General features: G+C 49.6%; 3 protein-coding genes across 3 annotated transcripts in view; 1 reads left to right on the forward strand and 2 right to left on the reverse strand.

Moving 5' to 3' along the window:
• Positions 1–3220: 3220 nt before the first annotated feature.
• Positions 3221–20773, forward strand: Robo3 (roundabout guidance receptor 3). Its single transcript, XM_075966346.1, is given in 29 exon segments — positions 3221–3235; positions 3237–3381; positions 6655–6981; positions 7271–7428; positions 7953–8073; positions 8171–8309; positions 8556–8683; positions 8871–8995; positions 11108–11279; positions 11561–11766; positions 11990–12071; positions 12338–12503; positions 13033–13199; positions 13884–14005; positions 14169–14394; positions 14603–14724; positions 14969–15140; positions 15495–15680; positions 16373–16396; positions 16476–16518; positions 16874–17013; positions 17364–17558; positions 17709–17847; positions 18006–18218; positions 18821–18972; positions 19110–19220; positions 19409–19564; positions 20004–20215; positions 20485–20773. Coding segments are annotated over 29 exon segments (4176 nt in total). The 3' UTR covers positions 20497–20773.
• A 1687-nt stretch (positions 20774–22460) lies between these two features.
• Robo4 (roundabout guidance receptor 4) lies at positions 22461–35410 on the reverse strand. The gene is made up of 18 exons (XM_075966347.1): positions 35251–35410; positions 34601–34933; positions 34166–34323; positions 33864–33984; positions 33160–33287; positions 32839–33067; positions 32492–32604; positions 31600–31768; positions 31271–31456; positions 31108–31150; positions 29208–29344; positions 28850–29113; positions 26716–26823; positions 26053–26212; positions 25681–25917; positions 25205–25563; positions 23940–24146; positions 22461–23821 (listed from the first exon to the last, which is right to left on the reverse strand). Exons 1-18 carry the CDS (start codon positions 35318–35320, stop codon positions 23811–23813), a joined length of 3033 nt encoding a protein of 1010 aa, XP_075822462.1. The 5' UTR covers positions 35321–35410; the 3' UTR covers positions 22461–23810.
• A 10911-nt stretch (positions 35411–46321) lies between these two features.
• Positions 46322–53525, reverse strand: part of Hepacam (hepatic and glial cell adhesion molecule) — a 20189-nt gene continuing 12985 nt past the window's right edge. The window contains exons 2-7 of the mRNA XM_075966349.1: positions 52038–52379; positions 51129–51410; positions 50529–50628; positions 49467–49540; positions 49228–49298; positions 46322–48663 (exon numbers count right to left, since the gene is read on the reverse strand). Of these exons, the coding sequence (XP_075822464.1) occupies positions 48361–48663; positions 49228–49298; positions 49467–49540; positions 50529–50628; positions 51129–51410; positions 52038–52379 (1172 nt within the window). The 3' untranslated portion in view covers positions 46322–48360. The remainder of the gene's footprint in view (positions 48664–49227; positions 49299–49466; positions 49541–50528; positions 50629–51128; positions 51411–52037; positions 52380–53525) is intronic.

Consider the following 53525-nt stretch of genomic DNA (forward strand, 5'->3'; position numbering starts at 1 on the left):
CCACCCTCCTTGCTGCTTGTCACTTGCCCTCTTCTCTGCCAGTTTCCCTTCACAGCTCCTTTCCCCCTTAAGCTTTCTAAAGTTCAATTCTGCCTGCTGCTGCCGCCAAAAGAAGTTCTTGAGGTAACACAAAGGAGAGGCCCTCGGCAGGATGTGGGATGTGCCTGCAGTCCCAGCACTGGGGAAGAGAGGTTGGAGTTCAAGGTCACCCGTGCTTATGATGCAGGTCCAGAAAACAAAAAACAAAAGAGAAAGGGTTTGCTTGAAATTCAGCTCTGGCTTTTCCTTCAGACCAAGGTGGAAGCTTATGAAGCAAAGGCACAAGCGGGCCCTCCAAGGATAGTGCTTTTGGTGCTAGCAGGACACCTTTGGTTAGGAAATGGAGGTAGGAATATTGCTGCCTACTTCAGCTAAGCAAGAGACAAAAGCTGGGGTTGTGATCATTTTGGTTGCCTGCTGCTGCAAGGAGGCAAACAGAAGTCACACCCTTTGCACAGCTGCCTCTGGGAGCAGCCCACAGAGCAGCTGGAGGCGAAGGAAACGCGAAGGGTTGGTTTTCTGGCTGCCCTGTCTGTAATCAGTGTCGAGTGAGGGAGAATGGAGGAGGTTTGCAGAATTGATGGACACTTGGCCTCCATTGGGCCATCTCTTCTGGCTCAGGGTTCCATCTCTGCCAGGAGGGAATCTCCGGGGACCCTGGTGGATGGCGAAGTAAAGGAAGCAGATGGAAGAAACTTGCGATATAGATGGAGTAACTTAGTCTTCTGCCTATCTTCCTTGAGTCCTCTAACCCTCTTTTGTCTTTAGATCTAGGCTGGCTTCCTGAGAAGTAATAATATTCTAGAGATTCCAACAAGTATGGAGAAGGTAGGCGTGGACAAAGACAAGCAAGAAAACAGAGAAGTTTTTAGAAGTTAGTTTAAAAAAAACGGGGGGGGGGGGAGGGGAGAGAGAGAGAGAGAGAGAGAGAGAGAGAGAGAGAGAGAGAGAGAGAGAGAGAGAGAGAGAGAGAGATTCACACAAGATGGACCAGAGATAGGGGCCAAATGTCCTAAAAAGATGAGACGATGGCTTTCCTCCGTTTGTTCAGCCTCCAGACCCAGATGACAGGGATTAGGGAGCAGCGGTGCCCACGGGCTGCGCTGCCGCCTCCGCTTAGGGAACCCAGAGCAAATACACCCTGATCCTCACATAAAGGACCAATTAACTGTGCGGTCTCCGGAAACAAATCCGCTAACAGGGTGACAAGCCCCTAGACGCCGCTGGGAGGTGTGTTTGCCCAGAGGCCGGCCAGGAGCAAATCAGGGGATTAGGATGGGACAGAATCTGCATGGTGAAGGGTTTTGAAGCCTTCCCAGTTCCAAAGCAAGGTCATGTGCTGCGAAGTTAAATTTCTGTCCTGCTTAGTCTTCTGGTGTGATGGAACCTTAGTGACCCGCCAGCAGGAGGCCAAGTCAAAGGTCCCTAGGATCCAGAACCTGAGGATCAGACCAGATTAAGAAGACTGATTCATCCTTAACCAAGAGGGAACGGGTCTAGAATGGCAATGTCTTGTAATTGGCAAATATAGGACTCCAGCACACTTCCCGTGCACCCCTTATCTCTCCTGCGGAATGCCTAGCTCTTTCGTACGCCAACCTACCCCAACCTCGAGATCTGCACAGATTTATCTTTGGTAGATGCGCCAGAGACCCAGTTCAGCACCCCCAGATGACACACTGACAAATCAGCACCCAGGACTCGGGGCGCCATCGACCCCCACTACTTAATTTGTTCATCTGGGCAGAGATGAGGACTCAGAGGCGCTCACACGCCAGAGTCTGGGCTCCATTGGGGGTAGAGGGGACTGTAGGAGTCTTGGGACAAACTTGCCAGTGGAACTACGCTTCTCTGCTCTTTGGCCTGCTTCCGGTTTGAAATCGGCCACAGCTTCACCTTTGACCCTGGGACCTTTGAGTAGCCCACACTCCTCTGCTCTCTCGCGCGCTGCAGGAGCCCCCAATGTTGTCACACAACTTGAGAGCAATCCAAAACTCATCGCAGAACCGTACCCCAAGATGGAAAACCTAGGATTTCTTTCTCCACAGCCAACATTATTTCCAGTTTAGGCAAAGTGTGGGCACGAACGGTCGAGAGCAAGGATGGTTGGCTGGGACATCTCCAAGGTTCAAAGAACCCTAGAAAAGACAGAACCAGAGCTTTGAATTTTTTGTTGCCCCCCCCCCGCGCGCCACCCACCAAGAGGATGACCAGTTGTTGTCTGGTCCCAGCAATTCCGATCTATTTTACATCCACCCTGTTTATTACACTTTGCTTCTTTTGCCCTTGAATTCTTGGTTCCACCTTTGGTCTCTTCAAATTTTTAAAACAACTTCCTAAAACATGTAAGAACAGAGCGATGCACCATGCTAGTAAGTGCGAGCTGTCTGGTTTTCGGAGTCTCCCCCGATTTTACAGAGTTCTGAGCACCCCGCAGGAATTCTTGACTGGGGCGTCCAAGTCTAGTCGAGTTACGGTATTCCCTGGGCACCTGGCAGCAAACCAGAGAATTAGGGGGAAGGGCGCCGCGCGCCGAGGCCAGAGGTGGTCCAGCGGTGGAATTCTCTTCCTCCCACTCCCAAGTATCCCAGCGTCCTGCGCTCACGTCAGGCCCCGGGGTTTGTAGGGGACTGGAAGCTGGGACGGAGAACTCAACAGCGTCTGCTCTTCCAATGCCTCAGTGTCTCTGACATCTAAGAAAGGAGACAATTCCTGTTATAAATTTAGAGGGAAGACCAGAGTCTGACAGAGCCTCAGTCCTCGTCTTAGGTACTTGAAGAAGGAAAAGTCTCCCGCCAGATTCAGAGCAACATTTGATGCAAGGGGAGTGGGGCGGGGACTCCAGCTCGCGCGCTGCCCTGCTAGTGGCCATTCCGGTGGAAGTGGGGGTGTAGAGGGAGGCGGATTAAGCCCTTAATTACGGCGTGATCCGAGTGGCACCTGCTTTCCGCCCGCCCAGCTCCCAGGGGACTCGGACACTGGGGGGTGGAGAGAAGAACCAGCGAAGAAGGACAGCGCGCGCGGAGGCACGGCCGGTACCCAGGCACGCTTGCAGGACAGCGGCACCGTGGCTGCCACAGCGCGCAGAGGCTGTGGAGGGGCTTACGGCTCCCGGCCCGTGGGTCCCAGACCCAGGGGCTGGGCTCCGAGCCCCCCGCTGGGGACCCACGCGGGCCGCGTCATGCTGCGCTACCTGCTTAAAAACACTTCTGCAGATGAACTTGTTCGCCGACTCGCTGGCGTCAGACATCTCCAACTCCAGCGAGCTGCTCTTCGGCTTCAACTCCTCGCTGGCAGCGCTCAACCCTAGCCTGCTGCCGCCTGGAGAGCCCTCTCTCAATGGTGAGACTGCCCGGTGGGGACCTGGGATTTGGGGATTGGGGAGAGAGGGCTGCGTAGAGGGGAAGACTGAAGCGTTCCTTCCCTTAAGTCCAGGACCCCGGGGGCACCTATCAGGGTCTCCTGGGAAGTGTCCCGAAGGTGCATCTGAGTGGGGGTATCTGCCTGTGGTGGAGGGCTTTCCGCCCATCTCTCCTACCCACCACACCCACCCCAGGTGAGAGAACCGCGGTTGGTGATGGGCAAATTCCAAACTAAGAAATAAGGCAGAAACAGGGACACAGTCGCTAGTGGGTCAGAGCTGAACCGGCCACTAGACGATCCACCCAAGTAGCAGATGTCACTTCAAGGACCTGAAGTTTTCAAAAAAACTCACCCAGGGTGAGAAAGCTCTAATTTTGTAGGTTTTTGCTGCCGAGAGGACGGAGTATGCGATCTTTTCAAGGAAACTTAGAGCTAAGTTTGCATCCCCTATGAGACTCACAGCTGACCCATCCTGGCAGAGCGGCGGCGAGGTCGTTACTGCTAATTACGGTGATTAATAAATAACTTGAGACAGAGCTTCCTCCCTGAGCGCCGCAGGCAGCCAGGATATAGGCCTGATTGCGCCCCCTGCTGGCCACACCAGGAACTCTCCCTCTGGGAAGCCTCTGCCAAAGTTAAGGAGTCCAGTCTCTCTCTCTCTCTCTCTCTCTCTCTCTCTCTCTCTCTCTCTCTCTCTCTCTCTCTCTCTCTCTCTCTCTCTCTCTCTCTCTCTCTCTCTCTCTCTCTCTCTCTCTCTCTCTCTCTCTCCCTCTCTCTCTCCCTCTCTCTCTCCCTCTTTCTCCCTCCCCCCCACCGTACTCAGGTGCGGGGGAGGAGCCCCAGAGTCCTATTTGCATGGTCATTAGCTATTCATTACGCGACTGTCGAGGCATCTCTGGAGACCAGGAATGACAAGGAAGAAATTCCAGAGAAAGGGAGTCCGCAGCTGCGTCTGCAGGAATTAGGGGAGCAGGATGGACCAGAAGGGTGTGGTATGTAGGGAAGGAATTTGAAGAGGGTAGGGATTAGGCTGGGATTCCCCAGTCTCGTCACCTTTGAGTCCCAAGCAGTCATGCAGAGTTATTTTTACTGCCGTCCCAGAGTCAAGTTCCACTCAGAGCTCTGCATCAGCATCTCACTCAAGCTTGAAAAGCCAGTGAGAAATGCAGGTAAGATGTTGTTGATAGCCACTAGAAAAACACAGTCATGGAGAGTGAAGAATATCTCGGTGATCACAAAAGCAAACTTTTGGCAGCAGCGGACCTACACGTACATGAGAGATGTGTGAAGCTGGGGCGAGGCGGGGTAAATGCTACAGCCTAGGGTCGCATTCAGGTAGAGACTGTAGGAGCCATTTTAAAGTGATAGGGAGGAGCTGGTATTCAAAAATGGTAATCTGGTCATACTTATTGATGTACAGTAAACGTATCATACTTACTGGTGTGCTTTGCATCCTTCGTGGGTTTCAGACTCCCACATTACAGGTAAAGAGGTGAAATTCGTCAGGCGGTGGTGGTGCACGCCTTTAATCTCAGCACTCGGGAAACAGAGGCAGGTGGATCTCTGTAAGTCTGAGGCCAGCCTGGTTTACAGAGAAAATTCCAGGATTAGCTTCATAGCTACTGAGAAACCCTGTCTCGAAAAACCATTTTAAAAAAAGAAAGGAAGGAAGGAGGAAAGAGAAAGAGAGAGAGAGAGAGAAGAGAAGAGAAGAGAAGAGAAGAGAAGAGAAGAGAAGAGAAGAAAGAAGTGAAATTCAGAGATGCTTAGGTGTTTTTATTTTTTGAGCCCCTGACTAGCCATGTAACCTAGTCAGCCTCTGAACTCCTGATCCAAATGCCTCCACACCCCAAGCACGGGACACCACTGGGCGGAAGTTAAGTAATTTGTCCAAATTTTTACCTCTGAAAGCGTCAGAATCTGAGATTTCAGCTCACAGGATTGCAAAGTCAAAACCTGGGCTCTAGACCAAATGGAGTGTTTCCAAATCAGGACTGGGATGGGACGGAGAAGAGAGACGCGTGAGCAGCAGAGATTCCGTCTGGAAGGCAGAGGACTGAGAATATTATTCTCTTCCATATGTAGGAGAGAAACTGATTTTACCCCAAGCAGTCAAATCAGCTCTATTGGTACAGAGCCTGCAACCGCCATGGCCCAGCTTGCTCTACGCCAGAACTCTTAAAAGGAAGGGCAGGAAACGAAAGCTAATCCCCCACTGGGCTAGGAACCAAGAGGTCCCTAAGGATCCTGGAACAGGGTAGGCGGGGTGGGGGCGCGAGAGAGGCGCAGAACAGACGCGCCCAGCAGTCTTTGGTTATTTAAGGACAGCAGTTTGTGCAAGACTGCAGCGCCCCCTACTGGCAGAACCGGGTTAAAAATCATTTCCAAAAGTCGGACTGAGAGTTTAGTGAGGATGGGGACACAAATGGGGGCATGGGAGTGGGGACATTGGGGTGGAGATGACACCTAGATTCTAAACTGAGGTAGAAGATGAACTAGGTTAGGAACGGAGGTCTGTCGGTCAAGAGGGAGGCAGGAATAGTATGGACAGATAAACTGATCCAAGAGAGCGAGGAGGGACGGGCATTTCTTTCCTGTTTTTTAAACTGTGCCTTTCAGGAAAAGCCGCCCCACTCGTATTTTCACTTCCACCACGTTAAATTTCTGCGACGTCACAGTATCCCCGTAAATAAAAACGAGATGATTTAGGGCCTCATGGCATTCAAATTAAGAACCCTTTGTAGTCTTACCTCCAGCCCTTAATAAACCTTTCCTTGGATGAAGGAGCCAGGACAATCCGCCTTATCCATTTCACCTATGGGGCCGGGGATCGCCTGGAGGTTAAAGCAGTGTCTGCTATGGTACAACGTGCTCGCTGAACGGGGCTTACATGTGAATCATAAATGTGAATGAAAACCAAACTGCACAGGCTCCTCACCAAGCCATGGCTCGGTCATCCCACTTAGACTTGTCAGGAAAGGAGGCCCGCTTCTAAAGGAGACCCAGAAAGCCTTGCTGTTCCTGTTTAGATCTGCCTATCTGAGGGCATTTCAGTCCCAGGCTAAGACTCAGGGACGCGGGATGTGAGGTGGCGAGGGGGGAGGGGGGCAGGGAAGCAGATGCGGATGGCACTCTAGCAGAGGAGCGTGGGAGATGAGCGAGCCAGAGGGTTCTATTACCCTCCAGAGCCCCTGTCTTCCCCCCCCCCCCCCAGTTGCCTTACCTGGGCACTTGAGCCACCTCCTTCTCCAGGGTCAAGAGTTGGGCCGGAGGATGCCATGCCACGCATCGTGGAGCAGCCGCCAGATCTGCTGGTTTCCAGGGGCGAGCCGGCCACGCTGCCCTGTCGCGCTGAAGGCCGGCCTCGACCCAACATCGAGTGGTACAAGAACGGGGCGCGCGTGGCCACGGCCCGGGAGGATCCTCGCGCTCACCGCCTGCTGTTGCCCAGCGGCGCCCTCTTCTTTCCCCGCATCGTGCACGGGCGCCGCTCTCGGCCTGACGAGGGTGTCTACACCTGTGTGGCTCGCAACTACCTGGGAGCAGCCGCTAGCAGAAATGCCTCGTTGGAAGTAGCTGGTGAGAGAGTCCGGTCAGCTAATGCTTCTAGAGTCTGGGGCAAGTCGGAAGGCCTACAAAGAGTCGGCCTCGAGGGTTCTTCAGCCCACTCAACATCTTCTAAAAACAGAGACCTTTGGATTCTAAGGCCAAACTCTGACAATGGAGGAGGAAGTGGGATTGACTTGGCATTTCAGAACTCCCAAGTCGACTGTGTCCCATTCTGCTCCGAGACAGTCCTTCCTGTTACATCACACCACCCTGTTTATTCTTCTGACCTTTCTCTGTATGGCTCCTTCTCTTTCTGCAGTCCTCCGTGATGATTTCCGGCAATCGCCTGGGAACGTGGTGGTGGCAGTGGGGGAGCCCGCAGTAATGGAATGTGTGCCCCCTAAGGGCCACCCAGAGCCTTTGGTGACTTGGAAGAAGGGCAATGCGAAACTTAAGGAAGAGGAAGGAAGGATCACGGTAAGTGTGTGTGTGTGTGTGTGTGTGTGTGTGTGTGTGTGTGTGTGTACACATGCCTATGCATGAGTCTGGGACATGTCTTAAAGGAGGAAGTCTTGAGTTTAAGGGTCTTGAGGCCTGGGAAGAATGTCTTGGTATTGTCCAATGGAAGACAGGGTGGAACTAAGGTAAGAAAAGTGGAGAGAACTAGACAAGGTAGCACAGGCCTCTAATCCCAGCTCTGGGGAGGCAGAGGCAGGCAGACCTCTGAGTTCGAGACCAGTTTGTCTGTGGAGGGAGTTCCAAGACAGCCAGGACTACACAGAGAAAACCTGTCTCAACCCTCCCCCACCGCACTAAAACAAGAGGAGAGAGAAGGCCACAAGGCCCCAGAGAATCCATATCTGACACATGAGTTAGCCTCATTAGTTTTCTTCAGTGGCTTATTATGGGAATCAAATAAATCATATACACACATGTAGACACACACACACACACACATTTTCATGGCTGTAAAGGACCGACGCTACCCTTGTATTCTCCAGATACGTGGAGGCAAGCTGATGATGTCACACACGTTCAAGAGTGATGCTGGGATGTACATGTGTGTGGCCTCCAACATGGCTGGAGAGCGAGAAAGTGGGGCAGCTGAACTTGTGGTACTGGGTAGGCACTGGGCACTTCAGACGTAGGGGGAGTGGGGAGCCCAGGAAACAAGTAGCTGTGCAGAACCCCTGACAGTTCAATGGCTCCCACTCTGTAGAGCGCCCCTCATTTTTGCGTAAACCAGTAAACCAGGTCGTCCTGGTCGATGCCCCCGTGAATTTCCTGTGTGAGGTGCAGGGAGATCCCCAGCCCAGCCTCCGCTGGCGCAAGGATGATGGTGAACTGCCCACTGGCAGGTGAGAAGCCCCTTCCTTATGACAGCGGGGGGACCCAAGGAGCCCCAGATCCTACCTGGCCCTGGCACAGAGAAACATATTTCCCAGAGCTAGTGGTCCCTGCCCGAACTTATTCCACATAGTGGGTATTATCTTGTGTACCCCTTGAGTCCTGTCTTGCCTTCCTTGACCCCGGTGTTTGTCCTGAGGGAGAGAGAAGGGATTTGTAGCTGTGGCCAACCCGGCTTGGGGTGGGGAGTGGAACAGGTATGAGATCCGGAGTGACCACAGCCTTTGGATTGGCCGAGTGAGTGCCGAAGACGAGGGGACTTACACCTGTGTGGCAGAGAACAGCGTGGGCCGCGTGGAGGCATCTGGCTCTCTCAGTGTTCACGGTGAGGGGTCCTCCTGGGACAGCTTGCAGGGGCAATATGGGGGGTGTTGGGGGAGAATGGAGAAAAAGGGCAGGAGAATCATTTGAGACTTCTGGAGGGAGGGAGACGATGAACGCCTGCTCTACCAAGCCAGTTTTGGACTTGGTACCACTGAGTCCCTGCTCCTTTTTCTTTCTCTCCTTCCCAGTCCCACCCCAGTTTGTGATTCAGCCCCAGGACCAGATAGTAGGCCCTGGAGAAAATGTGTCTTTCCGATGTGAGACCAAAGGAAACCCCCCACCTGCCATTTTCTGGCAGAAGGAAGGGAGCCAAGTAGGTAACCCTCTCCAAAGTTCTAACCAATTTTTTTTTTTCTCTCTCTCTGGATCTTTTTATCCCTTGACTTTCTGTAAACTCCTAAGCTTCCCCTTTCAGAAGAAACTCTTGCAGGTTAGTTGGAGGAGGAGATAAAACGATGGAGATAAAAAGGCCCAGAGCGTTTGGACTCTTGGGAAGTCCAATGACAACACGATATGTCAGAGGATGCAGAGCTGTCCTGAGTGGCAATTTCTGAGCGAATCTTTATGTGCTGATCAATGCTGTCTTGAGTGGAAAAATCCAGCCAGGTTTCCCCTCCCCCAGACCCTCTGGGCCTTGGCTTTTGGACATGAAAACTGCTCTGGAAACCAAGTATTGAAGGAATTAAAGCTGTTTAGAGTAGATTAAGTGCTCTGTCTATTGCTCTACTTGTAGCTCCTTCCAGCAGGGGGAGCTCACAGCCATCTCCTGTCTACCTAGTGAACAAATCCAGATCACACTACCGAAGTTACAGCCTAAGTGATTTTCTCTAAGGGAAGAGATGATATGACACAGGGTCCAAATAGTGAAACTGATTATCCCCACACTAAAGGAAAGCGACAGAATTTTTGTTCCAAATCAATGGCCACCGCTTTTCAACATCTCCAGTTCTTGTGAGGGCTGCATTTTAATTAGGTCCTCATGGGGATGAGAACGGTGGTGGTAGGAGGAGGGAGTGGGAGTGTTAATTGGGTTCACGGGCCGCGCAAAGATGGGGAACAGACCACCAAAGTCTCATAAACCAGGAGCAACTTTATTCCAGGAAAAAGAAAAAAAAATCTTCATGGGCACAAAAAGCTTATCAGCTAGCTTGAGACTACAGCCAGAAATTGGACTTCTGTAGCTGTGGCAATGGGCTGTTTCCGAACTCCCCTTTTTATAGTAAGAAGCAAGCATTAGGCATGAACTAAAGAATTTTTATAATCTCAAGACAAAACTCAGATATGAATTGCTTTTTTTTTTTTTTTTACCACTTTCCTTAACAGGGTTTTTCAGTTAAACTAGTGTTTGTATTTAGCCCATTGTTTCTCCCTGGCACTTTCTGAGGGTGTTTATCAAAGCTCTACACTCGCTTGATACTGCCAGTTGCTGGCTGTGAGTGGCTAGGGTGGGAGGGTATCTAAAAGCTGACTCTGGGTTTGCAGAGAGACTCTCAGTTTGCAGAGGGCTGATTCAGCCTTGCAGACAGAGCTATGGGTTGTTAACAGTTAATCCTTAAGCTGCCGAGAAAGCTGCTGACAGTCTGCTCTCATTCTCCTAGGCTTACAACTTTATATTTCTTTATTTCTACACTCTTATTTCTGGAACCTACATTTCTATATTCTTATTCTTGGACTCTTCAGGAGGAGGTTAGTCAGAGCCTCTGCCTAGTCTGTTTGTCCTTTCCATGTGTCCATCTAAACGTAAAGCCGGAAAATATTTAACATTTATCACAGTGTTTTATAAAACTCGCATATGATTCCTTCATTTTAGCCACTAAGTTTGAACCCTAAGCTTTGAGAGTCACATTTGGAGAAACTGGGTCCCATAAAGACATAAGGACCAGAAGTTTTATTTTAGTTGTTGTTGATTAGTTGGTTTATTTTTTAAATTTTATTTTTCAAGATGTATTTTATGTAGATTGGTGTTTTGCCTGCATGTATGTCTGTGTGAGGGTACCGTGTTCCCTATGTAACATATCCCCTAGAACTAGAGTTACAGACAGTTGTGAGCTACCATGCAGGTGCTGAAAACTGAATCCCGGTCCTCTAGAAGAGCAGCCAGTGTTCTTACCCTCTGAGTCATCTCGCCAGCCCCCAAGTGGTTTGTTTTCAGAGTTAAGGCTGGTCTCTAACTTGTGATTCTCCTGCCTTATCTCAGGGCTTAGTTCCTTAGAGTTTCTTAACCAATAAGTCACAGAGCTGGGACATGGACCCCAAGATCTTCTAATAAATGTCCATCATTCTTGTGAGTTGGCCTAACCAGATTGGCCAGGGTCAGGCCAATGGCGAGAGGCAGAGTGCACACTAAAACCTTAGGGCTTTTCTCAGCAGAAGCAGGGCTCTCCCAGCAGCCCTTTCCTTATTTTACTTCCTTGCTCTGTCCCAGGTTCTGCTTTTCCCTAGCCAATCACTGCAGCCCATGGGACGCCTCTCAGTCTCTCCAAGAGGCCAGCTCAACATCACTGAAGTACAGATGGGGGATGCTGGCTACTATGTGTGCCAGGCTGTCAGTGTGGCTGGGAGCATCCTGGCCAAGGCCATGTTAGAGATAAGAGGAGGTATGTATCCATGGAGAAAGGGATGGACCGACGCTCTGTAAAGACATTGTTTAAAGAGATCTGTTTCTCTTGGATGATGATCAATGTGTCTAAAAGGAAACTGACATGTTCCTGAGGGATGTCCTTGATGTTTGGAGACTAGCAGCGGAAGGGTCCTAGCAGAGACTAGAAATGATTACTAAAGTCCTCTTGGGTAACAAGGAGGGAAGGATGAGATGATGAAACAGATAAGGCAGAAAGACAAAGGGCTGGTTTCATGACCCAAGTTCTTCCTCTCTCAGCTTCCATGGATGGGCTGCCTCCCATCATCCTCCAGGGGCCAGCCAACCTGACGCTGGTACTTGGCTCTTCTGTGTGGCTGCCATGCAGAGTGACCGGAAACCCTCAGCCCAGTGTCCAATGGAAGAAAGATGAGAGGTGGCTGCAGAGGGAAGACTCCCAGTTCAACTTAATGGACAACGGCACTCTATACATCGCCAGTGTCCAGGTGAGTGTCACCCCTAGGGCCCTCGTAACCAAGAACAGCTATCTGGTCCACATTCCAACTCTACTAAGTACCGACTAGGCACCTAATCCATTTCTACCTCTCTGCTCTCTCAGACTTCCTAAAGTATCCAGAATCTCCCTCTTCCTTCTGTAACCTGCCTCTCCATCCCTTCATCTTACCTTGTTCCACTCCCAGTGGGCCAGCACTCTACCTTCTCCTACAGGAGATGGACATGGGTTTCTACAGCTGCGTGGCCAAGAGTTCCATAGGGGAGGCCACATGGAATAGCTGGCTTAGGAAGCGAGGTAAGTTCATCCATCAGTCTCCAGACTTGCCCGCAGCTTTCTCCAAATTTGCTTAAAAAAAAATAGTCAATGTCTCCCAAGCCAATATCTTCCAAATGTCATAACCACGTTGGTGAGGACGAGGATGGACGGATGTGAGTCTGGGTCAATACACTATGATAGCTCATAACCATTACCACCATCAGAGCGCCACAGCTTCTCTAGGAAGGAGGCAGGTTACACTCCCTTCCCCCCTCTGTCTAGCTAATGATAATTTATCACTACAGAAGATTGGGGAGCATCACCACGTCCTACAACAGAACCCAGTAACCCTCCAGGGCCTCCCTCTCAGCCAGTAGTCACAGAGGTAACCAAAAACAGCATCACTTTGACCTGGAAGCCCAATCCACAGTCTGGGGCCGCAGCTACCTCTTATGTGATAGAGGCCTTCAGGTATGAAGACAATTTCATGTGTCTGTGTATGTATGTTTGCAAGTGTACATGCACATACGTGCACATAGAGGTTACAGCATAGTGTCAAGTGACCTCCCCCAAAGTCTGTGCGACAAAGTCCTTCTCTGATCTTGGGGACCACTACTTGCTTAGACAGGTTGATCAGTCGTCTCTGGAGATCTGCCTATCTCTGTCCTCCTCCCCCAACAAATGCTAACATTACAGTTGCATGCTATCACACCTGGATATTAGGTGCATGCATGGGATCCAAACTCAGGTCCTCATGCTTACTCTGTGGGCACTTTACCAACTGAGCCTTCTCTTCAGGCCCATGGAGACAATTTTGAATGCAAATCTCAAGACTTAAAAAGAGGGGATCCTATGTCCTTAGGGTCTTTGTTATCTCTGGAGCATGATTCTCTAGTTCCCTCTCCCAAGGTAGTGGGGTTCCATGGAGAATGAGTGAGATCAAGTGGACAAGTTGGGGGTTCCTGGCTTAGACAGTGCTGTCATTTCATTCCTGCTGTAGCCAAGCAGCTGGCAACACATGGCGGACAGTGGCAGATGGGGTGCAGCTGGAAACACATACTGTCAGTGGTCTGCAACCCAACACTATCTACCTGTTCCTGGTGCGAGCTGTGGGAGCCTGGGGCCTCAGTGAACCCAGCCCTGTCTCTGAGCCTGTCCAAACCCAGGGTAAGGGCAAAGGCCTTATGGGTGTGGGCATGACATGAGTAACATCAAAGAGTACTCCCCCCGCCCCCAGCCAAACCACAGAATGGTGGCCTTTCACAGGATTCCCTTTTGTATACCAGGTCTATACTGATGGCCCAGACTACAACAGGAAGTCATGTTGCTCTATCATAGAGGGCCCAAGAAAGACAAGAGGGAAAGATGAAGGAGTGTGCTAGTCATTCATCTCAGTAGCTCTCTCACCGTTGAGCCTCTTAGCCATATGTGGCACTAAAGATTGTTAAGACTAAAAAGGACTTGGGAGAATCAGGTGCATATTAGAGACAGGGAGTTGAGCTGGGGGTGGTGGCACATGCACGCTTTTCATTCCAGCACTTGGGAGGCAGAGGCAGGTGGATCTCTATGAATTCAAGGCCAGCCTGGTCTACAGAGTGAGTCCCAGGACATCTAGGACTATTCGACAGAGAAACCCTGGCTCAAAAAATAAGAAAGAAAGAAAGCTGAGAACAGAATGCACAGAAAAGGCCATTCCCATTACAGATTCTCTGTAAGATTCCCGTGACCTCGCTGTGCTATGCTGCATTGAAATGAAGGATACAATCTGTGAGCCAGGCAGAGATAGACTGTAAACACAGCCATAGTACTTGGGTCTGGTGTCCCCTGCTGACTGGGCTCTTTGGTCAGCAGACAGCCGTCTATCTAGGCCAGTGGAGGACCCATGGAGAGGCCAGCGAGGACTAGCTGAAGTGACCGTGCGAATGCAGGAGCCCATTGTCCTTGGGCCAGGAACGCTGCAGGTGTCCTGGACTGTGCGTATGGCGTAGCCATATGGTTAAAGACGGGGAGTTTGATGGGGGACATGAGGGCATCTGAGAAGGGGTGAGGGAGTGCAGGAGCTTAGTGGTTGGGGAAGGCAGGAGTAGAGTAGGGCCTTCCCTGACCCTGGGACACACTTCATCCTGTCTCCTATAGGTGGATGGCCCAGTTCAGCTGGTGCAAGGTTTCCGTGTGTCTTGGAGAATTGCAGGCCTTGACCAGGGAAGCTGGACAGTGCTGGACCTACAGACCCCACACAAGCAAAGCACGGTGCTAAGAGGACTCCCCCCAGGGATGCAGATCCAGATCAAAGTCCAAGTTCGAGGCCAGGAGGGGCTGGGGGCTGAAAGCCCTGTCGTGACCAGCAGCATTCCTGAGGAGGGTAAGGAAGGCTTCAGAGTGATGAATAGAAGGATGTATATAATGATGTGGAGAAGAGGGGGAGGGGGGAAAGACTCGAACATCAGGTATCTGGGTGGGAAGGGAGGGTGCCTCTCTGTTCCCTCATGGAAGAGCAGGGAGAGTGAAGCTGGTGCAGCTTGCAATGATTGTCTGTGTCCTTCTTCTTACCATGCTCCACCCTGGGCTAGCCCCCAGTGGCCCCCCTCGGGGAGTGGCTGTGGCCTTGGGGGGTAATGGCAACAGCAGTATCACTGTATCCTGGGAGCCTCCACTTCCCTCCCAGCAAAACGGGGTCATCATTGAATACCAGGTACAAGGTTTGACTGGAGATTGAGTGAGAGGGACGGGAACTGAGGATGTGGGTGCAGGATGTGAGACTTGGGGCCTAAAATTATGATGGAGGGAGCCTAGGGCTGACTTTGGGTTTGGGAAAAAGGAAAAGGGTTCCCAGCATTGTCTCCAGCCAGGGCTGAGTTTCCTCTAACTGGAACCTCAAGTTTCTCCATGGAACTTAAATCCAACTCCTGATAACACTCATATCTGGGTCTCCCTAGATCTGGTGCCTGGGTAACGAAAGTCGCTTCCACCTCAATCGATCTGCAGCAGGCTGGGCACGCTCTATGATGTTCCAGGGACTGCTACCGGGACTGCTCTATCGAACCCTGGTGGCAGCAGCTACCAGCGCTGGCGTGGGTGTGGCCAGTGCCCCAGTGCTGGTGCAGCTGCGTGAGTCCTGTTGTGGGCACGGGAGAGCAGGGGTAGAGAACTTGCGGAGTGGGGTGGGGGTGGGGCTAGAGTGGCAGAGCGTTCCTTTAAATTCAACAGTCGAAAGGCAGAGACAGGTGGATCTCTGTGAATTCGAGGCCAGCCTGGTCTTCATAGCGAGCTCCAGGCCAGTCAAGGATACATAGTGAGATCCTGTATCCAAACAAATAAGTAAAATTAAACAATAAAAAAATTAAAAGTGATAAAAATAATTTGGGGGGGGGAATACTGGGGTAGATGGGCTTACAGGTCCGGAATGACGCCTTCCCCTCTGGGTTTCGGGCTCGTCTCCTTTCATCTTTCTGACCCCCACAGCATCTCCTCCGGAAGCAGAACCCGGCCCCGAGATCAGCGAGGGGTTGGCAGAACGGCTGGCTAGGGTGCTGCGGGAGCCCGCCTTCCTGGCTGGCAGCAGCGCGGCCTGTGGGGCGCTGCTGCTCGGGTTCTGCACGGCCCTCTACCGGCGCCAGAAGCAACGCAAAGAGCTCAGTCACTACACCGGTGAGAGCCACGCCTCCGGGCACCCCGAGCCTGAGTGGGAGGGGACTCGCGGGAGGGCGGGGCCTCAAGAGGAGGGGCCACAGGGAAGCACAACGCCCTGGGGTAGGGGGCGCAAAAAGGAGCGGAGAGCAGGTTTGAAAGGGAGGGGCCAGAGGGGAAAGGACTCCAGTTTGTTAGATTTAACACTGGGGCGCAGGCTTTGCTGCTCAACATCAGTAAACGAGAAAGTTTGAGTCGGAGGTGGGCGGGGCCTGATCAGAGACCCCTTAATGGCTAGACTGGCCAGCTCCAAGATCTACTCCTTAATAAAAGCAATCTCTGGAGAGATGACAACTATCTCCAAGGTCAGAGATTTTCAGTTTTGGCTACATATAGGAATCACTTGTGAAAACTTTAGGGAAAACATGTGAGCATGAAGTCGGATGTGGCACCCGGGAAGCGGGATTGGCAGAGGCAGGAGGATCAGGAGTTCAAGTAGTGTTCCAGGACAGTCTGGGCTACATAAGATCTGTCTCAAAAGGAAATAGAGAGAGATAACTGAGTTCCATTCCAAGAAAATAGTATTAAATTGCTTCAATGTGCGACATGAATAGATTTGGGACCAGGACCAAGGAGAGGACAAACATCTGGGGCTCCTAACCACTCACCTTATTTCCTTCTTTTTTTTTTTCCTGCGGGTTCCTTTTCGGAAGCCTCCTTTGCCTACACGCCTGCAGGTAAGCAGTTCTACTCTCTAGGGTTCGGAACCCCAGTACCAGCTTTTCTCTTACCAGTTTCCCCCTTCATCTTCCCCAGTGTCCTTTCCACACTCAGAGGGTCTTTCTGGAGCCAGTTCCAGGTAATTCTTGTGACCCTTTTTTTTTTTTGGTTTTTTCGAGACAGGGTTTTTCTGTGGTTTTGGAGCCTGTCCTGGACCTAGCTCTTCTAGACCAGGCTGGTCTCGAACTCACAGAGATCCGCCTGCCTCTGCCTCCCGAGTGCTGGGATTAAAGGCGTGTGCCACCACCGCCTGGCTCTTGTGACCCTTCTAATGATAACTGTTTCTCCAGAGAGAGTGCCCCTTCCACTCCAGGCCTCTCCTAGTTCCTATCCCCAACCATCATTTCTGTCCCGTGACTCTTGAGCCTGTCACCTTCTTCCCTCTGCTGGTCTCTTTTGGCTCCCCATTCCCAATATTCACCTGCTCCCCTCAGGCCTCCCATGGGCCTTGGCCCTGCTGCCTACCCATGGCTGGCAGACTCCTGGCCCCATCCATCGCGAAGCCCCTCAACTCAGGAACCCCGGGGAGGCTGCTGCCCCAGCAATCCTGACCCAGATGATAGATACTACAATGGTGAGAAGCTCTAATCCCTTAAGGGCACACTTACCCCATCCCCCCCCAAGACCCAGCCCTCCCCCACTTCTTGCTCTGTCAGCCTCCTAGGGCAAACTGTAGGGATCTGAGGAACCCTGGTCTTCCTGAGGTTGTTTAGTCCTTGGAGGACTGGGGAATGGATCTTGGGCCCACAGGACACAGAGTCATAGAATAGCTATCGAACGTTCATCTTTGCCTTGATTGGACGTGTCAGATTTGGGTTGGGGGAAGGAAGCTGATCCCATGGAATCTCCTGCCTTCCATTATCCTTTGTCCCTACGTTTGTGTGTCTGCTTCCTTCCCTGGGCCTTCCTCTTTCTTCTCCTCAGAAGCAGGAATATCACTATATTTGGCTCAGACCGCCCGGGGTGCCAGTGCCCCTGGCGAGGGTCCTGTCTACAGCACCATTGACCCTGTAGGGGAAGAGCTACAGACCTTCCATGGAGGGTTCCCTCAACATTCTTCTGGGGACCCAAGCACCTGGAGCCAGTATGCTCCTCCCGAGTGGAGCGAGGGGGACAGTGGTATGACCTCAATTCTCAACCTCCCCATTTTAGTCCTCTCCACAATATCCTCCATCCTGTGGCATCTGACCTGTCCCTTCCTCTGACATATTGCCTCATCTCTGGCTCTTTCCTGCATGCTCCTGGTGTGCCCTTATCTCCTCTCCTCAGGAGCCAGGGGAGGCAAGGTGAAGCTTCCGGGCAAACCTGTACAGATGCCCTCTTTGAGCTGGCCAGAAGCCTTGCCACCACCTCCCCCTTCCTGTGAACTTAGCTGTCCAGATGGCCCTGAGGAGGAGCTGAAGGGCAGGTAATGATACTGCCAACAGCAGATGTCCCTCGCCTGTAGCTAAGCCCAACCTGGAACGTCCTAGAGCAGGCAGTGGGCAAAGATACTGGGGGTCGGCCAGGGAGGGGGAGTGTGAAGCTACTCAGCCCTTCCCTTTCCATCTGTCTTTTCTACCCCAGTTCAGATCCGGAAGAGTGGTGCCCACCAGTGCCTGAGAAAAACCACCTGATTGAGTCCAACTCCGGTGGCGCATGCCTGGTGGCGCCATCCCAAGGGGAAACTCCCTCCCCTACCTCTTCTTATGGGCAGCAGTCCACAGCCACTCTTACCCCTTCACCTCCTGATCCTCCCCAGCCCCCTACTGATATTCCCCATCTCCACCAGATGCCCAGGTAAGCGGTGTAGAATTCCCTGTATATTATAGATCCCCCCCCCTCTCTCTCTCTCTATATATATATATATTCATATTCAGTGGATGGATGAGAGGGTGGGTGAGTGGGTGGCTAGATGAAGAGGGTACAGAGGCCTCATAGCTGTGTTCAAGTGAGAGCCTGATGTGTTTTTTTGGTTTTTTTTTTTTTCGAGACAGGGTTTCTCTGTGGTTTTGGAGCCTGTCCTGGAACTAGCTCTTGTAGACCAGGCTGGCCTCAAACTCACAGAGATCCGCCTGCCTCTGCCTCCCAAGTGCTGGGATTAAAGGCGTGTGCCACCACCGCCCGGCTTGAGAGCCTGATGTGGAGAGAAAGGCAAAGTCTGACAGAACTCTCCCTCATCTTTCAGGCTGTCTCTCCTGGGAGTGGGTCTGCAAACATCCAAGGCATTGCATGCACATATGGATGTCCTTAGGGCTTCCCTAGTATGGGGCCTTGTGGCGGACAGGTCACGCCTTGACTACTATTGCGTATCAGGCTGAGCACACAGCGCAGTGCCTGGCACGCAGCAAGCCCTGGGGTTTTATGGGGTGAACAAATGCTGAGACCTTATGTTGTTGCAGGAGGGCGCCCCCTGGGCCGAGTTCTCCTCTCAGTGTATCGCAGCCCACTCTGAGTAGCCTCGAAGGGAGGCCTGCTGGCCTGGCTGCTGGCCCCACAGTCTCCTATCACCTCAGCTGCAGCCCTGTGCCTACTCCACCCAGCAGTGCCCCAGGTGAGTCTGTTGACACTCAGTTTGCTCCCAGATCACTGTGCCCCCTCCACACACCAAAGCTTGTTTTCCCTTTCCCTGCAACCCCCTTTCTCAATGTCTTCCCATGCTGGCTCCTCTTTTGTCTCCTAACATGACAGGGAGAACCCGCCAGGTGACTGGAGAGATGACACCCCCACTCCATGGACACCGTGCCCGAATCCGGAAGAAAGCCAAGGCTCTTCCTTACAGAAGGGAGCACAGTCCTGGGGGTGAGGGAGCCCTGGATGTGGGAGATGGTGACAGCCAGTAGAAGGAATGGGCAGGAAAGCAGAAGGAGTGGAGTAGGTGGCACCAGACCTTGGGTCGTTTACTTGTCTCCCAGTGTCGGGGATGGGGTAGGAGGTGTGCCGGTGTTAGTAGAAGCGGGAGATTCTGCTGAAAACAGGTTTCTCCCCAGACTTGCCCCCACCACCCTTGCCACCACCAGAGGAAGAAACCAGCTGGCCCTTGGGGCCGAGAGCAGCAGGCAGCACGTCTTCCCTAGAGCGAGAGCGCAGCCACAAGAGGAGAGTGGTACAGGCTGTGCCTTACCACGTCGGGCCCCACCCAGATGGTAAGGCAAGCGCGGGGGGGGGGGGGGGGGAGGCAGTGGGAGGACTGGAAGCTCACACAGTCCCGAGGGTCCCCAGCTCACCCGCTACCTTCAGCTGGGTTAATGCAGCTGGTCAACATTGACATTGGCTCTTGTATCTCACATGCTCTAAGCAAAGTCCTCAGAGTCCCCAAGAGACTCTCTCCAGGACTGAAACCAAGGATGAGGAAAGAGTGGGGTCTGGGTGGTATCCCCACTTCCCTAAGTTCTCCGTGCTCTAGTTCCTCACATGTTTCCGAACCCCCTGTCATGTCAAGGTCATGTGTTAGGTTCTGCTTCTCCTTAGCTCTTGACCTGTCAGAGCCTAGCGCCTGCCCCTCAGTCATTACCCAGAGTTGGGAGAATGCACAGGGTGGCCGGTGGACAGAAGTTGACAGTCTGCTTCCCTCCACGGGCCCAGCTGCACTTCTGGGTTGTACCGCAGAAGAGACCTGGCTCCCATACGGCAGACCGAGCTTCCTGAACCATGGCCAGGGTACCAGCACCTGTTCTACTGCTGGCAGTAATTCTTCCAGGGGTTCCAACAGCTCTCGAGGGTCTCGGGGCTCTCGGGGCCCTGGACGCAGCCGGAGCCGGAGCCAGAGCCAGAGGCCAGGACAGAAACGTCGAGAGGTGGGAACCAGGGATCCTAAAGAAACCGGAGTAGAGGGCTGGGAGAATAGGCCAAAGGGAAACAGGCAAGTGGTGAAGGACTTGCCGAGGAGATGGAAGAGAGAGGGCCCAGAGGCGGTTGTAAGAGAGGGATCCCTGAGAAGAAATGGGTAAGGGCAGAATGACGCGCAAGAGTGAAGCCTGGATATGCCATAGAAGTGGATTAGTGGAAAGACTGATCCCTTCTTACGTGTGGCCTGCCACAAAATAGCACTGCTCCCCCTCCATAGGAACCAAGATGACCCTTCATGAAGCATGAACTTATTGAAAGTTCCACAGGGAGAGGTGAGCACACCTTCCCTGGTCAACAGACGTGAGCCAAGAGGAGCAAGGATGGGGCTGGCTGCCTTTCCTCCCAGCAATGATGCTTGAGACTCACTGGAGCCCACTGTCCTCAACAGCTTTAGTTGTCTCGGGAGCCGGAGAATTAGCTCCTTCCTTTCCATCTTTTTTCTGACTGAGATATGTTTGCATAAAACCAAAAAAAAAAAAAGAAAAAAGGTGTCTAATCTGAGCCCTGAGCCCTGGGCCCTCCTTGTCTGTTTTGTCAGTATTGTGAGCAGAGCGGGCTGGGAGGTCTGTAGATCAAATCACAGTGGTTGCTTCTGCATCCTCTTGAGCTTCTGTCAAAATCACAAGATGAGGAGAGATGATAAATGACACCAGCCCTGCCTGCTTCCCAGAGGAACCAAAGCCACCATCCACCAGTGTGTTAGCCCACCATTCACTGACATACAAACAGCTTAAGGGAGGAGAAGTTTCTCTGGGCTCAGCTTTTTAGGGCTGAGCCCCTGGTTGGCTGAATTTTGGTTTCGTGGCTGTGGTAAGGCAGAGCATCATGGTGAAGCCGAGCTGCTCACCTCCTGACAACCAGGAAGCAGAAAGAAGCACACAAGAAGCAGTCAAGACATGTCTTTTTCAAAGACATGATCACGGTGACTTCCTCCAGTCATACCATACCTCTTAGCTGCCCCCAGATTAGTGGTCCTCAACCTGCCTAACGCTGCAACCCTTTAATGCAGTTCCTTATGTTGTGGTGACCCCCAACCATAAAATTATTTTCATTGCTTTTTCTTAACTGTAATTTTGCTACTGTTATTAATCATAATGTAAATCTCTGATATGCAGGATGATCTAGAGTTGTTTGACCCCTCCCCCAAAGAGATCTCAGCCCACAGGTTGAGAACCCCTGCCATAGAAGTCAGTGCCTTTGCGATCGAGTCGTCTCTCAGTAGTGACACCAGCTAAGGTACAGTCCTTCACAATATAGGTCTATTGGAGGGACAGTTTTTCTAAACCACAATACCCTGTTACAACTATAGGAATATTCAAATAACCAACACTTAGATCATTGTCACACCTTCAGAGAACTAGGCAAAGTTCTTCGGTGCCCTCCTCCAGGGCCTGTCTGCTCTTCTATAAGAGAACACTTGCCTCACAATAAATACAAGTTTTTGGTTTTTTGTTTTGTTCCAAAGAGAGCCAGTTGGTTGTATTTGCCTGTAATCCCTTACTGGAGAGGCAAAAGCAGGAAGATTAGGAGTTCAAGGCTAGTCTCAGCTATATAGCAAGTCTGAGGTCAGCCTGGACTGCATGAAACCTTGTCTCCAACAACAACAACAACAAAAATGGGAGTGTATGAGTGAAATCCCAGTCAGAAAGAAAGGCGCTTTCTGCGTGGCCCCAGGCTCCTTCACAGAACCTGCAAACGGTACCTCTTGATGACACCGGATCTAGAGTTTGTCTGTCATAGACTTATGCCGCAGCCACCATCACTCTCGCCCCACAGCTCACCCATGTGCTGGCTGCTTGAAGTCTTCCTTGCTTCCTGCTTGCTTCATCCTTAGTTCTCTAAATAGCTTGGACCACCAGGGTCACGACCTGGCCCTCCTCTTTTACCTAAACGTTTGTGTGGGCAAATCCCATTTTCCTGTCAGTTTGGCAAACATTGTTGGGGGGAGTTTCAAGAGGAATTTTCAAAATCTAAAACAGCAAAAATCAGACTTATATCGGGAATACTCGTTGCTCTTTCAGGACCGTGCAATCCAGTCAGGATGGTTCACCGAGCACAGCTCACTCACAGCATGGCTCAGAAATCAGTCTCCCTGGTCACGCCTGTGAGCATAGCTCAGAAATCGGTCTCCCTGGTCACGCCTGTGAGCATAGCTCAGAAATCAGTCTCCCTGGTCACACCTGTGAGCATAGCTCAGAAATCAGTCTCCCTGGTCACACCTGTGAGCATAGCTCAGAAATCGGTCTCCCTGGTCACATTCACTTGACTTCCTGAGTGGTCTCCGGAAAGAGGTGCTGGGGTTAGGGAACTAGCAACACTGAGCCTGCTACTGAGTCACACACCCTTCACACACACTAGCGGTATATTCTCTGGCCATGATGGTGCTCTACAGCACAGGCCTAACTCCTGAGTTCTCTCCATGACTTTTCCCACCGTGTGTGTGTGTGTGTGTGTGTGTGTGTGTGAGAGAGAGAGAGAGAGAGAGACAGACAGACAGACAGACAGACAGACAGACACATGCGGGTAGCCTGCCCTCTAGTGGCTTTCAATGATTCGTTGTTTTGTCTAAACAGCCAAGCATCCCAGGTGATTATACCTTTTGTGGAATTCAGCTGTTTGACTGTTTTTAAGATGCCATCTGGAACCGGACTTTAGGGAGCAGGACTGGACTGCGGGAAACAGGAGTTGGCTCCCCAAGACACACAGACCCTTAGACACCCCCATTCTTCTCAACTGCATTCTGCCTAACTTGCTGGATATACCTCATTTCCCTTCAATTGAAGATCAGAAACGAGGACATTCCCTGAGTGACAATGAATACTTGATTCTCTCTGTAGTCAGGTAACTCTTACATCTCTGCAGGTACCCTTCCCAAAACAGAACCCAAGGAGTGAGATCATAGAACTCAAGTCTATAGTTTTATAGAATCAAGTTTCTGAAGCTCACAGTGACAATGGCATGAGGTTAGTGCTTTGGTTCCAAGTTCTCCTGATTCTTTTCCTTCAGTCTGCTCCACCAATGCAACTTTGAAGTGTTGGCTGCGATACTAGATAGGGCCCACTGTGTCCATGACCTTCCTCCTTTACCTTCTTTGCCTGGTGTGGCTGGGAAAAGGACCAAGTTGGCCTCTAAGTGCGTAGTCCAGGTATAGATGAGAAGGCTCCTTAGTGTTCTCCACCATAGCCCTCTCCAACAGCATTTCTGTCCTTCATGAAGACACTGGTGGCTTCTCTTCTCCCTATGATCCACATGGACGGGAGATCAAGAGTCAGGCTCACTTAGGGCAAATGCCCTGGTTGTGAGGAGAGAATCTGATGTCATGATGATGTTGTCTTGTTCTCAGTGGGAATCCAAGTTTCCCAAGATCGTAGTTTGTTTTGATTTCTTTTTGTTTTAACAATCCCAGTGACAGAACTCTCCAGAAGCCCAGTGGTAATGAACCTCTACTACAGAGAAGCATAGGTCAAGACCTACACCCGTGGGAAGGCCTGGGGACAGACAGGGGAATGGTCTGGATGTTCTTCTGGCTATCTCAGGAACAATTCAGGAGGAATCTGGAAGTTGAAGGAGAATAGAATTAGTCCTAGATCCTAGGCTCCCTTTTGACTCTTCTGCAGAGTTTCTCAACCAGGGTCACATGTCAGCCAGCCAGCCAGCCAGCCAGATGCTTACCACCAGTCTTGGGTACAGCACCACTGAGCTGACTTCGCTGGGAAGGGACCCTAAAGTCAGGAGGCCAGGGAGGCAGCCCCCTCCCCAGCCTCTGGGTGTGGCTGATCTCAGCATCCTCCAGCCAGTCTGGCCTCCACTCCCACAGAGGCAGAGAGAAACTTCGGGTCAGGCAGAGGTCATCCCGAGGGGAGGGCGGTGAGGAAACATCTGATAAGGGAGGAAGATGGTCAGCAGAAGGTTCCACCTTTGGCTCCTAAGGACCCCATTTACAGCAGAAAGCTTAGGACTGGTTTAGGGTACACCTAAGCCACTCCTCCTAAATGTAACCTGGCCTTTCAGTCCATCCGCCCCAGCAGCTGCAGCCCCCGGGCCTGACACAGGTGTTTCTTTACAGAGCAGCTTGACATATTTCCTTCCAGACCATTTCTGGACACTTCCTTTACTAGTCTTGGGTGGCCTCTTCCCTGTGTGATGGCCACTTCTGACCTGGATAATTTTTGCCCTGTCATTTCCTGTGAGCCTCGTTGTTTTTCTTGAGGCCAAAAGGTGGAGTAAGGGTAAGATAGGCATGCAGGATCTCGTGTGTGTGTGTGTGTGTGTGTGTGTGTGTGTGTGTGTGTGTGTGTGTGTGTGAAATCACCTCCTGCTGACATGGAGAGAGACTGGGGAATAGAATGGCCCTGGAGGTGGAGGGGTTGGGCCACCCTGCTGAATTTGACCATTTGTTCTTGATCTGTGGGGTATCTTGAGCAAGTTTAAATATCTGTCTGACCTAATGTTTCCTGGTTTGGAAGAGAAAGGTAGACAATATTTCTCCTGGAGTTCTTACTAATGCACAGGAAGCATTTTCTCCAGTACCTAGGAATATCAATCATTCAGGAAAAACTACCTTTCCTCCTTTTTGAGATAAAATCTTAACTATGTAGCTCAGACTGGCATGGAATTCATAATTTTTCTGTGTCATCTTCCCAAATGCTGAGATTTCAGGCATATGCTACCCACATCAGTAACACTGATAGGTTTTTTGATACAGGATTTCTCTGTGTATCTTTGGAGCCTGTCCTGGCACTCACTCTGTAGTCCAGACTGGCCTCAAACTCACAGAGATCTGCCTGGCTCTGCCCCACAAGGTTGGAACTAGTGCCACCACTGCCTGACAATACGAACTGTTCAAGTGACTGTGAGGGCAATGAAGGACAGGAAGCCTTGACTTAGAGAGAAAGGGAGCTATGTCCACTCTAAAGGAGGCAGGTGGCCCCACATACCAGTGAAGACACAGTCAGCTTCCCTGGGCTCCAGACCAAAACCAAAGCTATCCACAGCCACTGCCAGGGCACGGGCAAAGTGAGCGTCTGCAAGGAAGGAGCCATCAGAAGAGCTGACCAAGCTGGCCCTGGCGCTGGGAGCATTGTCCTCAGAAGCTGAGCCCCAACCATTGGCCAGGGAGCCCTCGCTGGGGGTAGGGGTGGGGCAGGGCCGAGGTGGGCACAGTAAGTTCCCAACCTCAGACCCCACCCCCACACCAGCTCTGCCCATGTCTGCCAGTCCTGAGGATGTTGGGATACTGATATAGCCATAGGTTGTTGGGGGCGAAGGAGCTCTTGGCATAGGAGATACACTGTTCCTAAAAGGCAGAAGTGGAGACAGCACACTGGTTAAGGCACAGCAGCAGGGACAGGGCAGCTGAGGCAGGTTTGTGTGCTCCCCAAACGCTTAGTTTCCATTCACCCGGGATCCTCACCTGGGTGTCTCTTCCCCGTCACTGAGCTCCAGGCACAGGGCCACCTCCTCGGGGGTGAGTACACTGTCCTGATCCTCCTCCAAGGATGACAGTGAGGAGCTGGACAGGTTGCTAGAAGCTGGGCTGGGACAAGAGAGAAAAGAGACCTGGGGGCTGGCAGGCCTGGAAGAGTTAAGGATGGAGAGAGGGGCTGCTGGCCGTGGATCAGAGGAGGGAGCTTGGGGCTTCTCCACACACCTGGTTAAGGGACGAGAGAGATTGGCAGATTAGCTAGTGTCATCGTTTTGTCATTCTTCCGATCCACATCTCTTCCCAGGCACACACCCCACACCCTCAACATCCCAACTCTATTTCCTGACCCATGCCTCTTACTGGGTCTGTGGATCGGGACTGGGGGTTCCACAAGGAGAAAGGGGTGTCGGAGGGAGTGGACGAGTTGCTAGCTCATTCGAGTTGCGTTGAAGTTGTGGTCCTGGGGCACGCCAGGCTACCACAGTTCGGGGGACGGCTTCTGGGGAACAAGACTTTGGGCCTGAGAACAAAAGAATCTCTAAAATCTCATGAAGTCCAGATGCCAACCTGCTCAGAGCTGGATTACTGCCCAAACCACTTAGTTACACACCAGCATATACACACACACACATACCACACTTACACACACCACACACATACCACACATATACACACCACATACACCACATGTACACACACTATACATACACTACACACCCACACCACACCCACCACACACCACACATGTGCACACACACATCACACATGCACACTACACACACTCACACACACGCCACAGAAGAACCCAAAGGAACTGGACTGGTGGGCCTGAAAACCTGCCTCACCCCTCACACAAATGTGCTGCCCAGCCCACTTAGCTACACACATACACATATGCACGCACACAGCACACATGCATACCGCACACACACACACACGCCACAGCAGAACCCAAAGGGGCTGGACTGGTGGGCCTGAAAATCTGCCTTAACCCTCACTTCTCCCTTAGGGATCCCCACTCACCTGGGCTCTGCGAAAGGTTCTTGGAGACTTTGCTTCCCAACTCCCAGGCCCAGATTTCCATGGGGTGGCCACCCCGGAGCAGTGGGGAGCTGTTGGCTTGGTGCAGTTCTACAAGGGAAAGATGGCTGTTATGGACAGTGAGAGTGGGCTTTTCAGACCCCAATCTCAGGCCCTGTCTGTAGCCCGAGTATTCATCCAGTCCTTGGGACCTTAAATCTTCGACCTAAAAGAGAGAGAAAACTGCTTCTCTCTGCCCCCATCTTTCTCCAGCCTACTAAGCTAGAAAGAGCTCTGAGTGTTTAGCTGTGTGACCTCAGTGAAATGCATCAAGCTTTCTGAATGTCAAGTTCATTTGTAAGCAACCACTTCGAAGGATGGTGTTGAGGATTCAATAACAACAGACTGTAAAGCTCCTGGCTCCAGAAAGATGCTTTCAAAACCAGCTCTCTTTTCTTGGACTGTGTGCATTCCAGTTTTCCTGATCTCTGTTCCCTCACACTGCTCCTCAATTTCTGCCCCATGAACACAAATACCCCTCTTCTTAGAGAGAATCTTTTGACAGTTTTCACTTCTCACATTGCCTTGTCCTGAGATACTTGACTGTTTCTTGACTGGGGAGATGGGGAGATGGGAACAAGGTGAGACAGAGCCAAGTGAAAACCTCATCCTCAGACTAGGAAGCCCCTTGGCAGAACTGGATGCGTCCCATGAAATGGCCGTAAAAATGAGGGTATAGCTCAAAGTAGAGCACATGCTTAGCATGTATGAAGCCCTGGGTTCAAACTTTACCATCAAAGAGGAAAAGGAAGGAAGGAGGGAGGAAGGGAGGAGAGAAATAAGTGGCTGTAGAAAATAGTCCATCTTTTTCTAGAACTGTTAACGTTCCAAGAGAGAGTACACATTTCGCTGAAACCCTTGTGGCTCTCTGTGCAAGAATTTTTGTTTGTTTGTTTGCTTGGTTTTGAGGATTAAATCCAGGACCCAATGCATGCCAACTGACGGCTTCACTGCTGAGTTTATGACCCCATCTCTTTCTAGTTAGCATTTCATTACCACTCAAGATTGATACTGCAATAGCCCCGAGCAAAATGGGAAAGAGGGGCAGCTTATTAATATTTACAGCCACAGAAAAGGGCCCGTATTAATTACTCTTAATCCACCTGTGTCTTTTTTACTGAAGTTGGGTTTGTTCTGCTTGAAAACAACATCTGCCAAGTCTCTCCGAGCAGTTCAGAAAGTCCGTACGACGGCAGGCAGAGTGCTGTGCCATGTCTCCAAAGCAGGGACCTTCCTAAGTGATTCCCAGGGAAGTCGGTAGCCTTGAGAGACAGATCCCCCCGGCTTCAAAGTTGAGCTCTACAGCTTATTTTGTAATTTTGGACAAGTTACCCAATATTCTGTCAATCTTTTCCTCTGTGTAAATTTAGAGAAGCCACGTCCACCTCGGGGAGCAAACATGACAACAAATAAGAAAAGCAGCTAGCCACTGGTCGTTGTTTGAGAAGTGGAGATTGTCATTGTCCCCTTCTGGGACGTCAATACAGGCAGCTGGGAGTAATGAGTTAAATCCATTCCAAAAGTATTATAGGTATCTCTTCTTATTACAGTGGACTGGGCCCAGCGTCCCTCGAAGGATGTTTTCATCCTTGGACGGTCTGCGAGTCCAGAATCTGTGCATACACACACTGCCCTCTAAGAAGATAAATGAGAGTCAGGGCCCAAGCAGATAGTGTATAACGTGTGGGGTACACGTTCTGGAAAACCTGAGGCTCTTCCCAGCTCTGGTGACCTTAGGCCAGGCTCCAGTTTGTTGGTCAGCACGATGGAGTTCGTAAAAAAGAAACCTGCGTGCCTAATGTGTCTTGTATCCTCCACACCTGGCATGCAATGGCGCTTGTTAAATGTTCTCTAAGTCAACTTGACTGCAGAGCCAAGGCCCACTGCTCTAGAGAAACCCCGTGGTGAGGGTACACCCAGCTGAGTGCTCCGTGGGTGGAGTTAGAGGTTTGCGTCCACTGGGAGATAATGGAAGATTGGGGATGGTGCTCAGCCCTCACCCAGCTTAAGGTCAGCGGACCTCTCCTTAATCCCACCCCCATCTGTCCCAGAACATGGCTTTTCTCACCACTCTTACCTTGCTTCTTTTTGGCTTTCCAAACCTCTGCAGGGGCCAGAGACATGCGCGGGGAATAGAGTCCCCTGCGGCTGCAGAGACTATCTGAGCTGGCCCAAGGGCTGGAGTTTCCGGCCAACTTGGATGGAAGGCGCCTAGCAGCTGGTGTCTGGGGGCTTGGCCGCACTGGAGGACTGGAGGGTTGCTCTGCGATGAGGGAGCCGTAAAAAGTGCTGGTGTCGGGAAGCAGGGGCACACCAGGGCTCCGGGGGTCCCAGGAGATCACTGCCATAAAGGACACAAAAGGAGTTATGGTGAGGACATTGCACTCTGTCCTCCCTCTCCATCCCCGAGGTCCCTTTTCAGGAGGTATAGTCACAGGAGCGCCTGCCGTCCAGTGGGTCCCGAGGGTCCACTCCCAGCCGACTGCTGAGGCTGCTGCTGCTGCTGAGGTCTCGGGAGCCAGAGGTGGAACGCCAGGTGTCTGCCAGCCACGGGGAGTCACTGTGGTCCATCCTGGGGTAGTGGTAGCGGTGGCAGGGGCAAGGCAGAGAAGAATAGGAATCAAATTAGTTAAGACTTCCACTTTGAGGACAGCAGTCGGGGAAGAAATGAGTGTTTGGTCCTCTGATCTGGTGCCCCTCATCTTTCTATCTGAGTTGTCCAGAGCTGGGGAGGGGGGATCTTAGGAGAGAGACCGGTTATGGATACAGAGATGAAAAAGAACAAAATAGAGCCAGGCAAACATGGACTGGAAATCCCTGCCTGCCATAGTTTAGCTGTACAACCCAAAGGAATAAATCTAATAGTCTCTCTGAGCCACGCTGTTTCCTCAACTGTTAAGTAGCAACAAAGAGAGCCCACATATAAGACTGGTGCTGTGAGCTGAGCCAAGGAAATTCTAAGTCCCTCTGCTGGCAGAATAGAAGTTTGCTGTGGTGATTCTTGGTTTCCAGAAACCTGAATAATCCTTCAAGAGCAGCGACTTTGATAAAACGACTTTTCTGCCTAGAGCCTTCAGTCACTCCCTCTTTACCAAGATAGAGTTCAGACGCCTGCCTCGGTATCTCCTATGCCACGGTGGCTTTCCAACCTTGTCCTCTGTTCTGATTCCATATATCCCAGTCAGAACCACAGTTTATGTTTCCCTGGGAATAGAGCAACTGATTCCTCCCACTCCACACTCTTCTCCATAGGGTGTGTGTAGGCTCCTCTTTCTTTGGATTCTCTAGCCCCCTCCCTGTGTCTGGGTCATACAATACATCCAACTCCAGGTCATTCTCCTGCCTGTCTCTGCCTGTCTGCCAGTTTCTAGTGGGTGGAGACTATTCTAAAGGAATGGATGAACTGATCTGAATAGAAATTGTTCTTGAGAACAAAGGAAGCTGTCCCGGGAAGCAGAGCTGACAAAGTTCAGGAGGCAGGAGATAACTGGAAGAGAGAAGAAGTCAGAGAAAGGAAAAACTCAAGCCATGATGCCAGGCAGCTTGGAACCTTGTTGAAAGGAACCTGCCAGGCCGGGGGGGGGGGGAGGGTGGGGATGGGGGATGTATCCAGTACACAGTAGGTACTCAATAAATGCTTCTTAAATAATTCAGACCCAAAGCACAAAGACTAATGAAGTTGACAAGGAGAAGAAACGTTTTCTACTGTGAAACGCAGTCAATGTTGTGGGGGGGAGAGGGGGGCTGTAGGGAGAATGGCTTTTTGTTTTATTAGGATCTTGTCTCATGAGTACAGACTAGCTCTGGTAATCAAGCAGTTGGAGCCGAGGTACCTATTGTTTGGCCCTGGTTTGGAACAATGAGTAAGGATCTATGACCTAGGTGCTGATCGCCCCCTGCTGGAAGTGTACAGCTTGTGCAAGACAAGTGGATGTCTCAAGAGACAGACAATATACAGAATGCAAAAACCCTGTCAGGTAGACACTGGGAACACAAGGGAATCAAGGCACTAGAGCTGGCCATCTCCTGCCAGTTACTAGTCACTTAACAGCAGGAGTAGCGAGAGTAGGCGACAAGAACAACAGCTTGGTGGCCAGGAGGTCAACTGTGAAGCCTTTGGCAAAAACATTTAGGTTTTATGATTCAGGTTGCTTGGTTGCCAAGGAGCTACAGTGAAAGAGAGTCATTGTCACACAGAGTCCAGGAGGGCTTCAGGTACGAGGATCCTAAGCTGCCTGGTAGGAGGGTAGACTGAAACGCCATCCAGTTCTCTGCTGAGACTCCACTCACCCTGACCTCTCTGCCCTTCCTCGGGACTCCTTCGTGGCCTCTCACCTGTGTTTTAAAATGGCATCCTCACTGGTGTATCTGTACAGACCTGGAAAAAAATGGGAGGGACAGATAAAGGAAGATCCCAGAGTCTTTCTAGAGATCGAAGCCCCTGTGCTATTCTGTCTGGACCCAGCGAGATCTATACACACGGGTTCTCCCCTCTCACCTGGGCCCAGGTGCAGCCGAGCTTTGCGGCGTCTGTAGATACACACAGCAAGGCCTAATAGCAGCAGCCAGAGCAGGACAGCACCACTGGCAATGACTTCTGGTCTTCTCAAGATGGCTCTCAGCTGATCCAGGGTCCAGACAGCATGTTTACTGGGGTCTCGAGCTGACTGCTCCATGGCCTGCTCTGTATGGGAAGTGGAGCTCAGAGAGAGGGCCAGTGGGGCAATGGGGGACCCAGAGACAAGAGAGAGGAGCTGGAGGTGTAACAGGAACAGAGACAGGAGGATGACATGGGGGCTGAAGATATGGATAAGACCTTTCTCTCACCTAAAAAGAGGCAGACAGGGTTACTGGGCTCTCCGGCCCCGGCACCAGTGATTGCAGCCACTTGTACACAGTAGGAGCCTGGCACTCGTGTGGAGATCTCCAGCTGGGTCTGTTCACCCATGACAGTCCAGTTGGTAGCGGGCAGTGAGGTATTGCCCAGGTTCCACACCTGGGGCACAAACGAAGGTGAGCCACTGGCCCTAGGACCATCCCAGCAGCAAGCCCTTCATCTGCAGATGGCCGTGCGGCCCTCCTAAGCCTGACACTTCCTGGGGGCTGACCAACAAAACAACACCACAGTCCCTATGCCTCCTCCTCTACCAAGTGAGAGACTTCTTTCTAGACGACAGAATGGCAAAGATAATCTGCCAAAATGTACCCAAGACCAGTGGTTCATGGTGCTTTCGAGTGACCTCGAGGCTTGCTGAAAAAGAGGTACCAAGCTCAGTTTTCACTTTCTGATTCAGGGAACCTGGGAAAGAACTGGAGAGTCTGCCTTCCTAACAAGTTCCCAGGTGATTCTTTTCTTGCCAGTCCAGTACACACATGCCTGCTTAAAGACTTAGGTCTGACCCAGTTTAAGTTTTGATTTGATCAAATCAGCCCAACGTTTGATTTCTGTTCTGTTTCTTCCATCTATGATCATAACCTGCCTTTCCATGTATAAATTGGAGGTAAAAACCTAGGCTGTTGGTGAGAAGAAATGAGACAGCAGCTTATAAAACACTTGACAAGATCTGGAGGACTAAGTAGGCCCTTTTACATATGCTCCACAAAAACAAAATTTCTTCCTTTTTGGGGGGCTCAGATGCTGTTTTGTAGCGGCCAAAGCAAAGGTATGTGGGACTCGAGGGGAGCGGAGTATGCAGGTCAGCATCATTTTGTAGACTACCTGGTATCCACGGATGACACCATTGTGGTTTTCGGGAGGTGGTGGAGCCCAGCTCACAAGGACGCTACTATTGCCAGGCTTTAGGGTCACTTCTTGAGGCGGGGCACTGGGCACTGCAGAAAAGGAAGAGACAGAACTGCTAAAGGAGAGGACACCATGTGAGGGTCTGGAGTGGCACTGGGGGATGGAGGATCAGAGTTCTACAAGGAATGACACTTCTTACAGCTGTTTGCTTCACCACGCAGAAGAGGAGTCACCTCGACACCCACCCCCAGCATGTCCAGATGGGACTGGGATAGATAAGAACCCATCCCACCCCCCAGCGTCAATTAGGCTCCTTCCCTGACCTTGTTCCGGCACCCTCAGGAGCAGCACGTTGCTATCGGGGCCTCGAGCCCGGCCAGTGGAAGGTCTTACTTTGAACTCGTAGTCTTGGCCCCAGCGGAGGCCCCCAAGCTCTGCACTCTGCAAGCCACCCAGAAGCACCTCTGTCCATGGAGATCCCTGGTCCCTGGGGGTCCTCTGGGCCCTGAACAAGGCTGTGTAGGACTCAGCAGGCGCAGCAGGGCCGCTCACCTGGGAAGAGGTTGGAGTAGGGATAAGTGCTTGGAAAGTTCGTGAGAGCCCTCATCTGGATAGGTTCTCACTTCCTGGGTCCTCTGCCTCACCTTCCAGCTGAGCCACACAGTTGGTCCAGGCTTGGGGCCTTTCACAGGTTCCGGGTTCAGCAGGGTCACGTTTTCCAATTGGATGCGAACAGCCAGAAGTTCCAAATATTCCTTGTGGTTCTGTGACTCTGTAGAGGAACACGAGGGTGGGATGGAGGAGAGGAACATACCTTCAGCATGGACAAATTTGTCTCCCAGATCAGGTCTAGAATACTCCTGTATCCATTCTAGCCTCACACAAGGAGGCCTCACCACTTGGATCCCAATCCTAGGTTGAGCCCCATATACCCAAACCCCATCACTGACCACCTCACAAACTGGAGTCCCCTACCTTACCTTAGATGTTTTGTGTGGGTTTAAGTATATGCTCATACGTTTGCACTTGGGTGAATATGCATATAGAAACCAAAAGTTGACAGTAGAGTCTTTATTATTGCTCTCCTTATTGGTTTTTTTTCCCCCTTTGAGACAGGATCTCTTATTGAGCCTGGATTTCACCACAAAAGACTGGCTGGCTGGCTTCTAGAACCCACCTGTTTCCACTCCACCCCAGTACCTGGATTATAGACACACCCTGCCAGGCTCAGCTTTTATGTGGGTGCAGGGATCTGAACTCAAGCCTTCACATACGTGAAGCAAGCTCTTGACCCACTGAATTATCTCCTGAGCCCTTCTGTCGGCTCTCAGCTGACTCCTGTTCTTACCCCAGACAGACACCCTGGCTGCTCGGCTCTCCCGTTGTCCTGCACTGTTGGTGGCCATACACACATAGGTCCCCGTGTCATTCTTCTCTGCTCTTGCCACCGTCAGGAAACCCCCAGCCACCTGTCGGTACAGATACTCCGTGAAGGCTTCAATGTGAGGGAAAGCTCAGAGGCTGGAGAGCAACCTGAGGTCTCAGACCTGCCAGGGAACATGTCCCCGGAGAGCATGTCAGTTGCTTGGTGTGCCCAGGACATGATGAAGTATGGGAAAAGCAGTTCCCGGGAACGGGGGCTTCACTTACTGCGTGCCTTCCTGGCTGTAGGGACAGGGGTCTCCCATCTTTCCACCACGAGACTGAAGGATTTGGGTAGCCCCAGGGTGGCCGACACTCAAGAACCAACCGCTCACCCACCACGACCACTGTGTCCCGAGGCTGGATCTGGAAGTCCTCCTGGAGGACTGTTAGGAGAACATCGGGTCAATAGGAATCATGTCTTCCCTCCCCCGAGTCCCTCTTTGGCATCTCCTAGCTTGCCTACCCCATTCTGCTATACCCAGCTATACCCATTTCCTTGGCCTTCTATGTCCAACTTAACCAAGTTCTCCCTCCCAAGGATCCCCCCCTCCACCTCCGCCAGGCCAGGCCTCCCTTTACAGATAACCCCTCGTATTTCCCTGGACACGAGCAGCTCAACCTAGCTTTGCTTCACCCTGGGCCTACCCTCCCAAGCCTCACCAGTCACAGACAGCCTAGCACCCCGGCTCACGGCTGTGCCCAGTGGGTTGCTGGCCTCACAAGTGTAGACACCCAGGAGTGCTGAGAGGCTGTTCTGGTCATGTTGGGGGCGTCCCTGGACAGCAGGCCAATGTAGCAGGAGAGTCCCATCAGGCAGAAGGTAGTGTAGGTCTGGGGTCGCCATGCTGAGGGGCTGTCCATTCAGCAGCCAGCGGATAGTGGGAGGCGGTTGGCCCGAGGCTCTGCAACTCATCGTGGCTGGGCCAGAGCCCTGAAGTAGCTGGTCTTGGGGGTGAACTAGGATCTGAGGTGAAGAATCCAGAGCCTTGCCTCCTAGAAGGGAGAGACTCCCTGAACTGCACCCTTCTGCGTCTTGTGTAGGAGTCTGCCCGATTGGCTTATATTACCGGACATCTATTTCCAAATAGCTAGCGGGAGGGGAGAGGGTCAGCATCTTCAGGCCAGGGTCTACACAGCTGTCTCTGTGAACACAGCCATGCCCATGCCCACACCCCACCACCACCACCGTCGTTGTTATTCCCAGTGCTAATGACAAGAGATCCTCTGTTGTTCTGCTGGCCTGGGATCCAGGCCGTGAATCCAGCCAGGAGTCCAGGAGCGTGGACTAGAAGAGGGAGGGCCCCACTCACCTACGATGAGAAGAAGCAGTAGAGGCAGAGGCCACCCAGTCCCCAGGAGCCCCACTCCTCCAGAGCCCATGGCTTCCCTCAGCTGCTTTCCTTGTCCCACGCACTTTGTCCCACTGCTCCGAGCTCACAGCAGTAAGGGAAGGAGGGGAGGGGTGGGTGGCGGTAGTTGTTTGTGACTGAGACTCTGTCCCAGTAGGGAAGCGGCTTTGAGGAAACGGATGCTTCCTGCCTGGCCCTCCGTGCCTTAGAACTGGGAGGGGACCAGAGGTGAGAAACTCTCCGACCTCTACACTTCAGCTGTAACCCTGGACACCAACTTCAGCACTAAGGGTTACCTCACGTCTGATTTAGGGTTTCTTAAATGAAATCCTCACACTGACCGTAATAGTATCCACACTCTTACTCCTCCAACCCCACAGCTCTATTTGAAGTTTATGCTTAAGTCTTGGTCTCTATCCTTTTCCATTGGACAACCACCTAATAGGGAGATGAGGATCAGAGGTGGAGTCTCACATAGAGGAGTGAGGAGCTGAAGACAGAGTCCAAAGGGGTTGCAAGCCAAGAAATCAATGAGGAAGGGGAGCAGTATGTATTCTTGGTCCATTTGCTAGGAACAGATAGACTGAGCCTCAGGAGACTAGAACACAGGAATGACCCAGAGCCTTGAAAACAAGGTGTGAAAACACCATGGACCGTGTCTACGGTTTTTTTTCCCCCAAAAGATTTGAAAATTACTTCTGTGGGGTCTTGGGCAGATTCCTTCATCCTCAAAGTCAGTTCCCTTCTCTGTATATTGGGAATATTAGTAATATATCCCACCTTGAGATCTAGAGTAAAAATGGAATGAGATTAGACATAAAACTACTTAACCCAGACAGTGTTGACACATGAGTGACAATCCGTTTGGCTGATTTTTATGCACATCCTATCAATGAAGCTGTCTGAAGCATCATCAGCGGGGCTGAGTTTCAGGCCTCACAAAGATGGTTGGAAGGAAGCCTTCTCAGCGTCTTGCCTGACCCGACACCTCTCCTCTGCATCTACATAAGCAAACAAGCTTTGTGGCACCCAGATGACTAGGTTGGCCCCTCCCTAAAACCCAGAGAGGCTGCTCTCTTCTCAGCCCGGCTCCTGTTTACCAGTCTCTTCCTTTCAAATCTGGAATCTCAGCCATTTCCTAGAGCTGTTCACGGAAGGCCAAGGCCAGGCTCTGGGCCTCAGCGGAAGAGTGTCCAGCCTTTGTTCTCAATTGTTCTGGCCAGCTTCTCTGGAGGCCCCTAACCCAGCTAACCCTTCTCCCTTCCTCCCCCCTCCCTACTGAGCTTCAGGGTCAGCTCCAACCCTAACAACTGACCAAGCAGAAGGCCGCCTTCGCTGCTTCCTTTCTCTCTCCTGAGACAGACCAAGACTGATTAAGATAGAATCTGTGAAAGAAAATGCTGCCTTCTCAACAAACTGAGTGATTCCATGGGCTACAGAGTAGATGAAGTAGAGGCAATAGAGTGACTGGGCTGGAAGGACAGCGATTGGGGTCGGAATAGGACACGCGATTTCAGAAATGCAAGCATAGCAGGTGTGGATGGCAGGCACATGGCTGTAATCCCACCAAACAGGGGATCATGAATTTGAGTCCAGTCCAGGCTGGACCCTGTCTGCAAAACAACAACAAAAAAACCACAAAATAAAGAAAAAATGGAAACACTAAGGGCATTCGCCAAGTCTGTGACTTCTCTGTGGAGGGTTTATGGGGCAAGGTATGTGTGAGGTCAGACTGATGAAAAGTACACTTATATGGATGAAGTCAGCCAAAGATTGGATAGGAAAGGGTGTGACAGGCGGATTCAATGAACTCGCGGCTAACCTGGGATTCCCCAAGGGCGGCTGAGTTCCACCGGAATGCTGTCAGCAGCAGCCCTTTCCCAGACAAGTGCTCTGCTACTGCTCCAATATCAACTTGATTCGATTCAGTTTCTATAATTCGGAAAGATGGTACATACCCACCCCCAAAAAAGAAAAATGTCCGTCTCAAAGGAGCTCAGAATTATTCCCTGGCCTGTGCTCTGTTGAGTAGAATGGTCAAGGGAGACAAGGAGCATGGGGAACGGAGCCAGAGTCTGTGGCAGCTGAGGAGTGGCCGCTACCTAGAGGCATGTCCTGTACCATAATTACAGCTGCTTTTGAAACAGTTTATTATCTCTTCAATATTCTAAAGGGCCACCTATTGAAAATTGAAGAGGTCAGAGGGAATACTGACTGTGAGTCCTTCCTGCAGGACATTAATATTCCGAAGGCATCCGGGGGAATTCGGGGATGCACGTTCATTTCCAGCAACCTGGCACTTTAACTCTCAGATTGTCTCATTTCCATGAGCTAAGGAAGAGCTGACCACATGAGTCACGGGTTGAGGTGGATGCATGGGAGCCAGCTCGTGTTTCTATTTTAGGGAAGTTTACTGCTTGGTCTATTGACATGCAAGCCCAGGGACCAGTTTGACTGGACCTTCCTTCACCTCTCCTGCTAGTGATTTGTGAGCGACTTGTTCTTGGCTGTTTGAAAGAGAGAGACAAGAGGAAAAGGACCATGTCCTCTTCCGAGTGGCCCTTCAGAGCAAATTTCTCTTTAATTCTGGTTCCTGCTTCTTTGTAGTGTTTTATACATGTACAGCTGGGACTCTTGCCCAAGTTGTCAGAGTCAAAGTGCAAACTCAGGTGGCATTTGAAGCCAGAGACAGATAAGTGTCTATTCTACTCAACAAGTGACTTAAATAAATTGTGCTACCTCTCTGAGGCCATTTCTTTACTTATAAAACATTCTAAGGGCAATGCTGTACCCAGGATATTTAAGTATGTTTTTAAAAACCAGATATGTATTGATTGACATTTAGATGTCCTGGGTACAGGTACAGCACAGCTCTCTTTCTGGTCAGCACAGCCAACCCTAGGTACACTGGGGTATCTATTATCTATTATCAGTATCTATTATACTGGGGTATCTTATCTGTTGTGTCTTCTTTCCTTTTCTTAAAAATATTTGTTTACATTTTATGTGCAGAGGTATTAACTGCCTTATTTCTGGACTTCGCATACCTGCAGTGCCCTCGGAAGGTATTGTGTCCCTGGAACTGGAGTTACAATTGTGAGCCAACATATAGGTGCTGGGAATTGAACCCTAGTCCTCTGCAAGAGCAGCCAGTATTTTTAACTACTAAACCATCCCTCCAGTCCCTCTTTTCTTCCCTTTTGCACAAGTCAGGTTGCTGTCAATCTCTGTAAGTTTTTATTTTTGTCCCAAGCCACCAATGACTAGAGGGAAACTGAGTCAACCCAGGGAATAATAATGACTTCTTCTTTGCTGGCTAGGAATAGTGTCCTGATGTTATTTTCCTGGTTTAACTTATCTCTTAGTGCCTTGTCCTTTCCCCGAGGCCAAAATTGTTGGGACCAATTGAGTTCCTGGCTTCCAGCTGCTCTTTCCTGTCTAGAGCCTTCTAATTGAAGTCCCTAGAAGCTGTGCCTAGCCTAGAGGATCAGAGGATGGGGTTTTCACCTGTTGGCCATTGACTGCACGGTAATTAAGCCTCCATGGTGCTATTAAAGATGGGATTTTGGTACCAGTGATTGAAGGTCTGTGTGTCGGTCTGTCTCTGCGTGTGTTTCCTCAACCTCCAGCCCCTTGTCGGAAGCTCGCAAACTGTGTTCTAGCGCATAGAGAGGAGACAGGGGCCGCGGTGTGCGGCATGAAATCACATCTGTATATACATAGAAACACTCTATTAAAATTTCGTTACTGGAATGTATTTTGTGTGTGTATGTGTGTGTACACACGTGCATGTGAGCCCCAAAGTGGAAGCAGCTGATGATGAAAGAACACCTTGTAGGAGTTGATTCTCTTTTTCTACCCTGAAGGTCCCAGGCTGTCAGGCTAGAGCAAGGGCCTTTCCCTACTCTTTAAGTCATCTTACAGGCTGCAACCCCACTCTTCTTTCAACTCCACATCACCTCCATTTTTTTCCAAGTAATTATGGGTCACACATACACTATACATTGCCTGACTGGAGATTTCAAAGGCTGGTGTCTTCTATAGATATAAACTTTATATTCGTTCTGTTATGTGGTATCTCAATAAGAGGGCTTGGGTCATAAGAAGGACTTTTCTAAAGAGGGTCCAAGGAAACAAGGATAGTGAATTGGATGCCATTAGGCAATATGACATTCCATGATGCTTTCTTTCCAGAAGAGTTCCTGGTTATTTCTTCACAGTGTAGTGCCTGGTCAAACGGTTCCCTTTCGTCTTCTGTTATGAACAGCACTACTGTCTGAGTCAGCGTTTCTATTGCTGCGATGAAACACCATGACCAACAGCAACTAGGGAGGAAAGAGTTCACTTGGCGTACACTTCCACAGCACAGTTCACCATCTAAAGTCAGGACAGGAACTCAACCAGGGCAGGGACCTGGAGGCAGGAGCTGATGTAGAGGTCATGGAGGCTTGGCCCCTTTGGCTTGGTCATTCTGCTTTCTTATAGAACCCAGCCTAGGGGCAGCCCAGGGGTTGTGGCACCTATAAAGGACCGGGCCCTCCCTAATTAATTAAAAATTAAGAAAATGCCCAAAGACTTGCCTACAAGGGATCTTTCCTTTCTCTCTCTCTCTCTCTCTCTCTCTCTCTCTCTCTCTCTCTCTCTCCCTCTCTCTGATTTTTTTCAAGACAGGGTTTCTTTTTGTAACAGTCTTAGCTGTCCTGAATTTTGTATTGTGGACCAGGTTGGCCTTGAATTCACAGAGATCCGCCTGCCTCTGCCTCTCAAGTGCTGGGATTAAAGACATATGCCACTACCGCCCAGCACCTACAGCAGATTTTAAGGAGATAGCCTCTTGATTAAGATGCCCTCTTCCAGATGATGTGTCAAATTTATGTAAAAACTAGCCAGTACAACTACCTTCAAGTTTTATTTGAATGAATCCTCCCCAAAGCCTGGAATCATTCAGCAAGAAGTACTGTAACCATTATAGGGACTTTAATATTGACTTTTCCAGTCTCCAAAACTGTAAGAAATAAGTCTACATTCTTTTTGCTGTTGTTGTTGTTGTTGTTGTGATGGAGGTGGGTCTTGTATCTTATCTGTTGCTTTCATTGGTTAACTAATAAAGAAAACTGCTTGGCCTGATAGGACAGAAAATTAGGTAGGCGGAGCAAACAGAACAGAATGCTGGGAGAAAGAAGCCGAGTCAGGCAGTCGCCATGATTCTCCCACTCCAGACAGACGCAGGTTAAGATCTTTCCTGGTAAGCCAGCTCGTGGTGCTACACAGAATATTAGAAATGGGTTAGATCAATATGTAAGAGCTAGCCAATAAGAGGTTATAACTAATGGGCCAGGCAGTGTTTAAAAGAATACAATTTCCGTGTAATTATTTCGGGTAAAGCTAGCCAAGTGGCGGGAAGCGGCCCTCCACTCCACACAACATTGTTGTTGTTGTTTTGTTTTGTTTTTGAGACAGGGTTTCTCTGTAGCTTTAGAGCCTGTCCTGGAACTAGCTAGCTCTTGTAGAGCAGGCTGGCTTTAAACTCACAGAGATCCACCTGCCTCTGCCTCTGCCTCTTGAGTTTTGGGATTAAAGGTGTGTGCCAACACCAGCTTGTAAGTCTGCCAGCTTTAGAAATTACTTAGTCTTAGGTATTCTGATACACAACACACATAGTCTTCTTATTTATGAATAGGTTCATTTCAGGTTTTATAATTTGCTCCCTGTAAATCTTACACATTAGTTGTGTTTTAGTTAATGTGTTAGACTTTGTACTGCTATAGAAGGAAGTTTCTGTCTTGCCCAGTCCTGCAGCTGTTCAGTCCCAAAGAAACACACAGAGGCTTATATTAATTATAAACTGTTTGGCCTATCAGCTCACGCTTATTATTAACTAGCTCTTACAACTTAAATTAACCCATAATTCTTATCTATATTTAGCTACGAAGCTTGGTACTTTTTCTCAGGGCAGCCTTTTCATCTTGCTTCTTCTGCGTCTGGTGGCAACTGCAGACTGAGGCTTTCCTCATCCCAGAATTCTCCTAGTCTGGTCGCCCAGGCTATACTTCCTGACTGGCTTCTGGCCAATCAGCATTTTATTAAACCAATAAGAGTGACAAATCTTTACAGGATATAAAAGCGTTATCCCACAGCACACTGCCGATTATTTTCAAAAGTAGCTGTAGTAATTCCCGCTACATCTTACACTTACTCCTTTGCCAAGTTTGCCTCCTCTCATCAAGAAGGAAACTGGAACCCACAAAGTGGAGCCAGGTAAAAACGCTGTTCCACAAGCCTGACTATGTGGGTTTGTTCTCCTGGACCCATGGCGGGAGGAGAAAACTGACTCCCCAAAATTGTCCTCTGACTTCTTCACAAAGCAAAACGTGTCTTGGAACTCACTCTGTAGAGCACGCTGGCCTTGAACTCAGAGATCCACCTGCTTCTGCCTCCTGAGTGCTGGGATAAAAGGCATGCACCACCACCGCCTGGAATATTTTATTTTATGTTTTAAAGAAAAGAAACCACATGACAATGGGATGGCTTTGTGATTTGCTTTAACCAACAGAATACAGCAGAAATAAAGCTGACTAGCTCTCAGGACCAAGCTTTAAGAAAACAAGCAAATTTTGCAACTGTGTCTCAACCCATGACTTTGGGACTGGTGGCTTGATTTAGCCACAGAGAACAAAGATCAACTACTATAGATAGGGAGTCCTAAACCTACTTGTGCATCTGCCACTAGACATGTGACACGGTTCAGTCATCCAGCTCCGATTCAAGCTGCTAGATGACACACTCGTATAAATGACCTCAGGAAGCTCGAGCAAATGAACTGCTTCTTTTGAGTCCAACCCTAATTGTTAAGATGAGGAGCCAAGCAAATAAAATTGTGATTGTTTTAAGTCACTTAGTTGCCAGTGGATGGCTATGTTTGCTACAAAGGGAAATTGTCTAATTTAAAGTGACAATTTAGTTTTTACTTTTAACCTTTATTGTTTTTTTTTTTCTTGCTTCATCAATATTGCATACGGGCGTGGCTGCAAGCATCTGTATTTACATCTTTATTTTTAAAGGGATAATTTCTGATGTATGACTGTTAATGTTTTGATGTGAACTGTTGTTTTTTGTACATGTTATTTATCAGGCTTTAAAAGTTTCCTCTAATTGTTCTCTTTTCTACTTCACTAAAAACTTAAAAATAAACACCAAATTTTACAAGTATTTGTTTTGCAATGTGCTGAGATGATTTGCCTCCATTAATCTGCTCACAAGGCTGGTGGTATTCATGCAAGAAGATGCCTTTGCATGGGACTATTGATCTCCTGGTTCTTCTAAGAGCAAATGAACACAAGAGCCTGAGCCTGACCCCAAATTACTCTGTGGCTTCCTGTTTAGTGACAATCTCTCGCTCCCACAAACGCTTTTGTAATTGTCATCAGTGTTGGGCCTCTAGAATTGTGAGTCAAATCTACCTCTTTTCTTTTTGAGGGTTACCTGCTTCAGATGCTTTGTTTTAGCACTGAAAAACAGATCAGTAAAAAAAAATGCATGCTAATAATGACAGGAGTAGCTACTGCTGTCTCAGACAAGCGAGACGTGAGGCTATGCACTGAGTTGCACATCTCTCTAGACTTCCTCTTTGCTTTATAGTATTATTTGCAGTTCTAGGGAGGTGAACATGGGGCCTGTGTTGCTAGACAGGTACTCGACCACTGAGTTACCCTAGTCCTTCTCCTCACCCTTTTGAGTTTATTTTGAGACAATATCTTGCCTAGTTGTCCAGACTGGCTTTGAATTCACAATGTAGCCCAGATAGACCTTGACCTTTTGACCCTCCTGCCCAACATAACAGCAGCTAGGATTGCAGGTGTGTGCCACCATGCCCAGCCTATGGTTCATTTGTTTGTAAACATCTACCTAGTTCCTTTTCACATTTGCTTGGTTGGCCTTTTCCTGTAACTTTACTGCCAACTCTTCCAAACCATTGTTTTCTCAATTAAGTGGCATATGGTAAGATTCTTAAAGATCTTGTGATTTTTAAAGATTATATATTTTTTAAAGATTTGAACAAGTCATATGCCAGTTAAAATACCTATCTCTGTATTTTAACTGGACAATTTTGGTCATTTAGCTTTTTCCCTCCCTATCATTTAACTTTTTGCTTTCTATCATATAAGCTCACATTTTATTTACCCTCTTTTTCTCTTTTCTTGGAAGTTTAAGAACGCTTTGAATTTGTATTTGTAGCCTTAATATGTTTCCTTCCTTATCGGTGAATTAAATATATATAACATATAAAATATATAATGAAAGTTTCATCACATGGATTGTGTAATACTAGTAGATATACTCTGTGTGTGTATGTATACACACATGGTAAAAGTATAATTTGATATAGTTTCTCATGCAGTTCAAGCTGTAATTTCTTATGTAGCCAGGTTTGAGCTTGCATTTCTGATCTTTTAGTAGTTATTCATACCTTCTCCCTTAATGCTTACTAAAACGTGAAGTTACTATTTTAGCCAAAGAATTCCTAAAGTATTCAAGTACGTTGAAATAGTTTGACTCTGATAAATCCTCCCAACCTAAGCCCTCTAATTTTTCTTCTGAGGTTTTGAGGCCTGCAGACTAACCACTATCATTTTATAAGACATTATTCGAGTCTACTTACTCATTTATTTGCTTGTCCTTGTTTCTCAGACCTTCCTTTTGGAATAATTTTTCTGTGTTTCTGTTATGTATTTCTGTGAGATGTTCCTTTACTGTTCGTGGGAAACCCCAGGTCTTGTTTCATTTGATATCTTTATTTCATTCTCAGTATGAAAGTCTTCAGGGTGGCACATGACTTTAATCCCAGCACTCCAACACTAAGGAGACAGAGGCAGGCCGATCTCTGTGAGTTTAAGGCTAGCCTAGTCTATAGAATGAATTTCAGGACAGCCAAAACTACACAGAGAAACCCTGTCTTAAGAAACAAAAAAGAGAAAAAAGAAAGTCTGTTTTACCAGGCAAAATGTTCTTAGTTGGGAGTAATCTTTGTTGCTCTCTTGAGAGGACCTGCTCAGCTTCCTAATGGTTCTTACCATTACTGTCGTCTAACAGTAGGAGGTCCGTGTCTCTCTGCCTTTAAGGGTTCACTTTGTCTTTGGTGGACTCTATTTTTACTACCAATTATGCACATTAGACCGTCTTTTTCTGTTTCTTGTTTGTTAATACTTTTGTGTATTTATTAGTTTTAGAAAACATCTAAGACTGGAGAGGATTAGGCTGTCCTGGAACTTAGACCAGGCTGGCCTCAAACTCACAGAGATCCACCTGCCTCTGCCTCCTGAGTGCTGGGATTAAAGGCGTGTTCACCACCACGGCCCGGCCGACTCTCATTCATGGTGATTTGTGTCCTTGTATATCTACTTATCGATCCTTTTTTCCCCCTCCCCCCCCCCCTTTTTGTTAATTCTTCTTGCTGCCTGGGATAGCGCTTCACTGTGTAGCTCAGACTGATCTGAAACTCGTAACCCATCTTCATCAACATCCCAGATGTTGAGGTTACAGGCATGTATCAAGACGCCTATTCATTCATCTTGATTGGTTTTAATACCAGAAAATTGAAAGTGCTTTTCTCCTCAGAAGATTAGCCATTTCATCTGCCAGGCTCTTGTGCGCTATCATCAGGGAGCCCTTCTTTAGGACATCAACTTATTCTAGGAGTCTCAAGTTTAACTCTTCTTACCTCACCAATGGTCCAAGCATAGTTTTTCAACACATTTCTAATGCTAAATATGCATGGCATTTCCTTTTCATATTTTATTAGTACTAAAGCACCCTGGACTAGTCATATTTTAAACTTTTATTTTGTTTCTGATTCCCTGGAAATTTCTCCTGGTGATAGAGACTAAATATAGTGTGTGCAGGCAGGAGCAAGCTCTTCTGAAACAGGAAGACCTTCCAAATACCAGACTCAAGCCTCCAGTCTGGATGATGTCAATCATGACTCACCTATAGCCGTCCTGCTTTACCTCCTGCTCATGACTGACGCTCCCTGTGCCAAGCTGACCAGTCGTCCCCTTGCTGCCGAATTTAATGTGTGTTTTTTCTTTTGTGATTCTTTCTTTTCTTCTTCTTTCCTGGGGATCAGACCTAGGGACTCATACATGCTAGGCAAGCACCCTATCACAGAGCTACATGTCAACCCCAATCTTTATTTTGAATTCCTTTTCATACCCGAAACCCTCTGAAGTCCTGGCTGTTCTATCACCCCGCCTCCCACCTCTTGGTTTCTCTGAGACAGGATATCGCTATGTGCCTCAGCTGGACTTGACCTCCTGTTTCAGCTCTCCACGCAGTGGGGCTCTAGGCATGCACCAGCATATCCGTTCCATCATTCTTGAGAGCCTCTTCTTTGACGGCGTGATGGCCTCTTTGCTTATATTTCATTCTATCTTTTTTGATATGCCTTCTCTGTGAGATCCTTTCAACCTGACTTCACAAAATACAATCTCTCAGGCCCCAGAGGCCTATCTTGAGCTTTTCTTACTTTCTCCTCCATAAAATCTCCTAAAATAATGACATCCACTTCAATGGCTCAGTATTGTGAATTCCTTATGTGTTTTGCCCTCTAAGACTTTTGTACATGCTTCTCCTTCTACTTGGAATGTGTCCTCCTGTCTCTTGTAACCTCTGATGTATGTTCCCTGAGTTCCTTATATTGTATCTATCTCTGTTATTTCTCTTTTACACTGTATTAGAATAATCTGTTCACTTACTGTCTTCCTCTGTGAGATTTTTTAGTGGATAGAAGTCATGGCATAATTATACCTTTATCATGTGTCTGGGAGATGACCATTTATTTAGTAACCAAGAGAATACTTGAGTGTATGAATGAATAAATGAATGAATGAATGAATGAATGAATGAATGAATGGAGTGATGGCTCTGGAATGGATGATTTGGAATTTGGAAAGAAAGTGGAAGAAGGTAAGAGAAAAGGAGATAGCTTGTACGTTTAGGTTCCTCATTTGTTCAGTTTGCATATGTGGAGATAACGTTTTCATTTCATCAAAAGTTTATTGAGCATCCAGGGTGTGGTACACACTCTGCCAGATGCTAGTAATACAAAGAGGAAGATCAAAACAGAGCAAAACAAAAATGAAAACAAACAAACAAAAAATAACTTCCTTACTTACCCCCGATTTAAGGCAAATTTGGCTTGAGTCTGGGAAGTCAGCCCTGCCGGAATACAGCACCAGGGTGTGGCATGCTCCCATCTCACCCTATCCCTCACCCCTGTATCTCGAGGCCGACCAAGGTCATCCTTCTCCAAGTCTTACATCTCCTAACCTGCCTGTGCTATCACCTATTTTATGGAAGATGGGGCAGCTGGGAAGGTTAGTGGATTGTGGCTTCTGGCTAAGCAAGGAGAGTTGCAGACAAGTCACGTGATCAGGGAGAAAGCCATCGGACTGGAAAGCTGAGGGACGCACTGGTGAGGTGAGGGGATGTAGGCAAGCTAGAAATCTTGGTGCCTGCAGGGCTGGTGTTCTGGTGTGGAGGTGATGGATATGGGGCCTTGGGAGTTGCTTGTGGGATGATGCAGAGACAGAACTGAAGTTTAGACGTTGAGGAGGGACAGGAGACACAAGGCCCCTGAGGGCATTAGTTAAGAGAGGGCAGAACATTCAGGACCCTCTTGTCTTTCAGCCATTTGTGTGCTTTCTGTCTTCACACAGTGGGTTATTTCCTTTCTTCTAAAATCCCAAAGAGGTGGTGGCTGGGAGTGGCCCAGCCCCTTAGTTCTCTGATGGTACAGATTATGGAGCCGGCTCTGTCCACTGTCCTGGGTTCTGGGTATCTAGGAGTAAGGCAGGCGGAAAACAGAAGGCTAGGGAGTATGCTATGGCTGCCCTGATAGGCAGGCTGGGGAGCTGCTTCTTCTTTCTGGGTTTCTCTGCCGAGCAGAACCTTATTTCCTTACAGCCCCAGGAAGCCCCTCAACCTTTCTGCGGATGATTGAAATGCTTGTTTTGTAAGAAAGCAAGGAAGAAGAGTGTGAATGGTCAAAATCAGGTCCTTCCCAGATGCAGCTTCTGGCTCAGGGGTGTGTGGCCATGCAAATCTCTAGAGCCATGGTTCTCAACTCTCCTAGTGCTGTGACCCTATAATACAGCTCCTCATGCTGTGGTGACCCCCAACTAAACAATTATTTCATTGCTACATCATAACTGTGATTTGCTACTGTTAGGAATCATAATATAAATATCTCATATGTGACCCCTGGCGGGGTTGTGACCCTCAGGTTGAGAACTACTGCTCTATAGGTACAAGTCCACCCACATTCCCATGAGCAAAGATAGGAAGAAAAATCAGGATAGCATGCTTCTGAGGAAGCCATTGGAGGCCACCAAGCACTGAAAGCCTGATATTTTGTCCCTGCCTAATCCAGGTTCCTGGGGTTCTAGGAAGAATGCCCATAGGGTTCACCCTTGCTATCGGGAGGGATGGGGAACCAGGTTACCAGAAAGGTCCTCTCAGATTATGACTTCTTTGTGGTCAGAACAGGCCCTGTACACCCAGGAACCAGCATCAGACATCTTTAGTTAAGGACAGTTTGCGTTTGTGGATAAGTGACCTCTAATTTGGACTGGAGGGGCGGCGTGGGGGGAGGGGTGTACCACAGACGTTAGGGATCGGAGGCGTGGGGGGTTGGGAGGTGGGTGGGAAAAATAAATGCTCCCTAGGAGGCGCGTAGGATGTCTCACTGGGTAAAATTACAGATGTTAGTTACCATAAAACCCTTCCGGGGATTGGGCCGGACATTTAATAATCTATGTAGTCCTAAAAGGGCACAGTTCACACCCACTGAGAGCACAGAGAACACAACCAGTAAACCCAGCACACATGCAACAGGGTTTAACACCGAGATCAGCGCTCCACCCCATTTGTGCAAGCTCACACACGTGTGCACCCTAAACGGGGATCTGGCCACGTTCTCCCATCGCACCAGGCCAGCGGCCCCGGAACTTCTCAGCCTCCCCCCCTGCTGCGGATAGCAGACCGTGGGCAACCGGAATGGACTCCCAAGGCAGCTCAGGCACTGATCTCCACCTGCCCAGACTCGTCCTGCTCGCGGATTCTGTGCACGCCCGCAGTCCGGAGTGTATGCGAGGCACTGCGCGAGCGGCTGGGCGAGCTTGGGGCCCGTGGCGGTGACGTGTGCGTCCGGCCGGTGGCGGGGGAGCGCGCTGGGGAGCGCGGGTAGCGACGGGCTGAGCGGATGGGCAGCCCGGGACTGCGGCCCGGCACTGGTGGTGACACAGAGTAGCCAGGCGGGCCAGGCTCTGTGGTGCTCCGAGGCTCTGTAACGGGGTTCTCATCCTGCTCCGGAGAGTCCTGCAAACACAAGCGCCACAAGGGTCAGCGGTCCCGAGACAACAGAAGCGGGGCGGGAGGGGGTTCCCTCAGAATTTTCACCCACACCTCCAAGTCCGACTAGGTGGCAGACACAAGTCTAGGAATACACAACATTTAGTATGGCCCAGGCACATGTCAAGTACTCAGTAAATGTTGGCATGCATCAGAGCCTTGTCTCTTTATCCTCTTTCAGACCTGGTAGTGGAAAATGGGCATTGCATGTGAGCAGAAAGAACAGATGAAGGGCTCTGAAGCCCACAAGCAGGTCTTGTGACAGGCGGTAGCCAGGATGTAGGGGAAGCTGGGGTACATCATGATATTTGGAATGCATCCAGTCAGCTTTGCATACGGACTATGGCCTATATCGCGAAAGCCGGGTCTGCTACTCATTTACTTGTTTAGCCCTTCACAAGTTTTCTCTCTCCTTGCCTCTTTTTTTTTAAAATCTCTAAAGTGGAGAGGACTTCTGCAAATACTGCAAAGGGGTGGTCACATCACCGGCTCCCAAGCGGTCCATGGAGATTCCTTGACAGAGCAGCTTACCTTGTCTTTCAGGATATAGAGTGCCATCGGGTTCTTCCGCTCCTGTTCTCCACTTCGGGGCAGGGTGTCTGCTGCGTAGAAAAGAACAGAGTGTCTGGTCCAGGGACAAATCCTATATATCACCCAGCTCCAGTATGCTTTGCTCTTCAGACTTCCTCATAACCCACTCTTCCTTTTCCCAGCAGGCCTCTCTGATCTGAGCGCTGATGGGCTGGGCCAGTGGGTGGCTGAGAGCTCACCTTCTGATTTTAGGCGGTCATCGTTCTGATCCATGTATTCCAAAGAGTTTTGCTTTTCCAACTTTCTCTTCTTCCTGCAAATCAACCAACCCCCACCAAAAACAGAGCTATTGGACATGAACAGAAAAGCTAAAGAACAGACCCAGGAAGGGTTCTAATGACCACAGAAGAAGCCTTATGATGGGAAGATGGACTGGGCATGGTGGTTGTTCAGAAACTTTGGAAAGAGTCCCATCTGGGTTTGCATGCTAAGATAGTTGCTAGCATTGTGACTGTGGGGAGGCCATTTATCCAGGGTGGGTTTCAACATCTCTGTCTGTAAACTGCGGGTGCTATGACTTAAAAGGTGGTACATTAACCCAGCTAGACTGTGTAACTCAAAGAAAAAGCCACCATCAGCAGTGCCAGGGTGATCAGCGGTAGCTGAACACAGATGCAGTACCATATACAAAGGAAAAATACACCTGGAAAGAGGAGGAGAAAAAAATCAAAGAGATGAGACTAGAACTCGGGAGCTGGGGTGGAGGGATAGCTCAGTTGGCAGTGATTGCCTCGTAAGTGTGAGGTCCTGAGTTCAATTCCAAGAATCCACATAAAAAAGATGGCTGTAAAAGATTGTAGCCCACAATTGTAGTCCCAGAGCACTGGGTAAAGCGGAGAGAGCCCAGATCCCTGAGGCTCAGTGTCCAGCCAGCTTAATCTAATTCATATGATCCAGGCTGAGGGAAGACCCTGCCTCACAATGACAACAACAAGAATCCCAAAATGGATGGTTTGTGAAGAATACGCTGGAGGTCTATCTCTAGCATCCACATACATGGGCATTTACACACACAAGCACCAACAACACGTACCCATACTCACACCTGTACAAGCATGCGCATAAGCACAAACACACACACAAAAACTCAGAATAGAGTTTGGGAAATAGGGATGCAGCTCCGTAGTAGAGTGTGCCTAGTATGTACATGGCCCCGGATTCAATATATTGCAATCCCTCAATATTAAAGCTGGGATTGAAATAGGCTGAAGGAAGAACTAAGATGTGAAAGTTGACGTCACCTAGACTTTTTGGAGGGTTTCCAGCAGGCACAGACTGTCACCAGGGTCACAAGGAGAAAGATGCCTCCTGTAGACAAGATGATATAGAGGGAGCTTCGTCCTAAGCAAAGAGAGGCGGGGAGGAAGGGACAATTTGAGAAGGGGAGCAGGTGCGGTGAGTAGAACACTAGCAACTGAAAGGAAAGACAAGGGCCCCAGTAGCGTGGGTAGGCAATGGCAGAGCTTCCCTGGAGCCACCCTTTTGTTTGTGCCTGTCTTCCACAGACAATCAGCCCATCTCTAATTGGTCTTATGCCCTCTAAGCCAGTGGTTCTCAACCTGTGGGCCACAATCTATTAGGGGGCAAAGGGCCCTTTCACAGGGGTCACCTAAGAGCATCGGAAAGCATGGATAATCTATATGACAATTCATAATGGTAGCAAAATTACTGTTATGAAGTAGCAACAAAAATAATTTTATGGCTGGGGTCACTACAACATGAGGAACAGTATTAAAGGTTGCATTATTAGAAGGTTGAGAACCACTATTCTATATAGTTACTCTCTGGAATGCCTTTAGTCCTGGCGAACCCTCGTATCTTGGGCAGGCAGGGAGACTTACTATACACGGTGATCTTGACAGGCAAGCTTCGGACCTGGCTGATAGGGTTCTCCACCACACAGCTGTATAGGTCATCATCCTCCATGAGGACTCGGGTGATAGTGAGCACCTTTTGGTCAGGGGACAGGAGCATTCGGGAGTCATTGAGGAGGGGTTTGCCATCCTTTAGCCAGGTGTAGCTGGGTTTGGTGCCATTCTCATGGGAGCAGTTGAGGGTGAAGGCCTCGCTGAGCTCCAGCACAGTGGTTGAAGCCACTAACACCTGTGGTCTTGAAATGGGCACTGAGCCCCAGAAATGGGGGATGGAAATGCCTGTGAATCATGGTCTACAACACTATTCCCCCCTTCTTTATTTTCCCATCTTTCAAAATACAACAGTTCAGACTGTGGGCTGAGATCCTTAGCTTAGGTTCTTTCCCATAATTTATCTGTCCAACCATCCACCTACCCATCCATCCATCCATCCATCCATCTATCCCTTCTTCATCCACTCATTCTTCATCAAGTAGCTTCTAGACTGAACAACACAGCCATGATGAGTGTGCTCTTTCCCTTCTTCCTAAACACCATTCTAAAACACTGAGCTTTACTTAAATGGATCGAGCCTAGAAGACACTTTAGTTGGGGGAGATCTAGCTCTAGCTCTCTAAGTTTAACGCTAGGCTCTGTCAGTCATATGAGCTTGGGCAAGTTACTCTATTAACTCATTTTCCTTGTCTTCAAAATGGAGAGAGCAATGTTATCTAGCCCTTGATTATTGTAAATGTTAAGCAGGCTGGTCTGTGCAAATACTCTATGCTAGCTGTGCCTAGGCACCACCTTCTAATGCCCCCTTAACCTTTTGTGGTTTTGGGGGGTCTAGCCTCAGTCCCGATCTTATCCTGCCTCCTTCCGTGCAGAGTGCTTTACCATCTACTGTGAGATTGATGGTCTTCTCTCCTGTGAAGGTATCATCAGTGATGGAGATCTCCACTTCATAGGTTCCCTCATCCGCCAGCTGCAGGTCGCTGAGAAGCAAGGAGCCATTTTCAAAGAGCCGGATACGGTCTCGATAGTCAGGCCGCAGAGTGCCGATGACCTCTGTGCCTATAGACTGCACCACAGTCACCGGCTTGTCACGCTTCAGCTGCCACTTCACCACAGGCTTGTCGCTGCTGGTGCTGCTGTACTGCACAGAAAGCAGGGCAGACTTCCCCACCGTGCCGTGGATCAGACGTACTGGGCTGGTGATGTTCACCCCCTCCAGGGGGACTGCAAACAGAGACCCATTGGGGAAGAGGGCAGTGTCAGGCCCTTAGCTTCATAGCCCGATCCACCTTCAAGCCCTCTGACCTTCCTCACACCTTTAAACCCTTAGCTTCCCACCAGTTCTGGCTTCCACCAGCGCCATTGCCTTTCCAACAGACCTTTGCTATCTCTCCTGTGTCTTTCTTTCCTCAAAGCCATCCCAGGTCTTCTATGGCTTAGTCTCTCTGGCATTTTCCCCATTGTCTACCTCTTGCAGAAGATTACACCTATTTTACATTCTATGTGTTCTTCTCACAGAAATATTGACTGACATCTAATGTGGCAAATCTAATAATGAATCAAGATGGCAGGAAATAGAGAAAGCACCAGAACTTAGATTCCCCGAGAAGGAGGCACGTATGCTGAGCCAATGCTCAGGAAGAAGACGCTTAGGACCTAAAAACAGGTACTTCCCAGTCACACAAAGAATCCCAAGTCCTTACCTCAAGTATAACTGTATCTTACCAGGATGGTTCAGTTTATAAAACAGTTTGGCAACTGGGGAGGAAGTTCAGGGAATTCACCTATACACCAGCCCTGTTTGTATTTTCTACAGAGGAAGAGCTTGAATGGGTAGAATGGAGAGTTTGGAACCGTAAGGCCTTGCAAGATGGGGCTCTACCACTTGCTGCCTGTGTGCGTTTGGATAAACAATCTTTCTAAGCCCCATTCTTCTCATTTACAAAAGAAAAATATAGTGACTATAAACCAGGCAGTAGCCTGTAATTCCAGCTCTTTGGAGGTAGAGACAGGGGATCAGAAGTTCAAGATCATTGTTATCATTCTTGACTACACAGTGAGTTGAAGTATGAGGCAGCCTAGGATATCCTATCTCAACATATATGAGAGAGGAAGAGAGAGAGAGAGAGAGAGAGAGAGAGAGAGAGAGAGAGAGAGAGAGAGAGTTGGGGATGTACGGGATGTCTGGACCAAATCAAGAGATAGGTGAACTAAAAAGCTTGGTTATGGTAATTAAAGCAAATTTTATTTGCTGAACAGGTTCCATTCGTTTTAAGAGCAGGTGCTATGTTAAGTATGGGCTCCTCCTTTCTGTAAAAAGTCAAGGCAAAGCCCGCTCACCACTTTGCCACCTCTCTGGGCCTCAGCTTC

The sequence above is a fragment of the Microtus pennsylvanicus genome, chromosome 3 (genome assembly GCF_037038515.1).
Source record: "Microtus pennsylvanicus isolate mMicPen1 chromosome 3, mMicPen1.hap1, whole genome shotgun sequence".
In the NCBI taxonomy this organism is placed as follows: Eukaryota; Metazoa; Chordata; class Mammalia; order Rodentia; family Cricetidae; genus Microtus; species Microtus pennsylvanicus.

Coding starts and splice junctions, on each gene's coding strand:
- Robo4 (XM_075966347.1), bottom strand. CDS start 35,320: ATGGGCTCTGGAGGAGTGGGGCTCCTGGGGACTGGGTGGCCTCTGCCT. Junction 33,068..33,159: donor CTGTGTGGCTCAGCTGGAAG/GTGAGGCAGAGG, acceptor ACCTCTTCCCAG/GTGAGCGGCCCTGCTGCGCC. Junction 29,345..31,107: donor GATGCCATTTTAAAACACAG/GTGAGAGGCCAC, acceptor CCACTACCCCAG/GATGGACCACAGTGACTCCC.